At 42.0% G+C, this 72,089-nt stretch overlaps 1 protein-coding gene across 1 annotated transcript; it reads right to left on the bottom strand.

Moving 5' to 3' along the window:
- Positions 1-28,446: 28,446 nt before the first annotated feature.
- On the bottom strand, positions 28,447-58,614 carry LOC134612243 (bone morphogenetic protein 2-like). The gene is made up of 8 exons (XM_063456591.1): positions 58,418-58,614; positions 54,760-54,813; positions 38,104-38,189; positions 33,677-34,087; positions 33,038-33,180; positions 32,158-32,280; positions 31,375-31,567; positions 28,447-28,853 (listed from the first exon to the last, which is right to left on the bottom strand). The coding sequence occupies exons 1-8, from the start codon at positions 58,612-58,614 to the stop codon at positions 28,447-28,449; spliced, it is 1,614 nt and encodes a 537-aa protein (XP_063312661.1).
- Between the last annotated feature and the right edge of the window lie 13,475 nt (positions 58,615-72,089).

The following is a 72,089-nucleotide window of genomic DNA, read 5'->3' as shown; positions in this document are numbered from 1 at the left end:
TCATTAATGTTCTTTTATGTCTAACCGCTATTATTCTTTGTTGATATAGGGCTGGTCTACACTTTTTTTACTATTGCAGCTAGTGGGGAGCTCTGTGATTCTCGAACACAGTGCACATTCGTGTATCAAGGAGTTAAACAGAAATAAAACTCACATTAATATTTAATTAGAGAAATAGGGTGATTGGCGGAATATGTTATAACATGAAGTAGTGGCACACTTACTAATTTCAGAGGTACCCAACTGGATGGAAAACAGAGAAGAGGCTGTGGCTGTTTTTGCCCATGCAGTAAAGATGCTGGGCCAAAGAGTTGAGATCAGAAGGTCTACAAACTGACAGACATTTCTACACAACAAGCTCTACGGGCTAGCCCCAAATTAAGGGAGCACAGACTAAATCCTCCATCCTCTTATGTTATCATATGACATTAACTGCCTGGCTGAGGCTGTTTTTTTGGTTTTTTTTTTTTTGCTTAGATGGATTTAAACATCCATGTTTATATCTAAGAAGACAAGTCACTTTTCTCATGAACCACACAGAGTATACTTTGTTAATCCTCAGAAGCATCTTACTCTATGATTCAATGCTGAGCAGGACACTTGAGTAGGAGTGTGGCTTCCTGCTTTGTTCCAATCAATCCTTAAAATATTTACACATGTTTTATAGGCGTAGAACTTTTCATAGATTAACACAATCCCAAAACAATGTTATATACAAAAAAAGAGACGCCATATGTTTTATAGCAGAGGGACACATATAATGGGAGCGACCAAACTCCACAGCTACAAGCAAATACAGAACTAGACATGCCGATTACCTGTAGGAAGCTTTATAGGCGACAGAGGCTGGGTTGAAAGGTTGGAGCCTTTCTCAAGATTTGAGCAAAGCTTCTGTGTGAGCTAAAATAAAATTTTATGTTATTATACAAAAAAGAGTAGACTAGCCAAGTGGATACTATCTGCTGTTAAATTCTATGTTTATGTAATAACTATTTTCAGATAAATCTAGGGTGTGTGTGTGTGTATTTTCATAAAGTTGGTGAATGGCATATGTATTGTGTATGATGACATCAAAAGTACACTATTAATATCACCAGAAAAGGAGGAGGGCAGGCCAGCGATGCACATATATCACTTAGAAGTTTAAAATGGGCGGTCTTCCAGAGAGGGGGCAGAGAAGAGCGTGTCAACACACTCTAGGCTGAGTGATAGCCTCCCAATAGACCCCACACACAGCCTATAATGCTGAAGAACACTTTGTAGGGTCCTAGTGCCCTTTGTTCAATATATGAGCTGTCCTAATGATGCGATCACTCTGTGCTGACTAGGGTCAGGTCTCTGGTGTCCCTGGATGCAAAAAAAGAGGGACCACACCTCGGACAGCGGGACAGCAGTCCAAAATTAGGAAAATAGAACTGTTTAAAGGGACACTATAGACACCCAGACCACTTCATCTCATTGAAGTGGTCTGGGTGCACCGTCCCAGCACCCTTAACCCAATTTTTTTTTATTTTTATAAACAGCAATAATATTCTTTGTGGGGTAACTCCACCTCTAGTGGCTGTCTACCAGACAGCCACTAGAGATACTTACGGGCTGTTAGACCTAACTGATGCTGGACATCCTCACGCTATGCATGGGGACATCCAGCGTCACCGGAATCTAAATAGGAAACATTGATTAATGCTTTCATATGGGGAAATCATAATTCGAGCGCCGCCATTGCCGGGCATGTGCATTGGGTCTCGCCCACCAGCTGACATCAGCGAGTGAGGAGTAGAGGCGTAAGTGACAGAAAGGGATCTGTCATTTCAACTTTGTTTTCCTGGCACTATTGTTTCCCTATAATGGGAGGCCAATTTCTGCAAAACATTTTAAGATATGAGTGTTGCAGAGTGCTAAAAAAAAAAAATGTAAAACACAAACGTAACTTTTTTTTATTTAACATGTATAGAATTTAGCCCACTATACTACAGAAATGGAAAGATTTGGAAAGAAAAATACTTGCTAGGTACACTGTATATTCTGGGATCTCTAAACCTGGTGAGCTGCATTACCATTACTGATTTAATTTACTGGTAATCTTTTATTGTGTAGTGATTTAAAGACAAGAATAATAAAAGGCTATTTTAATTGAAGTGATTGAAATGTTAATTACATTTGCATTTACTCTTAAATGATGAAAGGTTCCCTGGGACATCCTATTAGGCTTAGTGAAAAAAACTAAACACATATCTACCAGGTAAATATTTGGCTGGTGGTAATGCTAAATCAAGGTGTGCTGTACAGAAACACATACTCAGAAAGCAGCTGCTGCCATCATTATTTAATTATATATACGTATATGGAGATCTGTCCTTTCTCTGGAATTTAAACGATGGATTAAAACAGCGGTTCTCACACTGTGTGCCGTCGCACACGGTGGTGCCGCGGAATGTTTCCCCGGTGCTATGATTATAACTCCGTGGAAACATTACTACTGAACAGGGGCCCGGTTGGGTGCCACGGTCCTTAAAGAATGCGACCAGGCCCTTGTAATGTCGGCCGGCTGGGAGGAAATGACAGGCTGTAACTTCCTCCCAGTATAATGCAGGGAGACAGCGCTGGAGGAGGCAGCCGCAGCACGAGGGGAGAGAAGCACGAAAAGCTCCAGACCCCTCACTCCCACAGCAGCAGGACTACAATCCACCCTCCTGGCACAAGTTAAGCTGGAGGAAACAGGAGGGTGGCTGGAGATATTTAAAAAAAAAATTCACTTATGTGAGTATGAGTGTATATGTGAGTATGTGTCTAGGTGTGTATGAGTTTGTGTGTGTATGTGTGTGAGTATGAGTGTTTGTATGTATGAGTGTGTATGTGTATCAGTGTGTGTGTGTGTCAGGGTGTGCATCAGTGTGTATATATATGTCAGTGTGCTTGTGTCTGTGCACACATCTGCGTATGCGCGTCTGTATGTGAGGGTGTGTGTTTTTATGACAGTGTGTGTATCTGTGTCATGGTGTGGGCATGTATGTGGTAGTGTATGTGCATACATCCAAGCAGTCAAACACCAGCACAACATACAAGCACACTCCTGCAGTCTAACACAAATATTACATACAAACACACCCTTGCATTCAAACTCAAAAAATATATACAAACACACCCCTTCACTTAAACACAACACAAACACAACACAAATGTACATCCGCATTTAAAAGTGAACATTACATTCAGACACACCCCTGCAATCAAACGCAAACATTACATACAAACACACCCCTGTATTAAAACACAATAACTATGTACAAGCACCCCTTTGAACACCAGCACTGTACATTACACTATAGCGCCAGTAAATGCCGCAGCGCTGTACAGATATACAACCTAGAAATTTTAACTTGGGGTGCCTTGGAAAAATACTGAAATATTAAGAGCGCTCTGATTGGAAGCCACAAGACACCACCTACCAATGGGAAGCCGGACCGGCATATTTAAACAGACAAGAAACGGAACAGGACATTTCGATTGAAAAAGCCCTCGAGAAGGGTGAAACGCGTCTCGCATAACAAGGACACCGGTTGGACACTGTATCTATAGACTTTTTAATAGATTTTATTTTAATATTTGTATTTTATTACTACTTTGTCAGAATAAATTTATTTTTATACCAAGCACGTTCCTGGTCCTCATCTAACCTGCTCCAAGAAGGGAGGTGTCCCCTTTACTGACACCTAAGCTGTCAAACCCAGAGATAGGTACTTGGGCTCTGAAAAAGGTGAGCACTTATTTAAAGCTAAAATACACTCACCTACATTTTTAAGAATACTACTCCAGAATATTCTCTATTGTACTCTTTTTATCTCCCTACTGTGAGGAAAATCACCAACATTCTTAAAGGGGAACGTGCCACCAGACGGCAAAGTGGATGCGATTTGAGCCTATCCTACTCTAGGCTCTGTAGCATGTGAGCTGGCAATTTACTTAACCATTTCACAACAAAGACCACCTCCACGGATTTACACTATTATTTCCTTTTGTGTTTTCTTTCCCTGTTTTATATGTCGCTACTTATGTGATAATATAGTTACATAGTTACATAGTTAGATAGCTGAAAAGAGACTTGCGTCCATCAAGTTCAGCCTTCCTCACACCTGTTTTTTGCTGTTGATCCAAAAGAGAAAAAAAAAAAACAAAAAAAAAAAACCCAGTTTGAAGCACAATTTTGCAACAAGCTAGGACAAAAAATTCCTTATTGACCCCAGAATGGCATTGACCCCAGAATATTGTAAAGACATTATCAGAAGACCCTCATATAGGGTAGGTGTTTAAATTTAAAACTAATTGCTCCACTCTTAGAGGTGAATAGCCTTGCAGCCTTTCTTCCTTTTGTTCGGTTTTCAATGGATAAATATGTCTGTACAGTATTTTTGACCCTTCAATGAGAACAATTGGACAGTCATAAGGAGGGTATAGTGGTAATTGAGAAGCGTCAACTTCCCTAAACACATCATGATATTCAGAATATAGCAAGGAAATAATGGAGACAAAGATCCAAAGTAATGCTTATGGAGACAATTCTGAAGGCAATTGTTGGTATCAAAAGAGATTGAATTGGTATCCCAATTAATAGAGGGATTATGTAATTTAAAGCATGTAATTCCGAATACACCATCAAACATCATAAAAAGAGGATGGGACTATATAAAAACTCAGCCAATCAGGATGTGAATTGTTTGAAATGGTCTTACTAGGGATGGTTTGGTGTGTTTTGGGAACCATTCAAGAATTTGATCCATCAAAGAGAATACTTTGAGTAAAAGTTGTATTTTCTTTCATTTTAAGGACAAACCCTTTCTACTGATAACAGAAGTATGATCGCGGGACTTATTTCTGTATATTAGTGACTGAATTTTGAGATCCATTAGATCATTTTAGCATTTAGGAATTCCTGTCCGTGCCAAATCATCTCTCAGGGAATCAGATAGTCCGGTTCTTTATTAATATTTTAAAGCAGCTTCATTCCATGAGATGTCAGCGGACCACCTCCTAAATTAATAATATAGTATTCAACATTGTTTCTTCCTTGTGTCAAATTATGCAGTTTACTTTTAACAGTATCAGATTTATGTGAGTCTTTGTACAATTTGCATAACTCAAGTAAAAAGATATTTAAGGATCACTATAGGGTCAGGAATACAAACATGTATTCCTGACCCTATAGTGTTAAAACCACCATCTAGCACCCCTGGGTCCCTCGTGCCTCCATAAATATAGCAACATCTTACTGTATTCAAGTCAGAAGCTGTAGATCTGCATGCTGTTTGCCTAAAAAAACAAAACAAAAAAAAAAACAAGCAGTCTGCTGACATCATCAAAAGTGGTAGCCTGATCCAATCACAATGCTTCCCTACAGGGCTCGAGTCCTGCAGGAACGCATGGGAACGGCGTTCCTGCACTTTTTCCAAAGCAGGAACGCCGTTCCCGTTACCAGTCCTGCAGGACCTGCCCTGCTACCTGCACAGGCAAGTCTCGCGAGAGTTAGAGCTGGAGAGGGAACACAGCGTGTGATGGTCCCTGTGTGCAGCGGCTGGCTCCCTCCACCGGACCACCAGGCGATCTCCCCCCCCCCCTGACAAGGTAAGAAGCAGGGAGGGGGGGATAAAAAAATAAGCACATTAAGTTTAAAAAAAATAAATGCTTCACCCCCCTATCATCCAGCACACACACACACATCATCCAGGCCAGCACACACACACCATCCAGCGCACACACACACACACACATCATCCAGGCCAGCACACACACACACACACATCATCCAGGCCAGCACACACACACCATCCAGCACGCGCACACACACACATCATCCAGGCCAGCACACACACACACACACCATCCAGCACACACACACACACACACACATCATCCAGGCCAGCACACACACACACACACCATCCAGCACACACACACACCATCCAGCACACACACACACACACACACACACACATCATCCAGGCCAGCACACACACACACATCATCCAGCACACACACACACACACATCATCCAGGCCAGCACACACACACACACACATCATCCAGCACACACACACCATCCAGCACACACACACACACACACATCATCCAGGCCAGCACACACACACACACACATCATCCAGCACACACACACACACCATCCAGAGCGCACACACACACACACACACACACACACACATCATCCAGGCCAGCACACACACACCATCCAGCACACACACACACACACCATCCAGCACACACACACATCATCCAGGCCAGCACACACACACACCATCCAGCACACACACACACACACACAATCATCCAGCACACACACATCATCCAGCACACACACACACCATCCAACACACACACACATCATCCAGCACACACACACACACACACCATCCAACACACACACACACACATTATCCAGCACACACACACACATCATCCAGGCCAGCACACACACACACATCATCCAGCACACACACACACACACACACACCATCCAGAGCGCACACACACACACACATCATCCAGGCCAGCACACACACACACACCATCCAGCACACACACACACACCATCCAGCACACACACACACACACCATCCAGGCCAGCACACACACACACCATCCAGCACACACACACACAAACACACCATCCAGCGCACACACATTATCCAGCACACACACACACCACAACACCATCCAACACACACACACACACACACACACACACACACACACACACACACATCATCCAACATACACACAAACACATCATCCAACATACACACACACACACATACACATCATCCAACACACACCATCCAACACACACATCATCCAGCACACACATCATCCAGCACACACACACACACACACACCTCATCCAGCACATACACATCATCCAGCACACACACACACATCATCCAGCGCACACACACACACACACATCATCCAGCGCACGCACACACATCATCCAGCACACACACACTGCATTCATTATACATACTCTGCACTCACTACAAACACACTACATTTACTACACACACTGCATTCATTATACACACTCTGCACTCACTACAAACACACTAGATTCACTATACACACTACACACTACATACACTGCATTCATTATACACACTGCATTCATTATACACACTCTGCATTCACTACAAACACACTACATTCATTATACACACTCTGCACTCACTACATTTATTATACACACTGTACTCACTACAAACACACTACATTCATTATACACACTCTGCACTCACTACAAACACACTACATTCATTATACACACTGCACTCACTACAAACACACTACATTCATTATACACACTGCACTCACTACAAACACACTACATGCATTATACACACTCTGCACTCACTACAAACACACTACATTCATTATACAGACTGCACTCACTACAAACACACTACATTCATTATACAGACTGCACTCACTACAAACACACTACATTCATTATACACACTCTGCACTCACTACAAACACACTACATTCACTATACACACTCTGCACTCACTACAAACACACTACATTCACTATACACACTCTGCACTCACTACAAACACACTACATTCATTATACACACTGCACTCACTACAAACACACTACATGCATTATACACATTCCGCACTCACTACAAAAACACTACATTCATTATACAGACTGCACTCACTACAAACACACTACATTCATTATACACACCCTGCACTGCACTATATATAGGACTGTAATTTTTATTTTATTTTTAGGGGGGGGGGGAGGAATCATGGGTGAGTTCCCACACTCTTTTCTCCAGGACTTGACCCCTGCTTCCCTATAGGATTGGCTGAGACTGACAAAGAGGCAGATCATGGGTAGAGCTAGCATAATTCAAGCACAGCCCTGGCCAATCAGCACCTCCTCATAGAGATAAATTGAATCAATGAATCTCTATGAGGAAAGTTCATTGTCTGCATGCAGAGGGAGGAGACACTGAATGTTTGGGTGCATTTTAGGCAGCCATGACCCAGGAAGGATCTCTAACAGCTATCTGAGGAGTGGCCAGTGATGTTATCACTAGGCTGTAATGTAAATAGGATCGCTGGATACTCCACAACTGGATGTGATCATGGAATCAAGGGTAACTCCCACCGGATCCACCTATGAACTAAGGGTCTAGCCCTATTTATAGAGACTCATGGGGGGAGGGATATTGTATGCATTTTTGTTTGACTGTTTTTAATTGTCATATAATTTGCCTTTGGTCCCTGAGGAAGTTCCTTTTTATAGGAACGAAACGCGTAGGACCTCCTTTTGTTTTATTTAATTTAATGTGGCTAATGTATATAGCCTTTTTTCTATAATAAATCTGCATATTTATTTTACCCTACCTATATTGGAGTCTCATTCCATATTTTGGTCCGCTTGGAGTTCCAGTGGAGAGTGGAGGCATTCAGCCGCCCAAGTTCATCGGGGCAGGCACCTTTTTTGGCGCATTATTTATTTAGATCTTGTGAGTGCATTATTATATCAGCTCATTATTATTCATTTTGCTGTATCACACTATGTATCTTTCTCTGTTCCTGTTTTAGATTATGTATTGCCGAATCTCATTTCCCTCTGTGTCTATATATATGTAATGTAAACACTGCATTTTCTCTGAAAAGACAGTGCTTACAGCAAAAAGCCTGAAGGTAATGATTCTATTCACCAGAACAAATTCATTAAGCTGTAGTCGTTCTGGTGACTATAGTGTCCCTTTAAGGTTAGATAAACAAGGATGTTCAGGTTCCAATCGTTGGAAAGACCACTTTGCAGTATCTCCTTGTAGGAGTCAAATAATTGTTTTTTTTTTTTTTTTTTAATGCTTTATTTTTGTAGTGCATATGATGTTAACATACAAGCATGTGGTACCCCAAAGGCAATCCGCATGCATATTTCAAAAACAAAGAGTGTATAACATGGAAAGCAATTGAGTACGGTAGTACGATGCACTATTTTTTATATTTATAAACATGTTTAAATCATAGTGAATTAAATAGCTTGAACAGCTGTAACAAGTTAGGGGTAGCTTTGCCATCGTAGAGAGGTATCTAAGGAGTAATAAAGCCGCTCCACAGCCCTGACCCTGAGTATCGATATGACAAATCATGGCAACCATCAGAGGCAATAAACATAATAATAATAATAATAATAGTAGAGAAATAATAGAGAAATTAAATGCAATCTACAACCACGCTGGTAAGAAAAATATCTGGCTTATACCCTGGTTGCTTTAGGTCGCTTGTGAGTCCGCTTGTGGCGTTCAGTCTACTTCATGTATAGGCCATGCAAAGTGTTGTCGCCCAGTACCCGAAGAAGAGAGTATGTCACATATACTAAACATTCAGGACTAGATGCTGCTCGTAAGGTCATGTGGCCTAGTTAAGATGTGAGCATGACAAGCTGTACAATATTATAACTCGCTAGAGTCGTAGTGGGAGGCCTCCTTCTTAATATCCTATAGGATCATAATAGGTGGTTGCTGTGTCTCAGTGGGGCCCTGATAAATTTTCCAGTGGTCTGTGCGAGAAACATTTCGGTCTGACATGAAGTGTTATGACAGCATGCGCCTGCACAATAGTATACAGTACAACATAGCTCGGGTTCGTCACCATGGCTACTGAGGGAAGAGTGTGAGGCCGAGCTAGAAAGTTACTTGTGTGTGCAATTAGGTGTGCAGAGTGTAACGGGCGCATTCAGCCACAATAGTATGCTCAATCAGCGTAGTAACAAACTCAGTAACCATACCGGGCCCCGAGCAGAGGCCATACATTTGTAGATTATGCGTGTTTACTGATAAATAGTAATATTCGTGGGGCTGTGCAGCTAAGCCATTCAGGGTTAATCAATCTTGGATTAGTAGCCTCTCCCCCTAAGGTGTTGCCTAAGGGAAATTCTGTACATTTGAACAGCGATGTTACTAAACAATTTGTGTCCCGTGTATCCTGCTCATAAAAAGATAAGGGGGGGTTGGTAAGTGGGGTCTACGGGTAAGAACGGCTCTACATCTTGGTGTACCCCTTTAAAACTAAACCAATCAAACCAGGAAACAATAAAGTAACGTAACCAAAAAGTCAATGCACTCCAGACGTTTAGTGTCCACTATCCTGTTGGAAGTGTGCAGCTTCATCACCCTCAGTGAATGTGGGGATCACCGTGTAGGGGTTAGGAGTCTCTTAGATTCCCGTTGTGCCTTTCATTCAGCCCGTGTCCCGAGTGATCACCTCTCCGGGCCGTGTCATACAGATTAGGTCTTCCCGCCAAAGTGCGCAGCGGTCGGCCATTAGGCAGAAAAGGCGAGTTGGTAGTCTCGTTTAGGCCTGCGGGTCGGTGCTCCTGGGTATGGTAGGCAGGTAATTGTGTAGTGGCCAACTCGGCCCGTCCATATGTATGTGCAAACATTAATAACAAAACTGTGGAACGGTATCAAGACAGCGTTATGCTTTGTAGGCGCTCTCTACAGGGGAGCTCAGGTAGGGGCTACTGTCCGTGTAGCGTGGGCCATGTCTCTGGGGACAAAGGTCTCTGCGGTAGCTGGGTTCCACTCGTGGGATCTGGGTGTAGTGCGGGGCTGCTGCAGCGAGTCCTGTGGAAGGCCCAAGGCGACGAGATGTGACTTTGCCTCCTGTAGGTTCGCAATAAGGTAGGTATGTGCACCCTGGGTCACCTGAAGCTTGTGTGTGGAGCGCCATTGGTATTTCACAGTGTGTGCGCGGAGCAAGGTGGTGAAAGGCCTTAGAGTTGCGCGCCAGGCCGCAGTCCCTCTTGAGAGATCTGCGTATAGCGAGAGAGCCATGTCTTCAAAGGCTAGTGGCGTGTTACCCCTGGCAGCGGCCATTACCGCCATCTTGTCCTGTCGATTTTGAAACTTTACAATTAAGTCCCTGGGTGCCGCCTGGGGTGCCGTGGGTGATTTCGGGATCCTGAACATGCCGTCCAGTACAACCCCCTTGGCCTGCTTCGGCGGGAGTAGCTTGCTAATCAAACGCCAGAGAAAGTGGGGGAGTTCAGACTCCGGGACAGTCTCTGCTACCCCTCTAACCTTTATGTTTTGGGCTCGGCGTGAGTCTTCTAGCGTCGCCAGGGTCTGTTCCAGTCTCAGGTGCGTTAGGTGTAGCGTTTTCACCTCCTGTTGGAGCGTGGACACTTGCCTCGATTGGGTGCGGCAATCCTGCTCCACGGTGCTCATGCGGTGTGTTAGGCCCTGGATGTCCCTTTTCATTTCCGCCATATCCACCTGGATGTTTCTGCGGAGCTCCGCTAACAGCTCCCTCATTTCAGCCTTAGTGACCGGTGCATCGTCCGGTTTCGCTTGAGGCTGTGTCGGGGCATGCATGGCGGGTGGGCTTGTCTCCTCAGGCTCTGAGAGACCTTTGTCTGAGTCTGTGAAGTCGTCCATGTAGGCCTCCAAATCGGGCTGTGGCGCGCAACGTGCTCGCTGCCACAGATCCCCTATGCTGGCGCCCGGCCGGGGCAGGTCGGTTTTCGTTTTTTTGTTTTTCCTGCCCATCGGTGGGTCTCCTGCTGCAGCAGGTGAACGTTTGTAGCTGTTTTGTGGAGTAAATTAGTCAAATTCTGCTTAAATTGCGGCTGTGTGTCTCGGAGCTCTCTTGAGATGCGACCAGTCAGTTCGGCTGTTGGCTCCGCCCCCATCTGTATTTTTTTTAATGCACTGCTCTCAACACCGGCATCCTGTCATTGTTTTTATTTTAATATCGTCATTAGAGTAAGTACAAGATTTTAAAGGAAACATTAATTTGCATTCATACAAAAATGTTCTGAATAACCAATGATTCAACTCCCCCTTTCCCCATCCCATACCAAGTTTAACCCCTACATGGGGGACCACCCAACAACTTGCCCACTTGGTCCACAGGGACAAAGACAAATCAATGTACACCACTAACTCACATACTCAGGGGTAAACTACTCTGAGAAAAATAACAAGGAGATGTACTAAATTAATGAATGGCAGCCAGTAACGTACTACCAACGCACCGGAAAACCACTTATGGTAAACAAGAGTACATCTCACTTCAGCATATACCTAGACATTTCATAGCACAAGAATAAAGGCAATCGCACAAACGTGCTCAAAAGAAGGTATACTGTACAAGCATGTAAATATTGCTATACCATGCAAATATATGTAACAAAACTGTCCTTTGTTCTACCAACTTCTAACCATTGTGAACAATACAGAAGGATGTGTACCCCCATTAACCTCCCCGTTTTCCTTCTGTATCCCCTTTTGCATTGGAAAACAATAAAATGCGAATAAAAAAAAAAAAAAATTCTGAATAAATTTGTCTCTGGAAAATTTGTTAGGCTAGGAAACGTTTAAAAGCAGTCTGAGAGCCAGATGCTGTTAAGGAATCAGCTTGATTTTGTAATTCATTTTGCCCTAAATGAAGTTCATGTATAGATTGTGCAATAAGGTTAACACATTGTTTAAGTGATCCAAATGATTGTGATCGTTGAAGAGTTTCCATTGTCTTTCGGACGTAAGAGGGCGCTGTAAATCTGTTATGTTAGTAAATGTCCTAGACACGCAATGGAATCTTTAGAGGGTTGTAGAAGAGAATCTTCAATGTAAAAAAAAAAAAAACTAGGTTGAAAGCCGCTCACTCAGAGAAGGGATATATTCTCAGTTGGATTAATTAGGGCCATTTGTGGATTTGGCGTTGAAGCCTAAAGAAAACAAACCCGCAAATTGAAAGTACAGCATTGTGGAAGTAGGCACACAGTTTGCAGTGCACAGAGGCACTGACAGTACACATATTTATAGCAGAACGTGAGTGTCTCTCTTAAAGAGACATGCATAAATTCAATATTTAATAGACATAGCAATAAAATGATAAGAGGTATGGCTGCTTTAGTGTTTTTTTTGTTGATAATATTCTGTAATTTGGCCTATCATAATTGTCAGCACAAGGCCCAAATAGCTCTCGATCTAGCCCTTCCAATCCAGATGGAATGTGGCCATTTTCAACAAATTTTGTCTAGCTGGATACAATATGGTGTTTAGAAAATAGATCCATTAATATACCTGCAGGGAGTTCTGCGGGCTAATGCACTCTGCCCTTTGGCCTGAGTGGCTATGGACTCAGGTTCAGGACTTCCCGGGCCTATGGTTATGCCCAAGGGGGTGTTGGATTGAATTGCAGGGACACTTATTTGAATACATTCATTATGTAGTTTTCTTTTCATTTTAAATTGGTTTCTAAGCATTGTTTCTCTTTCTCATATAATACTCTCAAGGGCCTTTAAAGAAATGCTACGCAACAGATTAATATAAACTGTATGTGACATCGTTGTACTACTTTTGCTTCAATGTTGACTTGCATATTTCTTCACTAACATTCTACAACTCTGTTAGTCCCCTCACTTATAAAGATATTATACCCAATCCTCACAAATCATACGCATTGTATACGAGGCTCAAACCATTGGAAACTCAAATAATTAATCGTGAAATATGAACATAATACAGATGGGCAGCTCAGCACCTGCGATCGCTTCATCATAAAGAACAGAATTAAAATCAGCCAGTAATATACCGGTAATTACCAAACACAACAGCATCTTTTCATTAAACAATAAAGGGAACCAAAGAAGCCAAATGCTTTTTGGTAGTCAGAATTTGACTATTCTAGCCCATCGACTATTCACAAAAGGCAAATTTGGTTATTTGAATAAACTTTGCATTTCCATTGAGCTGCATTTATATTGTCAATTGAAATAAGCCAGCTCTCTATAGAACATCAGCTGAATATTAACGAGACTGACATAATTTCACGATTCCAATTCCTCGGCCAGGGGAATACCACCAAGTTTTAACCTCCCTAATCTTATGTCACCCTAACATTCTAAGGATACCCCATCTATAAATCCCATGTCCGTCCTGACATTAGTGGCCTCTTCAGAAGGGTGCTTCAGTAAAATTTTCTGCTGCACTACAGTTGCAATTCAAATTGAGCTACCTTGAAATAAATCTAACTCTATCAATAGGATGCATTTTAAAATAGGATCTGTTTGATTATCATTCTGCTCTTAGGGATTAAAGTGAATCACATAGGAATTTTAACAGTCACGTGCAGGAAAATCGTGTCAAATGCAATCAACCAAAACCACAAAAGTCAATTCAGCATTTGTGAATAGACCACAGAGAGACTTAAATGTGGACCTTCCAGTTTCTATAGAGCTCATGAAAATCTTTCAAGGTCTGCAGCTCTCTTTCCTTCTATTTGTGTTTGTGAATTTCCATGTGTATGTTACATTTTGACTGTTTCCTGTTTGTGTCTCACAACAAAAGTAGACAATATGACAATTTATGGAGGACCATATTACAACAAATGAATGTCGGTGGGGGGGGGGAATATGATGTAATGTTTAGTGTTATTGTAATGTATTTACTGTGTAGTGTAGTGTAGTGGTTGGATTAATGTTCTGTATGGGGTTAATGAGAAGTGTACAATGTTAGGATTGTGTAGAGTTACTGTTTACTGCAGTGTGTTAGTCAGGGCCGGACTGGGGATACAAAGCAGCCCTGGAAAAAAAATCTATGCCAGCCCCATAAGTCACTGTGCTGTGTATTGTGTATGTATATGTATATATATATATATATATATATATATATATATATATATATATATATATATATATAACCAAAAAATGCTTTAGGCACTCACCCCTGAATGGTGTATAAAGGTATCTTGCCTTCGGTGCTTCCGGCGTCCCATATATATCCAGCAATGAAGTGGAGCACTCAAAAGGACTTCTTTATAGTGAATTTTATTTAGTAAAAGTCGTTTACATCAACATGTAAGTTCTGTGATTCGACGTTTCGACCCCTCAGGGTCTTTTTCAAGAACCTTCTTGAAAAAGACCCTGAGGGGTCGAAACGTCGAATCACAGAACTTACATGTTGATGTAAACGACTTTTACTAAATAAAATTCACTATAAAGAAGTCCTTTTGAGTGCTCCACTTCATTGCTGGATATATATATATATATATATATATATAAAAATGTGTGTGTATGTATATTTTATTTCAAAATATTGGTCCTTTCAGAGTAAAACATTTAACTATACAGTAAACATACCCACATGTAGACACAGACAATCTCACTGTTACAAGCTCTTTGATGCACGGGCTCACAGACAGACAGACAATCTCATTGATATACATACGCTCAATGACATAAAAACACAAGCTCACTGATGCACACAAATACGCTCAGTGACAGACAATCTCACTGGCACACACAGACAAGCTTATTGATACACACACAAATTTAGTACAGACAAACTGACACGCACAGGCTTACTACAGACAAGATCACGGTCACACACACACACACATGCTTACTGACACCCACATGCTCACTACAGACAAGCACACTGACACACATGTTCATTACAGACAAGCTAACACACCCATGCTCACTACAGACAAGCTCACACACACATGCTCACTACAGAAAAGCTGACTGATACACACGTGCTTCCTACAGTCAAGCTCACTGACACACACACATGCTCCATACAGATAAGCTCACTGACACACACATGCTTCCAACAGACAAGCCCACTGACACACACACACACACATGCTTCTAACAGACAAGCCCACTAACACACACACATACAAGTTCACTCACTAGCAGCCACACACACAAACTAATTCAGGAGCAGGCACACACAAGCTCACTCACTAGCAGGCACACACACACAAGTTTACTCACTCCCAGCTGGTATACAGGGGTCTCCTTCTGATAAACATTTAGGCAGTGACTCATATACAAGCAATCACTGTGTATCTCTCTTTAAAACAAAAAAAAGAACATTTAACTACTAGAATTGTGATGATGAAGAAACTCCCTGCTTTGCACAGAAGGGATTCTCCTGGAACCCTTTCTTTGGCAAGAGAATTGTAAAAACTACCTGTCTGCTTCCCTTTCACAATTTCAGAGTCTTATTGATCTTGGCCTATACATTAAAGGGACACTCCAGGCACCCAGACCCCTTCTGCCCATTGGAGTGGTGTGGGTGCCAACTCCCACTACTTTTAATCCTGCAAGTGTAATTATTGCAGTTTTCTATAAACTGCAATAATTAACTTGCAGGGTTAACTCCACCTCTAGTGGCTGTCTACTAGACAGCCACTAGAGGGAACTTCCTGCTCTATAGCACAGATTATCTCTGCTAGAGCGTCGCTGGACGTCCTCACGCTGTGTGAGGACCTGCAGCGTCACTCAAATCCCCATAGGAAAGCACTGAAATTAGTTTTCAATACTTTCCTATGGGGAGACCTAATGCGCAAGCGCGGCATTGCCACGCATGCGCATTAGGTCTCCTCGGCCGGTGGGCGGGATCAGTCTCGCCAACCGGCCGACGGATTAAGAAGGAGGAGCAGCGCGGAGGAGGAGACAGCGACGAGGGACATCGTCGCTGCCTCTGGTAAGTGACTGAAGGGGTTTTCAGACACAGACACACACTCACTCACACTCTCTCTCTCACTAGCAGACACACACAGAGCCATGGCTAAAGCTTACCTGGCTCTGGCAGGTGAAGTTGCCCTTTTGTGGCCCTTCTTTGCAGTGATGTCAGCAACGTGCGTGGGGGCGGAGCTTGCGGACAGAGGCGTAGCTTCCATTAAGGAGACGTGGCTTGCGTGCGGAGGCGGGGCATGCAGCCGAAATTAAGGTAAGTAGTGCAGGGTGACTCATAGGTCTCCCTCCGGCCGTGGGCAGACCAATTGCGGCCGCACCAGCCCCCAGCTGTTTTACTTTGTTTCCTTTTCTATGTTACACCTTATTGTTAAACGCTAAATGTTCACCATAAGCTTTAAATCTTCTCCTGTCTTATTATGACCTCTCTGTTATTATTATAATTTCTCTGTTATTGCTAAGAATATTATTTTTCACTAAACATGTGCATGGGAAAAAAATTTGGTTCTGTTCGGCATTCCGAAATTCGGGATTTTCGCAATTCGGGACTTCAGCAATTCGGCACTTCAAGACTTCGGAACTTCGGCAACTTCGGAACTTCGGCACTTCAGCACTTCGGAACTTTGGCACTTCGGCACGTCGACACTTCGGAATTTCGGAACTTCGGAATTTCGGGACTTCGGCACCTCGGGACTTCTCTTGCAGCCGCTTGGTAGATAACTCCCTAATTCCCACGGTATTAGTAAATTTTGCCCCTACTCACTATACCGCGAGTAGGGGCATGTCTATTAAACAGTGAGCAGCCTGTGACTGCTCACTGTTTTAAAAAAAAAAAAGTGGGCGGGTGGGGGCCCTAACGTAATATGATGGGGGGGACCTATTGTCCTCCCCCCTTGCCACCACCCCTCAGCGGCGGCTGGGGCCCCTAAATGAGAATAAGGGGGGGACCTAATGTCCTCCCCCCTGACCCCCACCCCTGAGCGGTGGGTGGGGGCCCTAAATACTAATAAGGGGGGGACCTAATGTCCTCCCCCCGGCCCCCACCCCTGAGCGGTGGGTGGGGGCCCTACAGTAAAATAAGGGGGGGGACCTAAGGTCCTCCCCCCTCGCCCCCACCCCTGAGCGGCGGGAGGGGGCCCTAAATACAAATAAGGGGGGGACCTAATGTCCTCCCCCCGGCCCCCACCCCTGAGCGGTGGGTGGGGGCCCTACAGTAAAATAAGGGGGGGGACCTAATGTCCTCCCCCCTGGCCCCCACCCCTGAGCAGCAGGTGGGGGCCCTAAATTGTAATAAGGAAGGGGGACCTAGTGTCCTCCCCCCTGGCCCCCACCCCTCAGCGGCGGGTGGGGGCCCTAAATACTAATAAGAGGGGGACCTAATGTCCTTATCCTGGCCCCCACCCCTGAGCGGTGGGTGGGGGCCCTAAATACTAATAAGGGGGTGGGACCTAAGGTCCACCCCACTGGCCCCCACCCCTGAGCGGCGGGTGGGGGCCCTAAAAGAAATCCCCCCCGGGTGACTAGGGGTCCCCAAACCCCTAGTCACCCCCTCCCCCAATAAAAATTATCCCCCTACCTGCCCCCCTCACCCTAAAAACTAATGAGTGGGGGACCTTTAACTAAGTACCTGTAAAAAAATAAAACGTACCATTCGATGTTTTCTTTCTTCTAAAATCTTCTTTTTTCAGCCCCCAAAAAGGCCAAATAAAAAACCATAATAAGCAATTTACTTAAAAAAAAACGAGCGCAAAAAAAAAATTATCCATCTTCACCCATGGAGGGCTCCGCACAGACTGAGCTCTGCAGGGCGGGGGAAGGCTAATAAAGTCACAGGCTGCTCACTGTTTAATAGACATGCCCCTACTCGCGGTATAGCGAGTAGGGGCATCATTTACTAATACTAAGTAGTCTTTACTTAGTATTAGTAAATTTGGCTGAAAGACCAATTTAGGTCTTTCAGCCTTTTAGTAGATAGCTCTCTAATACCGTGGGAATTAGGGAGTTATCTACGTATTTATTCCTGTCATTAGATTGACAGGCTAAGTAACTTACATTTTATATGAATGTGTGTTACTTGATTGTTTTAAGTGTTGCAAATGCTTACAGCTGAATCCTGGCTATGTTTGTATACTTTTTATTTAAAATTATTTACAATGTAACATTCTTCTTCTTTCACTGGGTAAGTATATTAGTACTTAGGCAATACTGTGCTTCGGAACTTCGGCAACTTCAGCACTTCAACACTTCGGAACTTCGGCAACTTCAGCACTTCAACACTTCGGAACTTCGGCACTTCGACACTTCGGAAATTCTGTAATTTCGGAACTTCGGGTCCGAATACATATTCGGACCGAAACGAATTGCACATGTCTATTTTTCACCCCCACTAAGTATCAAGCAGTGTGCACTATCCCAGGCCAGGGGTACGCACCCTGTCAATCATGCCAGACATGCCTACAAATGTTAGCAACATACTAGTGGCTTTAGTTGGGTTTTATTATTATTATATAGCTTGACCTCGACAACACATAAAAAATGTGAAGGATTAGCAGAAATCACAGGATGTAACTGTACTATGAATATATGTCTTTAAAATGATTGCATGTATAATGTCACCATCTGTGCAGTGCAGGTAAAACGTTAAAAAAGAAAGCACTCACAGGTCTTAAAAGGTTTTATTCCAAAAAGTAGAAATTCAATGATTTACTCAAACAAGGACATTCTTCCGGAACATAGTGGGGTCCTTGGAATAGATTTAAAGAGACACTGTAGCATTAGTAACACATATCTGCATTTCTAATGCTTTAGTCTTAATCCCCTTTGTTAGTTTGAGTGCCTCTCCCTCTGTGCACCTGCGAAACGAAAAAAAAAATGAAAACAAAGAAAAAATGATAATTTACTCACTTTCTCTCCAGCGCCAAGTCTCATTCAACGTTCATGCGGCTTCCTCATTCTGGGTGTGCCTCCAAGATGACGGTCCAATCCAGTGCTTCTCATAGAGGAGCACTGGGGAACACGGGCCCATGCACGGCACTCCCAGCAATGTGCCTATGGTTGTGCCATAGAGAATCATTGCATGCAATTTGTCTGTATTTGGATCTTTCGTGTATTTGTAAAAATTCCCTATCTCCAAGCTAAAATGTAGCTGTCACGCCTTACCTATATCCCGTCGCTGCTCTAGCGCCGATGGCACGCCGCAGCAGACTGGACGCGTGCATGTGGGAATACTCAGGGCGGGACGCGACCTACGAACGTTGATCGCGTCACGTCTCCTAGGCGACGGTAGCTGCTTAGGAGGCCTGCGCGATCATCCCATGCCGATACTCACCTGTAGAGATGGCTGGGACTTCATTAAAAGTTTATAACAAGCTCCATAGCAACCTGTGACTGACAGCTCCTTACACCAATGGGGTGTTAAGGACAGGGCCGCCACCAGAAATTTTGGGGCCCCTAACTCAGCTCAGGGTCTGGGCCCCCTGGGGCCCGCCTCCAATCTCCAAATCCCGCCCACAGGAATACACACAGACACAAAAACACACACTGATACAAAAGGACACAGACACACACACACACAAAACTACATACTAACAGACACACATACTGAAACAGAAATACACGCATATAGGCATACGTACTGACACACACATACTGAGACATACACACATATACAGACACACAGGCATACATAGTGACAGATAGACACATACTAACATACATACATACAGACACACATGCATGAGGACTTACACACACATACACCGACATCACATACATACACACAGACATACATTAATTCATACTGGCATACATACATATAGACATACTGACATACTGACATACACACACAGACAGTCACAGACATTCTGACATACACACAGACATTCTGACATACATACAGACATACTAACATACACACAGACATACTGACATACGTACAGACATTCTGACATACACACAGACATACTGACATACGTACAGACATACTGACATACAGACATTCTTACATACATACTGACATACGTACAGACATACTGACATACGTACAGACATACTGACATACACACAGACATTCTGACATACACACAGACATTCTGACATACACACAGACATTCTGACATACGTACAGACATTCTAACATACATACAGACATTCTAACATACACACAGACATTCTAACATACATACAGACATTCTAACATACACACAGACATTCTAACATACATACAGACATTCTAACATACACACAGACATTCTAACATACATACAGACATTCTAACATACACACAGACATTCTAACATACATACAGACATTCTAACATACACACAGACATTCTAACATACACACAGACATTCTAACATACATACAGACATTCTAACATACACACAGACATTCTAACATACACACAGACATTCTAACATACACACAGACATTCTGACATACACACAGACATACTGACATACGTACAGACATTCTGACATACATACAGACATTCTGACATACACACAGACATACATACACAAATACAGCTAATTTTTCTTACCTTTTTTTGCAGGTGGAAGGCTGTGGCTGATGGGAGTCGGCGTGGCTCCTGCGGACTGCGGCCTGTCTTTCTTGCCTCCCGCGCGGTGCTGAGGGGAGGGGAGGGGAGGGAGCTGGGAGGAAGTGACGGTCACTTCCTCCCAGCAGTACTTTGCGGTTGGGATTTTTTTTAAAGGGGCCCGGTCGCGCTATTGCATGGCCGCAGCGCTGACCGGGCCCCTGAAGATACTGGGCCCATGGGGTGGCCCTAAGTGAGTGGGCCACCCGATGGGCCCCATCAGCATGCGCTACACGTGGGGCCCGGGCGGCCGGGCCCCCCAGGGCCGCCGGGCCTGTGACAACCGTTATGGTTGTCACCCCCTGATGGCGGCCCTGGTTAAGGAGACTATCCTCTACAGGTGTTTTCTCCAATTTGTCCCCTATTTAAACACAGCACAGCTGAGCCTTTACTGCTCAGTTGTTCTGTGCTAACCTACCCTGCTACCTTGCTGTTTGTTACCTGTTCTCCTGGATTTACCTGACCCTTGGCTTTGACTATTGTTTATGAACCTTGCTGCCTGGATTTTGACTTTGGATTACCTGACCTTGCTCTTGCCTTGCCCCTTATCGGACTTTGTTTGCCTTGCACTTTTGTTGCTTATTTTTCAAGTACTGCATTCTGGATTCCGTAACCCTCAAGTGTGTCAGTAGCCGTATCACAAACTAGACTAATAGGGCAATGGACAAGGATATTTGTTTTAACTCAGAACTCGGAATTCTACCTATGGTGCCAAAAAAAGAGATGATTGATGGGGGAAAAAAGATGAATGATGACTGTTACTAAATGTTGATTTTTTTACACAGATCAGTTGAAAAGTACAGCGCTATGGAATTTGCTGGTGCTATATATAAAAAAAAATTAATAATAATAATATTAACTTGTGGAGCAGAAAAAAAATCTACATTTATTTATTTACATATTAAATGTGTGAAGCAGAAAAAAAATCTACGTTTATTTATTTACATATTAAATATATAATATATAAATATACATGTCTGGATTTTGTAATTAATGACCCAAAAGGGCCTGAGATTGGCTCGCATTTCAGATGGGCCAAATGAGGCAAAGCCAGGCTCAGAAAATTCAACTCCAAGCCAGGATTTAAAAAAAAATAGTTCAAATCTCTTGGCAGTGAGGTGGGAGCAGGTGGGGGGAGGCAAGGGATGTGGCCATTACTAGCAAATGATGGTACAACACCTCAATTGCAGTAATATGGGGGTCTTACTGACCCCCAAAGGATTTTTATTTATTTATTTTTTACTTTTTTTTTTTTAATTCTTTATTTTTGCTGTGCACGTATAGATTCGAAAATTGCACAATATACAGAATATTATAGAGAAGTAAAAGAATTAATGAGGTCTAAACATTTGTACGTGACATACTGCACATTTTTTTTTTTTTTTTTAAACAGGCATGCATGATGCATATAGGAGGTAACAGAGCTATAAAATATGAACTGATATTATGAGCATTTAGATGAACGATCTGGGTGTTGTCTGTAGGAACATATGAGTATATTTAGTCGGTTTTGGCAGACCGAGAAATTCAGGGATGATCCTAGTCCTGGCAACACCGTTAGGGAAAGAAAATTATATTAAAAGATTGTAACTATTGAGCATACCTAATGATTATACCTTATGATTTTACCCTCTCAGCTAATTGGTATGGCGATGCTATCAGTGCAGAGGCCACAGGGAAAGCCTTAGCCCATACGGTTTTTGCCTAAGGATGGGGGGTATGTAGGCTATCTTCTGTGTGGTCTTATGCCGAGATGGCCATAAGTGTTAAGGTAACAGCAGGTGATTGTTACAAGGTGGTTAAGGTGGTCTCCCTAGCGCACGGGCACCCGCAGGGTTGGGGTAGATCTGGTCTGTGGGCTTGAGTGCTCCAGGGGGAGGATGATGGCCCCCCTCGGGTTCTAAAGTTTACCTGTTGGGTGCTTCAATAGAGGGGGGGGGGAGGTTGGGGCCTGTGTGGGCCTGGCGGACCTCATAGGAGAGGGCCGGTCGACAACTGGGTGGGCTGCTCTGTTCTAAGAGCGCGGCCCTCAGCTAGTTACTCCCCTCAGGTTTGTCTGCGGATTTAGCTGTGGGGCTGTTAAGGAGGGGAAACAAGGCTTAACATATGATAACAATAGAAAGGCCCTCAGATGGAGCCGCATTAGCATTTCCTTACAGTGAGTCCAGGCGGAGTTACTTGCTCCGCCTCAGTGTGGTACAATAAAGTCCAGCAAACAAAGAAAAAGGAAAAAGAGAAAAGAGTTCAACGCATAAAAAAACATTAAAAAGAGAGAGAACAGTAAAACTCGTAGTGATCTCAGTCACATATTTCAATGGCGGGTTTTGTGGCCTCTAATGAGGTGGAAATTACAGCCAAGAGTCTGGTGTTGTCAGGTCGCGTCGTCTGCTGCTGTGGCATGTCTGGCTGACCTGGGTACGAACACCTTGGCCGTGGTGGGGTTCAGCCTTATGGAGGTGGTCGCGGCCTCCGCTTGCGGGGTCTTCAGGCCTAGGTGGCCCAGGTAAGTGTCCAGATCTTGTGGGTTTTTCACCCGGTAGTCAGATCCGTTGGCGGTGAATGTAAGTATCCGAGGTGTGCCCCAGCGGTATAGGATGTTGTGCGATCTCAGGATTTGTAGATTAGGTTGGAGCGTTTTCCGCCAGCTTAAGGTGGATCTTGTGAGGTCAGGGAATAGTTGTAGTAGAGAGTCTTCAAATGTTAAGGGAGTTTTTCCCCGTGTTGCTGCCAATAGGGCTGACTTGTCTTGGTGTGTCTGGAATTTGACTATAACATCGGCCGTGGCATTTGTACTCTCTGTTTTCGGCTTGGGCAGTCTGAACACTCCGTCAAATTTTACAAGTTTAGCTTGTTTAGGTTGCAAAAGTGTTGCGGTTAAGCGTCTCACATAATGTGGGAGGTCAGTGAGCCCTATGTTGTCGGGTATCCCCCTTATCTTCAAGTTGTTTCTTCTCCTGTGATCCTCTGAGGCTTCCATCTTCTCTATGGTGTTCTGCTGCTGTTTATGGAGGTCTTCCATTTTCCGTTCCAGGTTATGCAGGCGCTGGTCCTGGGTACTTGTCTGGGCCTCCAGGTGGGTGAGCCTTGTGGTGGCCCCCTCTATGGCCTTTTTAAAGCTTGCCCGGTCCGCTGCCAGGTCTTGCCTGAGTTCGGTGAACATCTTGGTAAGCAAGGCTGCTGTGGCCGGTTCCTCTGCCGGGGGTGGCTGGGACACAGGTTCTGGGGGTCGGGTTCTCTGTGCGCCCTCTCCCATGTCTGGGTAGAAGTCGCCTGAAGAGTCAGAGTATGTGTCTTCCCCCAGCGCCATTTTCTCCCATGCGGCCTTCTGAGAGTTCCGCAGGAGTTCGCCAATGTCGCGGCTGAATGGCGGCTTGTCCGGCTTTAATTTTTTATTCTTCTTGCCCCTCGTGTTTTCAGCAGTCGATAGGTAAGGTGAGGGTATGGTGGGCACCCAAGTTCCGCCAATTTTATGAGTTTTATCGATTTTGCTCTTGGAGCTCATGGAGCTCTTCTCCATGCGTATTTATTGTTCTCCAGCTAGCTCCGCCCCCCCATTTTTTTTTTTACTTTTTTTAATGTTGTGGTTGGTTAACAAATACAGAGGGATTTTAACTATTTGGGCAAATGGTTTTTCAGATTCTCAATTAATTTGCAAGTAGCAAGTGAATGATAATTTGCGAATGAGCATCCTACCAGATGCATTAAGTTTGTCAATAACCGCCATACAGTTGTTCATGAATCTCAGATTCCGGTGTTTCTCTGATTCTCTGAACTCGCCTGAACCATTTTACAGAATCAGTCAGATGGAGCAATTCTTGACCGTATTTGCCTTTAGTAAATATGACATTTTGGCTTTAGTAAATGATATTTGCCAATTCGATATTCAACGTTTTCACCGGACTTTGCTTATTCTGAAAAAAATCTGGTATTGAGTGTATAACTCCAATAGGGTTTTGTTTTTTTTTTACCACTTTTCCTTTTTTTTTGCTATTTTGGCTACTTTTTCTCACTTGATCCATAAACCAAACCGAGGTAAAATGTATCAGTGTATACATAATATATACACTATACATAATACTTATAATGTGTGTGTGTATATATATATATATATATGTGTGTATGTGTATGTGTGTATATTGCAGTACACTGATTGGCCCATTTTTGCACCCTTTTGAATTGTCTACATCTTTTGCGTTAATGAAATCTGGATCCAGGGCCGGTGCAAGGATTATTGCCGCCCTAGGCAAAAGTAAAGTTTGCCGCCCCCCCCCCCCCTCATATGACATCACAATGCCCCACCCATATGATCTGCCGTTAACTAACGCAAGTGCTGCAGTGCCGCCGTGTTTACATTAAAAGGCCTGCAGGGACAGGCTATAGACACCAGAACCACTACATTAAGCTGAAGTGGTTCTGGGGACTATAGTGTTTCTTTAATGTGAGGTAAATTAGAGATTAGTGCCACGAATAATATACTAGATTGCCTACTTACAACCAGATGAGGATGATGATGGGCTCTAGCTGCAGTCTGGCTCCACTGGTCTGGTGTAGAACAGGCTCTCTGGAAGCTGTTTGTAACTGTGGTCACAAAAATCAATGTTCTGGGAGAACGGGAAGCAGCTCCATTTTTTTAACGCCCTTTACACAGCTCAAGGTCTGGGTCCCAGGGTCCACCTTCATGTTCCACCAATGAGTTTATTCACAGGAGGTGGAGTAGGGGATGTCCTGATGTGTGTAAGGAATGCATTGTGTGAATCTGTGTTTGTATGTGTAAGGGCTGCAAGGTGTGTTTCTGTGTATGTACGGGATGCAGTGTGTGCGTCTGTAAGGGGTGCATTGAGTGTGTGTAAGGGTTGCATTGCTTGTGTGTGTGTGTGTGTGTCTGTGTGTGTAATGCATTGTGTTTCTGTGTGCAAGGGGTGCATTGTCTTTGTGTGTAAGGGGTGCATTATGTGTGTGTGTGATGGATTTCAATCTCTCCCCCTTCCCTTGTCACTCTCTTCTCCCCCTCTCCCTCCCTTGTCACTCTCTTCTCCCCCCCCCTTGTCCCTCTCTTCTCCCCCCTCCCTTGTCCCTCTCTTCTCCCCCCCTTGTCCCTCTCTTCTCCCCCCTCCCTTGTCACTCTCGTCTCCCCCGTTGTCACTCTCTTCTCCCCTCCCAACCCCGTCAATTCCCCTCCCTGTCAATTTCTCCCCCCCACCCTGTCAATTTCTTTCCCCTCCCTTTCAATGTATTCCCCCCACCCTCCCTGTCAATTTATCCCCCCACCCTGCCTGTCAATGTATCCCCCCCTGTCAATTTATTACCCCGTCCATTTATTCCCCACCCCGTCCATTTATTCCCCCCCCTCCCTTTCCATTTCCCCCCCCCCCCACCCTCCCCTACCTCTATTGTAGCGTGGCCGAGCCCTGTATGGTCAGCGGGTACAGGGAGCAAATGTTTCCTGTACCCGGCCAGACTAAAAGGAAGTGCACACTCAGTGTGCACTTCCTGTTAGTCCGGCCGGGTACAGGAGACAGATGCTCCCTGTACCGACGGACCATACAGGGCTTGGCCACGCTACAGTGAGGGAGTGACAGGAGGGAGCGCTGAGCGCTTCACTCCTTTCAGCCCCTCTCCTCTGGCTGCGCCCGGGCGGTGCGCCCTCATGGACGCACCAGCCCGGGCAAAGCTGCAGCCGCCTGAGGTTCTCTACAGAGCGCTCGGGCGGCTGCAGCATGATCTGTCTGGATCAGTCGAACAGCCATATGGCCAAAATTTGGCTGTCCCAAAAAAAAAAATTATTTTTAAAGTGGTCCTGTGGAAAAAACATTTTTCGACATGTACAAGTCTAGTGATGGATATGAACGTCAATATTATGTATAGGTAGATATTTTTTTAAAAGATATATTTTATACATCATTAAGGCATGTGAAACAAATGTATACTGATAAAAAATAAATTGAGAAATTTCTTTCCAAAACACAAAAAATATCCCCCAAAAAGTTTGTTTTCCTAAATTCCTTTTTACAAAAGGAGTTAAAGGAACATTCCGAATACAGTAAAGCACTCCAGCTTTCTCAAATGCTTTATGTGTGAAGAGTGTGTCCTCTTTTTTCAGTTTTCAAAATTGCCAATTAGAAAAAATATTTGCACTTTTAGAAATGAATCAAGCTACACCCCTTCCAGCTGTCAATCAGCCAGTGCCTGTTACTTCCTAGTATTATAGTTCCATGAACCTAAACTCAAGAGGCAGACATATTGCATGTTGTTCTTTGGGGTATATCTACTAAATTGTTATTTATTTATTTATGAAAAGTTTATTTATGGAAAGTTCCTTTAACTACTCAGATAGTAAATCTATTGACTAATTAGCCGAACTTGAAGAATATTTGCTGTTTCTGAGGCTAATACATCTAGCTTATATTATTTTTTGTCTTTAAAATGCATAGCTGGTTTCTGTTCTTATGTAATGAAGGCCACAGTTCGGTCAACAATATGTTCTTTTACTTTTTTTTTTAAATATATGGAGATTTTTATTAAAATTGTGATACATTTACAGATTTACAAGTGTATCTATATATATATATATTCACAATCTAGTTATGTACATATGATACAAACATAATTGAGATTATATGTAAAGTAAGAAAACATGTTATATGCAAATTACCCTGTTGGATGTCCACTGTTAACACAGCTAGGTATGCAATAATAGAGGTTAATTTACATTTAATAAGTATTGCTACTTCACCATTCTTTTTTTAGTATCATAAAAATTATACAACTTTTTTTTTTTTTTTTTTATATCAGTGGTGACGATATAAAGATCTAGGTCATCCTTAATAAATGATTTCACATTTTCTTTAAACATTATTACTTCTATGTATTTATTGTTGTTGTTGTTGTTTTTTTATGTGTTATATCCAGCAGCAAGGCAGTGAATTTATCTGTGCATTCTTGGCAAAAAAAAAAAATTGGTACAATAAAAAAATACAATAAAATTTTTATTCTTTCAGCATCACATTGGCCACACAGTGGCAATTAATTATACAAATAAATATCAGTGATGTTATATATATATATGAAACATGAACATCCTTATTTGAAAAACAATCTGTACAATATAATTTAAGAACATCTATGGTTTAATACCAACTTTTGGAACTTCAAATCTGCGGCTTGCGAATTAAATTGTGTGACATCAGTTGGGTTTTAGCTATCTACAAAGTACGGAATGTCCCCACGCAAAGTCCAACATATCTCTGCACACCAGCAGATAGCTCTGTCTGAGCTTGTGTATACAGTACGTTTAAACAGTCTTGTCTCCATAAAATTCATTAATGGCATCCACAACTGCCAGCAACCATGTCATCATATTGTTTCAGTACAACGTTTTCTTCATCATCAAAATACAATAGGTTTATGGAGAAAAGTTTGTCGGGCACACAACACGGGCTACTGACCCCTTTTGTTAGTCTGAGTGCATTAATAATAGACTGTACTGTAGCATGATTGGTGGGCTTCATGTTCTGACCTAGAGGAAATGGGCAAGATCCCTTGCAGTGGTAAGCATTGTAACCTCTCGGAGATATAATCCACCCAGACCAGCCAATTTCTTCAAAGTCTACGTGCAGTGGATGCCTTTGGCATGGCAAATGCCCATCTTCTGATAACGATCTACCAATCCGTGTTCTGTTGAGCGGTATATTAGGCTCATTGGGTATTGCCATTACATCATCATCAACTGGAAAGGACAGATAAATAGATTTATGAGAACATTCAAAAGAGAAAGCATTTATTGAACTATAAAATCAATTTTCTTGTGTAAAACAGTTTATGATGCTAAATAACATCTATTATATGGAATTTTAATAATATAATAATAGATGTTTTTAGAAGGTAATTTCATATTTCAGTAAACACCGTTCTAAATCTTGTTTTAAGTCTCCTATACACTTGTGTGTTAGAGGCTTCCCCATACGCATACAGTAGATTGTCAATAATGCAACCATGTACTTTATATTCAAATAAGTGGGTTATGCATACTCAGTCTTTCCTGCAAAAAATCGAAAAGTAATATGATCCAAATGTCTATATATGAAGTAAATGTGGGCTCGGGTACTATGTACTTTTACAGATAAACTACTAGTAGGTTGACTAATTAATAAAATAAAATATGGATCTAAAATTACATGAGACTTATAGTGTGATCAATGGGTAAGTGATCGTCTAATGTAAAATATATCTGTAAAAGTTTTTTTTACATGTACATTCCAAATTGAGCTTTTTTAGTTTTTTAAGGAAAAGTCTGATACATATGCATGGAAGTCGGGAGTCTATAAAATAATAAATAAATACCTCCTCTATTTATTGTGCTACTGTTCAACATAACAAACAATTTATAGGTGCTTTGAGATTTCAAATCTTACTATCTTTCTGATGCTAGTTTGCAGGGCCGGACTGGCCCACCGGTAAAGCGGGAAATTTCCCGGTGGGTCGCGACACACAGACAGCTCTAATTATCAGGCTAATGTAATTTAAGTATTTTCCCCTCGGACTGTGCCAGCCTGTTGCAGTCCGAGTGGAGTAAAGAGGGAGGAGTTTGGGGCTGGTGCAGCCGGAGGGAGATCTGTCAGTCTCCCTTTCAAATTTACATAAATTCCAAATGCCCTGCCTCTGCATGCACGCCCTGCCTCCTGAACATAAGTCCCACCTCCCGCACACAAAATCCGCCCCCACGTACATTGCTGACCTTACAGGAAGGAAGATGCCACAAAATGGCAACTTCATCTGGCAGTGCCAGGTAAGCTTCAGCCATGACAGTGATTGTGTGTGTGTCCTGCTAGTGAGTGAACGTGTGAGTGTGTGTGTGTCCCTGCTAGTGAGTGAGCTTATGTGTGTGTGTGCCTATTAGTGAGTGTGTGTGTGTGTGTGTGCCTGCTAGTGAGTGCGCTTGTGTGTGTCTACTGTGAGTGAACTTGTGTGTGTGTGCCTATTAGTGAGTGAGCTTGTGTTTGTCAGTGATCTTGTCTGTAGAAAGCATGTGTTTATCAGTGAGCGTTTCCGTAGTGAGCATGTGTGTGAGCTTGTCTGTAGTGAGCATGTGTGTGTGTGTAACAGTGAGCTGGTCTGTAGTAAGCTTGTGTGTGTCACAGTTTGTCTGTACTACGTTTGTGTGTGTATACCAATAAGCTTGTCTGTGCATGTCAGGGAGAGTGTCTGTCAGTGAGCCTATTTGTGTTCATCTGTGAGCTTGTGTTTTTATTTCAATGAGCTTATGTATGTCGGTGAGATTGTTTGTCTATGAAGCTGTGTATCAATGTGCTTGTGTGTGTCAGTGAGAGTATCTGCATGTGAGTATGCTTACTGTATAATTAAATGTTTTACTCTGAAAGGACCAATATTTTATATAACAAAAACAAATATATATATATATATATATATATATAACATACGCTTATTCACTAAACAATGATTTCAAATCTCGCATATTGTAATAGTTTTATTTAAAAACAACTCAATGGGGGTTTAGTTACATTATATGATTATGTATTGCATAAGCCTGCCACAACGTCAATGTACCCCATTCTTGGCAGGTCCTCCTCTAGCAGCCTATTGACTGCCCTTATAGGCTGCTAGAGTAGGAACTTCCAAGAATGGGGTACATTGACCTTGTGGCAGGCTTATGCAATATATGCTCATATAATGTAACTAAACCCCCATTATTTTTTGCCTACGTGAGGTGCTTTTAAATAAAACTATTACAATCTGTGAGATTTGAAATCATTGTTTAGTGAATAAGTGGGTGCACTGGATTGTGTACTTTGTATGTTGTATATATTGGCCTCAGCAACACCATATAATGTATGCATGTTCATTTGAGTGCAGCGCTCTTGGTTTCATAAATATATATATATATATATATATGTATATATATATATATATATATATATTAACCAATAATATGTAAGGCTATGTCTTGCCACCCCAGATGATTGAGTAATATAGAAACACTATATATATATATATATCTTGTGTGTGTCATAATATACATATATATTATGTGTTTATATATCACAATCATCTGGGGTGGCAAGACATAGCCTTATATATTACATGTGACAATGACTTATGGGGCTGGCAATGATTTTTTTTCCATGAATAACAGAACCGTTAATAGATCTAATCAAAAAAATGACATTATATACCTCGAAAGAAAAATCTAATGACCTAAGTTAATGAATAAAAATAAATACAAATAATACCTTGTAGCTTGCCCAAAGAGGCAACACCTCTTCTTCCATCATCAGTAAATAGTACAAGCATTGGCTGTTTGCTTTCATGGTGGTCTTTTCCGGATGCAAAGCGGATTATGTTTGTGTCTAATTTTTGCATTCCAATATTGCGGACAATTACTAGCAGACCTTTATTGTTTGCTTCATCATTCCAAGCCCGAACCTAGGCAAATATATACACATATTATGCACATATAATACAGTATTGCAAATATTAACTGTTTCAGGTCCCAGTTTAATATTTTTGGATAATCTTTTGAAATTATTTCATATTTTGAAAAATATTTCAATAGTTTCATTTTTTTATATATATATTTTTTGACATATTTATATATAATTTCTATAAATTATATATTTTTGATATTTTTATATTTGGGGGAAAAAAAATATTGTAAAAGCTTATCCAAAAAATATTAATTTGAGGCGTGTATTTGTAATGATAATCAACCCTAATGATTAAATTAGAAGAAAAAAAAACAAATACAGCAATCAATAATACCCAACTATGGATCATTAGAACATTTTAGCAGAAGGAAAGTAAAAGTAGATATAGAAATGTATGTTTGTATATAGTGCTGTTAACTTTGTTAAATGCTAATAACATGATCTGGTGGTATAGTGGAGGAAATAAGCATTATATTGCCTTTAACAAGTTTGCATTTTGTATTCTACAAAGATGTAAAGACAGACAAAAACACAGTGGCTCTTTGTACTTAATGCAAATTATCCTTACTAATACATTGTAATACTTACAGCTTGGGTGATTGTAAGAACCTCCCAGCCTGAAGAATGGATAGGAACAAGTTTGGAGGAGAGAAGTTTTCTTCCTTGTGGCAACTGCATTTTCTGTTTATCTAATATTAAGTAAACATTTACCTGCCAGGGAGAGAATTAATATAATATGAAAATACCAATTATTACAGCTAGAATATTTAAATATTAATAAGACATCCAAGACAAGGAGTTGCTGACTAAAGTATGAATTGTTGTTGCGTCACTGTGAATTTCAAATATAGTAAAAGCAAACCTGAAAACATAGCTGATTTTTTTTTTCCAGGTTGGCTCTTTTGGTCTAAAATTTGAATTTCACTTTGAATTCCCAAATATTTTAGAAATATTTCATTTTTTTTTTTAATAAACTTTTTTTTCAAAATATAAAAATATCAAAAATATAAAACGTTAAAAAATGTCAATAAAAAAATATTAAAATATTTTAAAAAAAATATTTAACTATTTAAAAATGCATCTAAAAATATTAAATAATTTGAAAAATGTATTCAAAAATATTAATTTGAGGCCAAAATTATGTATTATAAAAAACTTTAAACTATTAGTGAAATATAGCATATTAATAATATTTAGCTATCTGTCCATCCTCGATAGAAAACATATTTTTGTAAGGGTTCTCCTCTAATGTTTCATAACCTTTTGGACCATGCAGTACTTTTTTATGAAACAGTTTCATCGTAGGTAAAGGTATAATTATGCTTAGAATATTAGTAAGTGTGTTCTCTACATATTTTAATTCTAACAATCATATTTACAAAGTTTTTGTGGGATATTTTTACATATTCTGTTTCTAGCAATTCTATTGGGGTTTTTAATTTTTCCTTATTAAATAAGCAATTCTTACCTGACAGAAATGATGCCTTTTAAAATAAGCAAGCTCTGACGGTCTTGGCTTTAGCTTAAAAAGATGCAGTTCCGCTGTGAGAATTTTTTCACTCTTACTCACAGTTGAGAGGTTGAACAGGAAGTACATCTGGTCACTGTGAACTGAAAGTAATTTTAGAATTAGAAATAATTTAAGCAATAAAAAGTCAATAATATCACCAATATTAAAAAAAATGTATACGTACAGAATCTCCAACGAATGATTACAAAGTAATTTAAAATATAACACAAACTTGATTATCGGATGCGAAAAAAGATGTTTCTCCAACTAAATGCTACATCAATATTATTACAGACTATTTCAAGCCACCTTCATTCCATAAAAAATAAGGTTATTTTCCATAGAATGGTACTTGAAACCCATCCCTCAACTTTACATGAAATTCGTGACAAATCTAGAGACACAAATAAATTCTACAGAAATCTAATAGTTTAATTTAAAAATGTAAATATGACTTCCAAAAAAAACAAAACATTTGTCAAAAAGAAAAATGTATTTCATAGGGTTTATAACATTTTATATTTAATTCTAATTAAAGAAAAAAAAAAGCAAACTAGATAATAACTGATTTCTGGTTTGTAAAGTATTGTTACTCACTTTTATCAAAAATACTCCGGACTGTGTTCCCCTCCAGAAGATCTGGATCCTTGGTAACTCCATCTTCATCAGCTACAGTGTTGTATAGGTCGACCATATACTGAGGGGGTTGCTTCACATTGTGCAGAGAATGTGGCGGCTCATCAATGCCAAAAACTTCCAAAAGTCTCTTTATGGCCACAGATCTGACATTCTCTGGATCCTCTAGTGAAAGAGCATTTTCCTCCACACTGGTAGTTGGTCTGGAAGTGCATCCTTGCACCAATATAATCAGGAACACCAAACTCAACATCTTCATGTGGACAGTTTCTTCAAGATGAAACTCTTGCAAGCTTAAACTGTTTGAATGGCCCACACTCTGCTGAACTGCATTATTTATAACTAGGCTGGAAGGAAGCTGCCCTTTAAGCTCTGAAACAAGATAGAATTAAGTCAAGTATGCAAAACAGCAATCAGTAAATGTAAAGAAAGCTAATTGCAGTGCTAACAAGGTGTGAAACAAGAGTACCCAATTTTCTGGCAGCAATTATCCTACGGTACACAGTTTATGTGAAACTGGAAGCTCTTCTCCTGTGTGTACATTCCTTATTTTACAACAAAATCATGAGGTTTGTATAGAGAGAATAAGACAGGATTTAAACAGCTGGAGAGGATTGGTTTGTTTATCATTTTCTGAAGTAAATGTGAAATTATTCTATTGTAACCAGTTGAATGAAGCCCGTTTGCTCTCCCCAGGAGACTAACTTCCTTCTAATGAATTTATTAATGGGAGCAAACAAGGGATCATTGACTTGCATGAATTAAATTCAGTTAAGCAAATAGGTGGCGAAGCTAAGGTGGCCTAAGATTTTATCTAAGTAGATCTCCTACAAATTAGCCAGAGTAGCTTAATGTTATTTAAAATACACACGTACTTAAATGTACTAACTTTGATTAGACTTGTTAATGGCTAAGATGAACTAAAATAAACATTTATTTATTTGTCCCACCTGAAGAAGAATATATTGTTTAATTTATATTAAACTCTATTATTTATATTAAACTCTATATTAAAGTCTATTAAAAAATTACATATTAACGTTTCAGATATTTTGCAAAACAATTTACCAGGTGGCATATAAAGAAAATCATTGGGTCTAAAGGGCATAGAATTTAGCTTTTTTATTTTCATTATTAAATTGATCGCACTATGTGGAGTCTTTATTGCACTGTTGATTTTAAATATATGGTAAACAAAACCAGTAATCACGGTTCTTTTCTGCAGTTGTATTATAGTTTTGTTTTTTTATATTATTTTCTTATAAATAGCCAAAGGACATGACTGTTACAAATGAGAGTTTAAGGAAAGGTGTTGTATTTTTTTCTAACCAATCCTGTGGGGTTCCTGAGATATGTGTAATATGTGTGAGTTCAGTCTTCTCTAGTCCTTATCTCAACTGGATGAGTGATAAGATATACAATTCTGATTGGGCCTCTAAAATCCATGATTGGTTCCAAAAATGTACTAGTGCACACGTTGAGAGATAAATATGAAATGTACAATTTTGCTTCTGAACATTTATCCAAGAGGTATCTGCTCAAAATTTGCCTAAAACATTTGAATTCCAAGCGATCTATAGGAATTGAAAATGTCTCAATCGCCTGAAATAGGGCCACCCACAGACATATTCTGTCACTTTATTTTGTATTCTTTTTTGTTATTAAAAAACAGAATTAATACTATTTATCCCAATGATTTCCTTTTATTACATCGATTGCACTGGAAAACATTAACATACCAATATATATATATAATAAACAACACACAAGATCCAGCGCACTCTCCTATCTGCTAAACAGCAACTTCAATGTTGACAGATTTTATTAGTTTGTAAAAGTTTTTTTAAAAAAAACACCTAATCTAGGCAAAAAAATGGGGATTTAGTTACATTATATGATCATACATTGCATAAGCCTGCCACAACGTCAATGTACCCCATCTTTGGCAGGTCCTACTCTCACAGTCTAATGTCTGCTCTTATGAGATTAACCACTTACTTGGGAAAAAATTCCATCTGAGGCTCTCTGCAGTACAAGGCTAAATAGGGACCTGAGATGAGGCACCTGTAAAATATAGGCTAGCACGCACGGTCTTGTAGTTAAAAAATCATCTTTATTCAGTTATTCCATAAAATCTTGACGTTTCAGCCCACGTCCTGGGTTTCTTCAGGAGAAACAAACAACAATATATATATATATATATATATATATATATATATATGGAGCTGTGTTCATTTTACATAAATATCTGGGTGTAAGGGCTAAATTCCGTTCTTGACTTTTTCTTCTGTCAGGGGTTAATAATGTTTTCTTCCTTACTTTATTTTTTATTTTTTCCCTTTTAGCAAAGGCTAAGTATACGTAGACATTTAACAATATGGATTTGGCAAAATAAAAATGTTCCCTCCTGCCATTGCTTGTGTGAATTTGATGGTTGCGGAGTTCATTCAATCATTATTGCCATTTTAAATTCATTTTTATTAAAAAAATCTTTTATTTACCAATTTGACCAATGGTTTCCAAATTATTTGGACTGCGATTCAGGAAATGACCAAGAAGTCAACTCCTGGTCATTACATAACATTTTTGGATTAATTCCTAATGGCTCTAGGTCAGGGCAAATTATGATTCGTTCAAAATTTGGCTTATTAAGTACACAGAATGGTAACATTCATGAAGTATTTTGGTTGAATTAGCTCAAATGGTTTCCCAAAATCTGATTTTTCAAATTCAAACGTAAATGGCCCTCTATGTGTATCTCACACAATCTTTTTTAATTTTTTGGGAAGTCAAGAGGTTTAGTTAGAAAATTGGACTAGGATTAAATAAAATATACACCTTTTGTTTTGTTTTTTGTCAGTCAAGATCCTTGATTAGGTTATATATACAACTGTAATTAAGTACCCAAGAGTAATTATCTTTCTGTAACAGTACAATTTCTTTGTATTGTCATCAATGTTTCATTCTGGGGAAAAAAAGTGAATAGATTTCAGCCATTGAGATATATGGAACATTAAACATTCAAAAAATGTAAACAATCCACATTGTGAACACACTATGATAATTGGTCATGACAGGTCAGAAAAAAGTTGTAAATTAAACTGCTCTTTATGATACCTGTGCAAAATGTATAATTTTGTTTAAAACTGTGCATTTGATTAGAAAATATTAAATCTCTGCAAATGAAAAAAAAAATCACAAATAGCACTGGTAAATGTGCATAAAAGGAAAATTGCATTTTGATTTTCTGTTTACTTTATGTCCTTAAATTGTAATGTTTTTCCATAAAATAATTTCATTAGCATTTTGAGAACTATTACTTTGATCAAAGGAAACTTAGTGATCCTTTGTCTTTCTGTCTATCTGCCTGCCTGTCCATCTGCCTGTCCGTCTGTCCATCTGTCTGTCTGTCTATCTATCTATCTCTATCAAGTTTCAAATCCTGTACTGAGGAGTTTGTGACATTACATTACGCAATTAAATGCATCGTGTGACTGACACAGCACAGTGAATGCACTAAGCCTTTCTGAAGTTAATTGGAGTAGTGGTGTGCTAACTGGGGGTCGTTGGAGTTTGTCCATCCTGTGTGACAGGCACCAGGTGGTACACAGAGCACCCCCATGTCTTACCGGTCACTTGCATATCAGTGATGCCTCATGACAAGTACCTGCTCAGCCAATATATTTGAGCAAACTGTAGAGCAGACGGCAAGGGAGCTGCTTGGATAACTCTATACACAAACTGCCCAAATCCCTTGCTGACCTCTGCTGATGCTAGGAGTTGGAATGTGACATCAGTACAAAACTGCAAGTTTTTTATCGTAGCAGCAAAAAAAAAACGTTACCTCTGGGGTAATTTTCAAAATAAAAGTGTGTGTGAGTGTATGAATGTATGTGTATATGAATGTAAGCGTATGTATGAATGTTTGTGTATTTGTGTGTATCAATGTGAGTGTGCATGTGAGTAATTACCCTAACAAAGGAGTGTTGAGGGCAGTGCAGTGTGACAGAAAAAAAATGCTACAATTTGGGAGGAGGGGGTTACATTTCCAATCCAGGTGTCAAGTACGTCAAGAGGAGATGCAGTTCTAGTCAGTAGCCACTATTTGCAGCTGTCACAATTCCCCCACCCCACCCCCCACCCTCACCCCCCACAATAACTTTAATTAAGTGTGGATGACTAGATAGGCACTGTATCTTTCTTTCTCTGTCATTTTTGCCAGCATGTCCAAGTAGAGACAATAAATTAAAGGAACAAGCTGGGTACCATAACAACTTTATGTGAAGTTGTTATTATGCCCGGAGGTCCTGGGCACTGTTTTGCCTTAAGAGGTTAAACCATTTACGAATGGTTTGACCTCAATGTGGATAGGGCTCCCATCAACTCACCCTGGCTTCTAGCAGTATCAGAAGCTTCTCGAGGAAGCCTCGGACTGGGCACTGCTGATAGGCTGAGATTGTCAGCTGAAAGCTCCCTGTACACAAACCTATATTAGATATGTACTCTCTTCAGAAACCAGGAGGATGACCCACATGTTTGGGGTTAAACAGTTGTTATGGTAAAATAGTGCTCCCTAGCACCATAACAAATTCATGGATATGAAAATGTTATGGTGCCCGAATTGTCCCTTTAATAGTTGTAGCTCAGTTGTGTGACTACCATTGCACTAGGTGTAGAAACAAAATGGCAGCTGCATATTAGGAACTGGACTAAATAGCATTTAGAAACTTTTAGAAATTCTTCTTCATTAGAAAACTATGCTATATTAGCAAGGACAGCTTACAGAAAATGTTCCTGTGCTGGTGTATGTGATGATATATGTGCTTGTGTGCATTTGTATGTCTGAGTGTGTGTGTGTGTGTGTGTGTGTGTGTGTCTATATATGTGTTTGCTTATCCTTAGGAGAGGTGGAAGGCTGTTCTTGTTAGGAGCCTGCAAAACAAGAACTGTAATTAGTATTAACATGCCAAGTAGTTCCATTTGTGTCTATTCATCATAGGTAAAGGCTTATTGTATATGCAGAGCACTCCCAACAAAAACTATGCGAGAACCAGGATAGACTGAGAAACCACAGACACATCCTTAACTCTTGAACAGCTGCAGATTTGCATCAAATTGGACCATTTGAGTTAAGTATCTTTTTTACCTTTATAGTTAATGATTTATTTTTAATACTGTATTAAAAAGGAAATGGTCAACTCAAGTGTGTAGAGTTCCTTTAAGGAAGGCGACAGAGCACCCAAAGATAATCAGTAGACTTTGCATTCAGTTTCAAACACTTCTTCGCAATTTTTGTTGGTTTGTCAAATTGTCTGGAATATAGAACTCTCGAATGCTATATGGACGTATCTCAAAACAAACAAAACAGACAATAGATGAAATCATTTTGTTTGTTTAGTGATTTGCAATTCTGTCCATGTCACCAAAGATGATCAAAGATGATTGATTGAAAAGAACATGATTGATAATTAGAGAATAAGCACTAAATGTTGATTTTATTCACAAATTAAATAAGAAGTGATTCATAGAAGCAAAAAAGGAGAAGTAAAAAAAAACAATCTATATTTGTATAATATATATTTAATAAATATATAATCAAGAAAGAGAAGGGTTTTTTTTTTTTTTTAACTGTTCCTCCTCTTTGTCCCTGTATTGGTTACTTCTTCTAACTTGGGCCTTGATTTAATATTTTTAGACAAGTGTTTCAAATTATTTAATATTTTTGAATAAACATTTAAAATGATTTAATATTTTTAGAAAATATTTTATATACCGTATTTATCGGCGTATAACACGCACCTCATTTTAAGAAGGAGATTCCATGAAATTTCCCCCCCTCCCATAGTATTCCCCCCCCCCTCATCCCATAGTGTTCCCCCCTTTCCATAGTATTCTTCACCCCCCCATAGTATTCTCCCCCTCCTCCCACAGTATTCTCCACCACCTCCCAAAGTGTTCCCCCCTCATCCCATAGTGTTCCCCCCCCTTTCCATAGTATTCTCCCCCCCTCCCATAGTATTCTCCACCCCCTCTCATAGTGTTCCCCCCCCCTCCCATAGTGTCCCCTAGTGCACTTTCCCTCCCCTTGTCCCATAATTACTTACCTGTCTTGAAGCGTGGGCCGGCTTCACAGCACGCACCGCGGTACTGGAACTTCAATTTCAGGTTCCGGTTTCCGGCGGGACTGAAAGGAAGTGTGCACACTTCCTTTCAGTCCCGCTGGAAACCGGAACCTGAAATTGAAGTTCCAGTACCGCGGTGCGCGCTGAACACCGGCCCACGCTTCAAGACAGGTAAGTAAATATGGTATATCGGCGTTTAACACGCACCCATCATTTCCCCCCTATTTTCAGGGAGAAAAAGTGCGTGTTATACGCCGATAAATACGGTATATATTGGTATATTTTTTATATATGATATATTTTGTGATATTTTAATATTTAGAAAAAAAATATTTTAAAAGTTATCCAAAAATATTAAGTAATTTTAAATATGTATCAAAGTATTACATTTAACATTAAATATTAAAGGCGTTGATATGTGAATCAAATGGGCAAAAACAGTCTGTGCATGGCTGACCACCTACATAGTGCTTTATTCATACACAGAGTTCGGGAACTGGCTACTAAATACGCCTATCTCCTATATCAAGCCAGTTACATCTCCTGCTTGCTTGCTCTCTGTCTGACATAAAGCATTAGGAAGGGAATTTTAAAATTTACATTTATTTAAAAATAACTGACTTAAAAAAAAAAAAATTCACCAAGTCACGTCTGTTTTCAGCTTAGTATTTTGGGGTTAAATGGGAAATTGTCTTTGTATTCCTGTTTGTTTTTTTATTTTAGTGAATAACCCTGATTGTGTTGAATAGGCCAAAAGTAGATGACCTATAAAATGGAAGAATGTATCACTTTAATTTTCTTAATTTTGACACAAGATTAATGCTTTGCGTTTGGCCCCATTTTTTTTTTTTTTAAATGAGAATTGACTTATTGATCATTTAAGATACCACACAGAAATACTGGTTTCTATGAGGTAACACTCTAGAGAAATATTCACAGGTCTTTAGCCAGTACTTTGAAACAATATTGCAAGTGAATCCTAAAGGCAGTGGTGTAGGTAGAGCTTTTACTGCCCAGGGCGGTCCCTGAGTTTGCAGCCCCTATCACAACCAATGTCATGTCCGATTCAGCCTCATCACGTCTGGTGCTGCAGCATTAGCTGTGGCATTTTTTGCTTTTGTGTGGTAAGACTCCTCCAGAAATCTCGACCCACATCATGTCTGGTGCAGCTGCGGACGTGACTGGGCTGCCTCGGACATGACGTTGGTTGAGATTTCTGACGGGTCCAGAAATCTGACAGAATAACAGACGGAGATGCTGGCAAAGCTTGGCTATTGTGCATTAACTGCACAGCAGAAAAGGAGCACTGTGTGCCTCTCTCCTGCCAATCACTTTGACATTGTGCCCCTTGGGCCAGTCCCGCCAGTGCCGCCTTATGGTAGCACCAGCCTTGTGTCTCACAGTAAAACCCAGGGCCGGCGCTACCATAAGGCGGCACAGGCGGCCTTCTTAACGCCTTAGGGCACACTGTCAAGAGGAGAGCAACGTCCAAGAATGTTATTTTTTTCTTTTGAATAAATGTCGGACATCTGGTACAAAATGATTTAGTAGACTTGCAGTATTTTATATATAAAGTTAGAGTTTAAAATATTTGGACAATGACACAAGTTTTATTATTTCTGCTGTTTACGAAAATAAATTCAAGTTACAGTTAATTAATGCACTTGGGCTTAAAGTGCAGACCCATAGCTTTAATTTGTGGGTATTCACATTCAAATTGGAGGAAGGGTTTAGGACAGGGGTCCTCAAACTCCGGCCCGCCAGATGTTGCTGAACTACAACTCCCATGATTCTTTGAATTACACAGATAGCCAGAGAATCATGGGAGTTGTAGTTCAGCAACATCTGGGGGGCCGGAGTTTGAGGAACCCTGGTTTAGGAATTACAGCTCTTTAATACATAGCCCGTTCTTTAATACATAGCTCCCTCTTTTTCAAGGGATCAAAAGCAATTGGACAATTGACTCTTAAGCTGTTTCATGGACAGGTGTGGGATATTTCTTTGTTATTTCCTAATCAATTAAGCAGGTAAAAGGTCTGGAGTTGATTCCAGGTGTGGCATTAACATTTGGAAGCTTTTGCTGTGAACCCACAACATGTGGTCAAAGGAGCTCTAAATGCAAGTGAAACAGGCCATCCTTAGGCAGCAAAAAAAAGAAATCCATCAGAGAGAGAGCAGGAACATTAGAAGTGGCCAGATTAACAGTTTGGTACATTCTTGGAAAAAAAGATCGCACTGGGGATCTCTGCAACACAAAAAGGTCTGGATGTTCATGGAAAACAACAGTGGTGGATGATCACAGAATCCTTTCCATGGTAATCCCCTTCACAACATCCAGCCAAGTGAAGAACACTCTCCAGGAGGTAGGCAGGGCCGGTGCAAAGAATTCAGCCACCCTAGGCAAGGATCCATTTTGCCGTCCCTGTGTGTGTGTGTGAGTGCCTGTAACAGTGTGTGTGACTGCCTGTAACCAGTGGCGGAACTAGCACAGTTGCAGGGGTCGCATCTGCGACCGGGCCCGTCACACTGTGTGTGACTGTCTGCCTGTAACAGTGTGTGACTGTCTTTACCTGTGTGTGTGTGTCTGTAACTGTGTGTGACAATCAGTAATTGTGTGTGTGTATGTGTGTGACTGCCTGACTGCAACTCTGTGTGTGTATTTGTCTAGCGCTAACAGTGTGTGCGTGTGTGTGACTGTGCCTATAACTGTTTGTGTGTGCCTGTCTGCCTGTAACTGTGTGTGTGTGTCTGTAACAGTCTCTAACTGTGTGTGTGTGTGTGTGTGATTGCCTGTAGCTGTGTGTCTGTCTAATTGTGTGTATGTGTGTGACTGCCTGTAACGGTGTGTGTGACTGTCTTTCTTCAATGGTGTGTGTCTGTCTGTAACTGTGTGCGTGTGTGACTGTCTGTAACTATGTGTGTGTATAATTGTTTGCCTGTTACAGTATGTGCTTGTGTGTGACTGTGCCTATAACTGTTTGTGTGTGACTGTCTCCCCTGACGACTAATGCAGGGCTGGCACTGTCCAAGCGCCAGCCCTGCAATGTGCCTTCACGGACCAGAGGGGAAATCAGAGATCTTCCTCCCCGGTCCGCAGGCACATTGCTGGCAGCCGGCAGGGGAGGGAAGGAGAGAGGAACCAGGAGCTCATTCTGCAGCTCCTCCGGGTCCTTCTCTCGCGGGCATCGAGCGTTGTCGTGGTTACCACGGGAACGATCCAAATCTCGTGAGAGTGAAGCCCTGGAGCTACGGGCTTGAGTTCACTCTCACCACTGGAACCACCAGGGATTCACCACCGGACCACCCGGGATGGAGAAATGTCCCCCCTCCTCCCTCAGTAAAGGTAAGAAGGTGGGGGGACATAAATGTATTTATTTTATGAAATAAAAAAAGAAACAATTAATAAAAAAAACTCCCTACCCTCCTTCCCCTCCATACCCCACTGCCCCCCATACACACACTGCCCCACAAACACTGCCCACCCATACATGCACTGCCCCCCATACACACACTGCCCCCCATACACACACTGCCCCACAAACACTGCCCCCATACACACACTGCCCACAAAAACTGTCCCCCCATACATACACTGCCCCCCATACATACACTGCCCCCATACATACACTGCCTCACAAACACTGCACACCCAAACACACATTGCCCCACACACATGCCCCCCCATACACACATTGCCCCACAGACACATACAGTGCCCCACACACACTGCTGCCTCCCCATACACACATTGCCCCACACAAACACGTCCCACCATACACACACTGCCCACACATACATACAGTGCCCCACACATACATTTAGTGTCCCCCATACACACACTGCCACCCATACACACACTGCCACCCATACACACATTGCCACACATACACACATTGACCCAAATACAAATGTACACTGCCCCCATACACACATTACCCCCCAACACACACATACAGTGCCCCCATACACACACTGCCCCACATACACATACAGTGCCCCCCATACACACACTGCCCCACACACACATACAGTGCCTCCCATACACACACTGCCCCACACACACATACAGTGCCCACATACACACACATACAGTGCCCCCCATACACACACTGCCCCAAACACAAATTCACTGCAACTCTCACACACACTGCCCCCTCACACACACACTGCAGCTCTCTCACACACACTGCCCCACACATACACTGCCCCCTAACACACACACTGCAAACCTGACATACACTGCCACCCTCACGCACTCACTCTCTCTTACACTACCTAATACACAAACACACACATAGACACACACACAACAAGCTGCCCTTCTTCGCTCACATACTCAGGTGGGGGCTGATGGCACAGGAATCAGCCAGTCCTTTAGTGTAGTACTTCCTCTGCTGCCATGCTTCCAATCTGTGTATGATCCCTCCCATAGGCTGAGCAGGATCAGGACTGTGGGGAAGGTAGCTCTGTCCACCTCTTCAAATGACTTGGTGGCTGTAGGTAGGGTGGGAGGAGGGGGAAAGAGGCAGGTTGTGGGCAGGGTTAAAGTGTTTAAGGCTTGGAGAGGCGGGGTTTGCCACGGGAATGGGGAGGGGCAGAGTTAAGGGTAAGAGAGCGGGATTATAATTGTAAAGAAACTGCTGCTCTATTCAAAACATGTTATAGAGCTGAGCTACCAGGAGGAGGGCAGGAGCAGTGAGGGGCGGGCGCTGCTTGCAGCTCTTTCACAGGGGGAGGCAGCACACGGTAGCATGAGGGTTCACTTCAGACAAGCATTACAGCCACTTCCTAGTTTGCCCATAGGAAGCACCGGCCCTGGAGGTAGGCATATCATTATCTAAGTCTACCATAAAGAGAAGACTTCACAAGAGCAAATACAGAAAGGTACAAACCATTGATAAGCCTCAAGAATATAAAGGCCAGATTAGGCTTTGCCAATAAACATCTAAAAATGCCAGCTCAGTTCTGGAACAGAATTCTTTGGAAAGATGAAACTAATATCAACCTGTACCAGAATGATGAGAAAAAAAATTGTATTGAGAAAGCTTGGAGCGACTCATGATCCGAAGCATACCACATCATCTGTAAAACACAATGGAGATAGTGTGATAGCATGAACATGCGTTGCTTCCAATGGCACTGGGTCACTAGTGTTTATTGATGATTAGTGATGTCACGAACACAAAGTTTTCGGTTCGCGAACGGCGGATGCAAACTTCCGCAAACGTTCGCGAACCGGCGAACCGGGCGAACCGCCATTGACTTCAATGGGCAGGCGAATTTTAAAACCCACAGGGACTCTTTCTGGCCACAAAAGTGATGGAAAAGTTGTTTCAAGGGGACCAACACCTGGACTGTGGCATGCTGGAGGGGGATCCATGGCAAAACTCCCATGGAAAATTACACAGTTGATGCAGAGTCTGGTTTTAATCCATAAAGGGCAGAAATCACCTAACATTCCTAAATCACAATGGATATGGATTGACACCTGACATATTGACACCTCGACATATGGATTGACACCTGTCCTCAGAGACCCTGATACAGACTGACACAGAGCAGAATAGGGACTGTTCCCCCTACATAGGGTCACTTGGCAGATATGGATTGACACCTATCCTCAGGGACCCTGATACACACTGACACAGAGCAGAATAGGGACTGTTCCCCCTACATAGGGTCACTTGGCAGATATGGATTGACACCTATCCTAAGGATCCCTGATACACACTGACACAGAGCAGAATAGGGACTGTTCCCCCTACATAGGGTCACTTGGCAGATATGGATTGACACCTGTCCTCAGGGACCCTGATACACACTGACACAGAGCAGAATAGGGACTGTTCCCCCTACATAGGGTCACTTGGCATATATGGATTGACACCTATCCTAAGGATCCCTGATACACACTGACACAGAGCAGAATAGGGACTGTTCCCCCTACATAGGGTCACTTGGCAGATATGGATTGACACCTGTCCTCAGGGACCATGATACACACTGACACAGAGCAGAATAGGGACTTTTCCTTCTACACTTGGCAGGTATGGATTGACACTTGTCCTCAGGGACCCTGATACACACTGACACAGAGCAGAATAGAGACTGTTCCCCGTCCTCAGAGCCCATGATACACACTGACACAGAGCAGAATAGAGACTGTTACCCCTACATAGGGTCACTTGGCAGATATGGATTGACACCTGTCCTCAGGGACCCTGATACACACTGACACAGAGCAGAATAGGGACTGTTCCCCCTACATAGGGTCACTTGGCAGATATGGATTGACACCTATCCTAAGGATCCCTGATACACACTGACACAGAGCAGAATAGGGACTGTTCCCCCTACATAGGGTCACTTGGCAGATATGGATTGACACCTGTCCTCAGGGACCCTGATACACACTGACACAGAGCAGAATAGGGACTGTTCCCCCTACATAGGGTCACTTGGCATATATGGATTGACACCTATCCTAAGGATCCCTGATACACACTGACACAGAGCAGAATAGGGACTGTTCCCCCTACATAGGGTCACTTGGCAGATATGGATTGACACCTGTCCTCAGGGACCATGATACACACTGACACAGAGCAGAATAGGGACTTTTCCTTCTACACTTGGCAGGTATGGATTGACACCTGTCCTCAGGGACCCTGATACACACTGACACAGAGCAGAATAGAGACTGTTCCCCGTCCTCAGAGCCCATGATACACACTGACACAGAGCAGAATAGAGACTGTTACCCCTACATAGGGTCACTTGGCAGATATGGATTGACACCTGTCCTCAGGGACCCTGATACACACTGACACAGAGCAGAATAGGGACTGTTCCCCCTACATAGGGTCACTTGGCAGATTTGGATTGACACCTGTCCTCGGGGACCCTGATTCACACTGACACAGAGCAGAATAGGGACTGTTCCCCCTACATAGGGTCACTTGGCATATATGGATTGACACCTATCCTAAGGATCCCTGATACACACTGACACAGAGCAGAATAGGGACTGTTCCCCCTACATAGGGTCACTTGGCAGATATGGATTGACACCTGTCCTCAGGGACCCTGATACACACTGACACAGAGCAGAATAGGGACTTTTCCTTCTACATAGAGTCACTTGGCAGGTATGGATTGACACCTGTCCTCAGGGACCCTGATACACACTGACACAGAGCAGAATAGGGACTTTTCCTTCTACATAGAGTCACTTGGCAGATATGGATTGACACCTGTCCTCAGGGATCCTGATACACACTGACACAGAGCAGAATAGGGACTGTTCCCCCTACATAGGGTCACTTGGCAGATATGGATTGACACTGTCCACAAGGACAAGCTGCAGGCTTCCTGGCAGGGCCCATACAAGGTGGTAGAGCAGGTTTGTGATACCACCTTTGTGATCGGTGCGGTCACAGGCACGGGAGGCAAGCGCATGCTCCATGTGAACATGCTCAAGCCATACCACAAGCGCACGGAAGAGGTAACCGCGTTCTGTGCACCTGCCACTGAAGGTTATGATAATTTGCCACTCCCAGATCTCCTAGACCAAGAGGACCAGAGCGGAGACCTGGGAGAAGTACAGTTAGGAGAACGGTTAGACCCCCAGGAGCGAACCCAGGTCCAAAGACTAATCCAGGACAAGGGGGCCATGTTTTCCAACCTACTTGGGTACACTCCTTTAACCACTCACAAAGTTGAAACCCTAGACCAGACCCCCCTTCGCCAAACCGCCTATGGCATACCCGAAGCAGTTAAAGAAAATATGCGGAAAGAAATTGAGGAAATGATGCAGTTAGGGGTGATAGAACACTCTGACAGCCCCTGGGCCTCCCCGGTAGTACGAGTACCGAAACGGGACGGCACGACTCGTTTTTGTGTAGACTACCGGCGGCTAAACGATAAAAAAACCTCAGATGCCTACCCTATGCCCCGGATAGACGAGCTCCTAGACAAAATGGCCAGAGGCCAGTACCTCACCACAATAGATCTGTGCAAGGGGTACTGGCAAATTCCATTAGCCGAGGACGCCATCCACAAGTCGGCATTTGTCACCCCGTTTGGCCTGTATCAGTTTAAGGTCATGCCATTCGGGATGAAGAATGCCCTGGCTAACTTTCAGAGGATGGTAGATCGGCTACTGGATGGGTTTCAGGAGTATGCCTGCGCCTACTTGGATGATATACCCAATGTGCAGTGTAGGTGATATACCTGCCCTGACCATGCTTTGCAGACCAGGTATCAGTGGTCAGATGGACCCTTGCCCCAACACTGTGTGCCAGACATGCCATTACTTCCTTTTGCACAATTGAGTACAGGTTGGGGATTGCCTTTTGTGCAAAGAAATTTCGTCCGGGTACCTTCCACTGCGGTGTCCCAACAGCTACAAATTTTTTGAACACCTCAGACTCCACCAGCTTGTATGGTAAAAGCTGGCGGGCTAATAGTTCAGACAAGCCAGCTGTCAGACGCTGGGCAAGTGGGTGACTTTCTGACATTGGCTTCTTACGCTCAAACATGTCCTTGACAGACACCTGACTGTGGGCAGATGAGCGGGAACTGCTCAAGGCGAGAGATGGAGTGGCGGATGGTTGAGAGGGGGCAAGGAGGACAGCAGTGGTTGACGTGGCTGAAGATGCTGGACCAGGAGGAGGATGGCGGCTTTGAGTTTGTGTGCTGCTTGTACTCATGTGTTGATCCCATAGGCGTTTGTGATGTGCGATCATGTGCCTACGCAAAGCAGTTGTACCTAGGTGGGTGTTGGACTTCCCACGACTCAGTTTCCTTTGGCACAGGTTGCAAATGGCATCGCTGTTGTCAGAGGCAGACACACAAAAAAATGACACACTGCTGAGCTCTGCAATGACAGCATTCTGGTGGTGGACACAGCATGCGTTGATTGGCGTGCTGTCGGGCTGACCCAGGGTGCCGATGCATGCTGTCTGACTGTGCCACTAGCTCCTTGCGACGACCTCCCCCTGCTTCCAACTCGTCTCCTCCTCCTCCTCTCTGTCTACCCATCTGAACTTTCGCCCTGTTCTTCTTCTTGCCGAGCAGGCACCCACGTGACATCCATGGACGCATCGTCATCATCAACCGCTTCACTTGTATCTGACAACTCAGCAAAGGAAGCAGCAGCGGGTACAACATCATCATCATCACACCGTATGTCTATGTGTGTAATGCTGCCTGCCTGAGACATATCCCTGTTATCTACATCCTCTGGCAATAATGGTTGCGCATCACTCATTTCTTCAAACGGATGTGTAAATAACTCCTCTGACATACCAAGTGAAGCGGCTGTGGTGCTAGTGTTGGTGGTGGCGGCAGGCGGGTGAGTGGTATCTTGAGAGGTGCCCGAAGCTAAGCTGGAGGAGGATGGTGCGTCAAGGTTCCGAGCGGAAGCTGTAGAAGATTGGGTGTCCTGTGTTAGCCAGTCAACTATGTCCTCAGAACTTTTCAAGTTCAGGGTACGTGGCCTCTGAAAACTGGGCATTATTCTAGGGCAAAAGGGAATCACAGCACCACGACCACGATGGCCCCTGCGGGGTGGCCTGCCTCTGCCTGTCATTTTTTGGGGGATTAGTGGTACTATGCGTGCAAGCTACTGTGAGACCAGATATGAGTGGCAATGTGCACTGGCAGAGGTTGGCAGAGTACACGCTGTAGGCCTGACACCCGCTTGAAGACAACTAACTGCTATTCAAACTATAACAGTGGGAAAAGTTTTTTGGTTTTAAATGCACGCTATAGTGACACCAGATATGAGTGGCAATGTGCACTTGCAGAGGTTGGCAGAGTACACGCTGAAGGCCTGACACCCGCTTTAAGGACACTGGCTGCTATTAGCTTACAGTGAAAAACTTTTTTTCTTTTTAAAGGCACGCTATAGAGACACCAGATATGAGTGGCAAAGTGCACTTGCAGAGGTTGGCAGAGTACATGCTGAAGGCCTGACACCCGCTTTAACCCCTTAAGGACCAAACTTCTGGAATAAAAGGGAATCATGACATGTCACACATGTCATGTGTCATTAAGGGGTTAAAGGGACACTCCAGGCACCCAGACCACTTCCGCTCATTGGAGTGGTCTGGGTGCCAACTCCCACTACTCCTAACCCTGCAAGTGTAATTATTGCAGTTTTTTATAAACTGCAATAATTACCTTGCAGGGTTAACTCCACCTCTAGTGGCTGTCTATTAGACAGCCACTAGAGGGAACTTCCTGCTCTATAGCACAGGAAACCTGTGCTAGAGCGTCGCTGGACGTCCTCACGCTGTGTGAGGACCTCCAGCGTCGCTCAAATCCCCATAGGAAAGCATTGAAATTCGTTTTCAATGCTTTCCTATGGGGAGACGTAATGCGCATGCGCAGCATTGCCGCGCATGCGCATTAGGTCTCCTCGGCTGGTGGGCGGGATCAGTCTCGCCCACCAGCCGATGGAAGAACAGGGAGGAGAGTCGCGGAGGAGGAGACAGCGGCGAGGGACATCGCCGCTGCCTCAGGTAAGTGACTGAAGGGGTTTTTACCCCTTCAGTAACCGGGGATTGGGGGTGGGAGGGAGAGGGACCCTCCAGTGCCAGGAAAACGGATCGTTTTCCTGGAACTGGAGTTTCCCTTTAACCCCTTAAGGACCAAACTTCTGGAATAAAATGGAATCATGACGTGTCACACACGTCATGTGTCCTTAAGAGGTTAAGGACACTGACTGCTATTAGCTTACAGTGAAACATTTTTTTTCTTTTTAAAGGCACGCTATAGAGACACCAGATATGAGTGGCAAAGTGCACTTGCAGAGGTTGGCAGAGTACACGCTGAAGGCCTGACACCCGCTTTAAGGACACTGACTGCTATTAGCTTACAGTGAAAAACTTTTTTTCTTTTTAAAGGCACGCTATAGTGACACCAGATATGAGTGGCAAAGTGCACTTGCAGAGGTTGGCAGAGTACACGCTGAAGGTCTGACACCCGCTTTAAGGACACTGACTGCTATTAGCTTACAGTGAAAAACTTTTTTTATTTTTAAAGGCACGCTATAGAGACACCAGATTTGAGTGGCAAAGTACACTGGCAGAGGTTGGCAGAGTACACGCTGAAGGCCTGACACCCAGACGCTTGCAGACAACTAACTGCTATTAGCTTACAGTGAAAAACTTTTTTTCTTTTTAAAGGCACGCTATTGTGACACCAGATATGAGTGGCAAAGTACACTGGCAGAGGTTGGCAGAGTACACGCTGTAGGCCTGACACCCGCTTTAAGGACACTGACTGCTATTAGCTTACAGTGAAAAACTTTTTTTCTTTTTAAAGGCACGCTATAGAGACACCAGATATGAGTGGCAAAGTACACTGGCAGAGGTTGGCAGAGTACACGCTGAAGGCCTGACACCCAGACGCTTGCAGACAACTAACTGCTATTAGCTTACAGTGAAAAACTTTTTTCTTTTTAAAGGCACGCTATAGAGACACCAGATATGAGTGGCAAAGTACACTGGCAGAGGTTGGCAGAGTACACACTGAAGGCCTGACACCCAGACGCTTGCAGACAACTAACTGCTATTAGCTTACAGTGAAAACCTTTTTTTCTTTTTAAAGGCACGCTATAGAGACACCAGATATGAGTGGCAAAGTACACTGGCAGAGGTTGGCAGAGTACACGCTGAAGGCCTGACACCCAGATGCTTGCAGACAACTAACTGCTATTCAATCTATTACAGTGAAAAATATTTTTTTGTTTTTAAATGCAAGCTTAAGCTATTGTAACACCAGATATGAGTTGTGGCACTGGGCAAGTGGGCACAGTATCCACTGTGAGCCTGACACAGAAGCTGGCAGGCAGGCAACTGCAACTACATTACACACACACAAAAAAAAAAGCAGACTGATGTTCTAGCCCTAAAAAGGGCTTTTTGGGGTGCTGTCCATACAGCAGAGATCAGATGAGTCCTTCAGGACTCTAGTGGACACTGAATACCCTAACCTAGCTATCAATTTCTCTATCAAATGAGCAGCAGCTACACTTTCCCTCCTCTATCTAAGAATGTAGCTTCAGAATGAATCTAAAATGGATGCTGTACAGGAGGTGGGAGGGTCTGGAAGGGAGGGTCTGTTGCTAATTTGCTGGAATGTGTCTGCTGACCGTGAGGCACAGGGTCAAAGTTTACTCAATGATGACGAATAGGGGGCGGATCGAACCGCGCATGTGCTCGCCCGCCCTGGCGAACGCGAACACTCTATGTTCGCCAGGAACTATTCGCCTGCGAACAGTTCGGTACATCACTATTGATGATGTGACAGAAGACTGAAGTGTATAGGGATGTATTGTCTAGTAAGGTACAGCCAAATTCAGTGAAGTTAATTTTGACAGAGCTTCACTTTACAGATGGACAATTACCCAAAACATACTGTGAAAGCATCCAAGGAGTTTTTTAATGCAAAAAGTGGAATATTCTGCAATGGGCGAGTCAATCACCTGATCTCAACCTGATTAAGCATCCATTTTACTTGCTGAAGACAAAATGTAAGGCAGAAAGACCCATGGATAAAGAACTCTCGACAAAATTAGCATTTATTTTATGATTGTGGTAATTTGTCCCATTATATTTGAGGCCCTATACTAAGGGTCTGTGTAAAAATTGTTGCAATTCCTAAACGTTTCATAAAATATTTTTGCCCCTTGAAAATACGCACTTCAATTGCATCTCGGTTGATTCATTTCAACTCCATTGTGGTGGCGTACTGATCCAAATTCATGAAAATTGTGACAGTGTCTATGCGGTTTGTTCACGTACTCCTGCTCCTTCAGATATCCCCACAGAAAATATTGAGGGCTGAAAGTTTGGGTGAACGCTACAGCGGAATAGGTTTCTGCTTCCTCTCTTGCAACTGTCATTAGTCTAATACTACTCTTACCTTTTGTGTCACTTTACCCCACTCCCTCTAGCATGTAAGCTCATGGAGCAGTGCCCTCAGCCCCTCTGTTCCCGTGTGTCCAACTTGTCTGGTTACAACTACATATCTGTTCCTCCACCCACTGTAGACAGACAATAACTTCCTCAAAGTTTAAATAGAGAGCTGTGCGGGAGGGAGGACGCAGTACAGGCAGCAGGTTCCATAGGCTATGCCCTCACAAGGGCTCTGCCGGGTGCTTCTCTCAGTATGCATGGATCATGCACTTAGAGCCACCTGATTGCTCTTGCTGAACAAGAGCCATGTGGCCCTTTAAGGGCACAACCGTGGCCCTTTTAACATCTGCTGGCTGGGAGGAAGTGACAGACAATACTTCCTCTAAGTTTAAATAGAGAGCTGTGCGGGACGGAGGACGCAGCACAGGCAGCAGGTTCCATAGACTATGCCCTCACAAGGGCCCTGATAGCCTTATGCCATTTCCCACGCATTCTTAAACTCCTTCACTGTGTTAACCTCTACCACTTCTGCTGGAAGGCTATTCAATGCATCCACTACCCTCTTAGTAAATTAATACTTTCTCATATTATTTTGAGACTATGTCCTCTTGTTGTTGTAGTTTTTCTTCTTTTAAATATAGTCTCCTCCTTTACTGTGTTGATTCCCTTTATGTATTTAAATGTTTCTATCATATTCCCCCATCTGGTCTTTCCTCCAAGTTATACATGTTAAGTACCTTTTACCTTTCATTGTAAGTTTTATCCTGCAATCCATGAACCAGTTTAGTAGCCCTTCTCTGAACTCTCTCTAAAGTATCAATATCCTTCTGAAGATACGGTCTCCAGAACTGCATACAATACTCCAAGTGAGGTCTCACTTCCCTCTTTCTACTGCTAATATCTCTCCCCATACAACCAAGCATTCTGCTATAATTTCCTGCTGCTCTATTACATTGTCTGCCTCTAGCATGTAAGCTCATGGAGCAGGGCCCTCAGCCCCTCTGTTCCCGTGTGTCCAACTTGTCTGGTTACAACTACATGTCTGTTCGTCCACCCACTGTAGACAAACAATCACTTCCTCAAAGTTTAAAATGAGAGCTGTGCGGGAGGGAGGACGCAGCACAGGCAGCAGGTTCCATAGGCTATGCCTTCACAACGGCTCTGCCGGGTGCTTCTCTCAGTATGCATGGATCATGTCTGCTGCCAGGATATGACGTCATCCCGGCGGCTGAAAAGAGAGAAAAGGAGACTGACAGGTCAGCAGCTGCATGTGGATAATGCTGGACTTCATGAATCTGTGTGTGCGCGTTTGTATAGGTCACTGTGTGTGTGGGAGTCACTGTGTGTGTGGTGGTCACTGTGCAAGGGTCACTGTGTGTGTGCATGGGTCATTGTGTGTGTGTATAGGTCACTGTGTGTGTGTGGATCACTGTGCAAGGGTCACTGTGTGTGTGTATAGGTCACTGTGTGTGTGTGGGTCACTGTGTGTGTGCATGAGTCACTGTGTGTGTGCATGAGTCACTGTGTGTGTGTATGGGTCACTGTTTGTGTGTGGGGGTTACTGTGTGTGTATTGGTCACTGTGTGTGGGGGGGCACTGAGTCTGTGTGGGTCAGTGAATGTATGTATGGGTCATTGAGTGTGTGTGTATTTGTCAATGTGCATGTATATGTGTATCTATGTCAGTATGTATGTGTCAGTATGGGTGTGTATCAGTGTGTATGGGATATGCACGATCGTTAGGATCTACCTTTTATTTACCTTACAATTTCTTGCACCATGGCCTTCTCTCCATTAGTTTCGCCACTAATTACAATATTGTGGGTCGTTTTTAGAACCAACTTTAAAGACATTCAGATGTCCTCTGAAAGAGTTAATGACTTTTAACACCTACAGGGACTACAAATCTGGAATAACAAATGGTTTATACAATTACCTGGGATAACTGTGTCAGATCAAAATAACCTTTTTCTGCCAAGTACAGTTTATCATCTTACCCTTTCAATTCCTTGCTTTCTTTAAGAAGATCTATGCCATCACGAAAAAGTGGCCTGTAACATCAACAACAGAAACATGGAACATCATGTTGTTTTAGCGCAAGTTGGGCTAAGCGCCTGCTAATACTGTCCCCTGTACTAAGGAGACTGTATGTGAATACTTGCAATTCATAAACATTTCATAAAATATTTTCGTCCCTTGAATTCAAGCTGAAAATACGAACTTCAATTGCATCTCGGTTGTTTCATTTCAACTCCATTGTGCTGGCGTACTGATCCAAATTTATGAAAATTGTGTCAGTGTCTATGTGGTTTGTTCACATACACCCGCTCCTTTAGATATCCCCACAGAAAATATTGGGGGCTGAAAGTTTGGGTGAACGCGTGGCCAGTTAATCTGGGAATTTCTTGAAATTATCTGCTCACCAAACAGTCCATTTTGAAAATAAAATTCCATTATTTTTACTTGTTGTTCCTTCATGACATTACCCATGATAAATCTCCCAAGACTCAGTTATAATTGTGTACCTGCAACAACAAAAAAATTAAACTTACTAACAAATAATAATAATAACCTGTCAAATCCTACTATGAATTTTTGCCCACCCAGTCTGATATATATATATATGTAGTCTGACGGTGTGTCCAGAATTTCAAAACAAGAGCAAGGACTTTAGATGTATTCTAAGAAGTAGGAATTTTTAGATTAAGCTTTTTCACAGTCTTCTACTGATCATTTTTCATATAGTGTGTGTGGATAGATAGATAGATAGATAGATAGATAGATAGATAGATCTGTGCAAGGTTATTTCTAATAAATTTGTATACGTTTTAATACTTTTTCTATCGCCATATTATGCATCAGTTCAAATTGTTTAAGATTGCACTGGACAATAACTGGAAACCCTTTACAATCAGTGGCGGAACTACCGCTGGTGTAGTCAGTGCAGCTGCAACTGGGTCTGTACGCTCAGTGAGCCCATCAGGTGGGCCGTGCACTTAGAGTCACCTGATTGGCCACAAGAGCCTTGTGGCCCTTTAAGAGCACAACCGTGGTCCCTTTTACACCTGCTGGCTGTGAGGAAGTGACAGACAATCACTTCCTCTAAGTTTAAATAGAGAGCTGTGCGGGAGGGAGGACGCAGCACAGGCAGCAGGTTCCATAGACTGTGCCCTCACAAGGGCCCTGATGGCCTTATGCCTATCCAACGTATGCTTAAACTCCTTCACTGTGTTAACCTCTACCACTTCAGCTGGAAGGCTATTCCATGCATCCACTTCCCTCTCAGTAAAGTAATCCTTTCTGATATTATTTTAGAGACTATGTCCTCTTGTTGTGGTCGTTTTTCTTCTTTTAAATATAGTCTCCTCCTTTATTGTGTTGATTCCCTTTATGTATTTAAATCTTTCTATCATATCCCCCTTGTCTCGTCTTTCCTCCAAGCTATACATGTTAAGAGCCTTTAACCTTTCCTGGTAAGTTTTATCCTGCAATCCATGAACCAGTTTAGTAGCCCTTCTCGGAACTCTCTCTAAAGTATCAATATCCTTCTGGAGATACGGTCTCCAGTACTGCATACAATAGTCGAAGTGAGGTCTCACCAGTGTTCTGTACAATGGCAAGAGCACTTCCCTCTTTCTACTGCTAATACCTCTCCCTATACAACCAAGCATTCTGCTAGCATTTCCTGCTTCTCTGTTACATTGTCTGCCTACCTTTAAGTCATCTAAAATTATTACCCCTAAATCCCTTTCTACAAATGTTGAGGTTAAGACTCTATCAAATATTCTGTACTCTGCCCTGAGTATAGAATGCATGAGTAACATGCATGCAAAAATTGTATTTCTGTCTGTTTTCCAAATAGTCAAAATGCTAGATTTCCGCCATCATGGTAAACTGGCAATCCAACTTGGAGAGTCGATGGCAACTCATGATAAAACAGATTAGTGTAAGTAAGTAATTCACTAAACCTCTTTTTCAGTGTCCAACCAGGCCATGAACTCATCATTGATAAAACACATGTAGCACATTTTTCTTCATAGATTCTTCTGATACCTGTAAATAAATTAATTTGCATACATGGGATTCATAGTGATTACCATGGAAGTCACTGACATTTTAACAAAGAACAGATCTTCAAAACCAAATAATTACATGTAAGTATTAGATGAAGAATTGAAGGCCAAATTCTAATTAAAGTCTCTAATAGACTCTAATAAGGGGTACAATGCTTCATCATTCATTGCAGTAATTCCCTCTTCATGAGAAATAGCTATATACTAGATGCATTAATAGTTACCATTACCAACTTCTGCTTGCAGATGTACAATCTGCAGAACTGAGGTTACCTGGCCAGTATCACTAACACAAGTTTTAAAAAAACAAAAAACAGTATTGGTCTGTTAAACAAAGAATTGAGCCACTTTCCAGCAGGTTCATGGGAACCACCTACAGCAGTTTGGTGTCCTGCAAGGGAATTTGTGAAGTAAACAGAGTAATGGACAGCACAGAGAAGGTTCATACAGATAATCCATTCATTTTTGAGAAACCAAGTTACTCTCAGTAGGAGGGCCCTGCCTTCTCTACCTTAATGCAGGGAACTCAGGTTCCAGGGCATTCAGTCATGCTCCCCGTACCCTCTGGAACTCTTTACCATGCTCAGACATGTGGCACAATCCTTACAGACATTTTTTAAAAAGCTAATGACCCACCTATTCCATCAGGAATTTAGTTCCCGCATCTGACCATCAGAAACTTTTATGTCTTTATATCTTTTTGTAAACTTTATGTTTGCATATTTGTAAAGTGCTTTGCGTCAGGGAGAAAAGCGCTATAAAAATTTCAAATTTTTATTATAATATTTATATAGCGCCAACAAATTCTGTAGCGCTTTACAATGGGTGGACTAACAAACATGTAATTGTAACCAGACAAGATGGACTAACAGGAACAGAGGGATTGAGGGCCCTGCTCAATGAGCTTACATTCTAGAGGGAGTGGGGTAAAGTGACACAAAAGGTAAGGATAGTATTAGGGAAGTAGATTGGTAGCATAGTATTTACTGAAGACTTAGTGTGTTTTTTTTTTGTTTTTTTTAATTGACAGTTGCAGGTGAGGAAATAGTTGGGAGCCATTAACAGTTTAATTGAGTTTTTTTAATGATTTTTTTGAAGGAGTAGAGACTGGGTGAGCGTCTAACGGAAAAGGGAAGGGAGTTCTACAGGAATGGTGCAGCCCTACAGAAGTCTTGAAGGCGAGCATCAGATGTGGGCGTACGAACAGAGGATAGACATAGGTCATCGGCAGAGCGTAGGAGCCTAGACGGAACATACTTGTGTATTAAAGGAGGATAGATATGTTGGAGTAGCTTTATGTAGAAAGCAAGAACCAGAATTTTATATTGAGACCTATATCTTACGGGAATCCAATGCAGGGACTTACAGAGGAGTTATTATTATGTCCTCCTTCCCCCCCACCAAAAAAAGACTAATTCATAATAGGTAAAATCTTCATTAAAAACTCACAGTAACTGTTGTTAGTGACAGTTATGAGGAAAAAAACATTGTCTAAGAAGGGGATCCTCTATAGATGAATCATCTATGAAAGCTCCCATGGAATCCCATATAGGTCGAGCATGCACGAAAGTACAGCAGATACCTGCGTTCCTGGCAAATGAAGAGCCAGAAGCTAAAGAAGATCTCGTAAATTGGCATGGTGGCTGCTGTAAGGGACAGCTTCAGGTAAGTAAAACCTGCATCTGCCTGCACACCCGGGATCACCGCACACCTAGCTGTGATGTCACCATTAATGAGACACAGTTTTCTTAACTCTATCCTGAAGCGGAGTGTCTTCATCTTGGCTCCCATTCAGTCACTATTAGAGACGCTGGCCTTTTCTGTTTCACCACAACCAAATGCACTGTCCCTCTAGTTGTGCCACGAAAGAACTAGATTTTAATGACATTTGTGATATAAATCTTTAATATCCACATAAAAGGAGGTGTAGCATTGCACAAGAAAAAAAGTACAACACAGGTTATAGGTTATTTTTTTATGTTTTGTTCAGTGTTATTTCAAATAAATTGATGTTTCCCTTTTAAAGACAAAAAAAGGATATTTGCACATTTGGTTATCCCAAACCACAAAATATAATCTTTGGATAAAATAAACTATCACACTATTTAGGACAGCAGTGTTTTACAAAGAAAAGTGGTGCCCCTTTTTGTATGTACTATAGGGAGTACCATGGGCTTTCACCTAATCTCACAGAACATCATAGTCACTTAGTAAAACATGTAGTTTAATTTACTGGTACAAAGTTAAACAAGCAAATGAAGGCTTTACATTTACTCCCTTCATTGATAAATGAGTTACACGGAGAGAATTATTTTACATCATAAGTAATGCACTCTTTCTTAATTTGTTGTTTCTTAGTTCTCATTTTTTGTAAATACCTTATCTATCACTATTTCATTTGATCACATGGATGTTTTTAGTTCTAACCCCCTCTTCTCCTTTTTTGGAATCTATTTGATGATGCTGTCACTTTAAGTTCTTTAAATAACTAGGGTATATATTTGCTGTCAATTCAAGGTCTGCAAATGGCTATATGTATGCATATTATTATACTGTCACTTTAAGTTCTATAAATGACTTACCTATATTTGTCCCTTTTTGGTCCTCTTTAATTATGTTTATAATCTTGTTAGTTTAATTATGGATTTATAAGTAGGGCTTTAGTTCACTGAGCCATTTTTGAGAGAGAGCTAGTTATGGACTTCTGTCCATCTGTTTATCTTTACTTTCTCTCACAAGCTTAATTAAAGCTTTGAACTTTTTTCGTTTGATTGACATCTAGCTCGGATCCATCCGAGCGTCTAAATGCCGTACCACGTGGGACCTACTCTACATACCCTGTCAATCACTCTAGTGACTCATCCAGGGAGGAGGGACTAGAGTCAACGCCGGTTTCGGCGCGAATTGGTCCGCTCCTCCCATTCATCTCAGCCGGCTCGTCACATATAAAAGAGCCGGCTAGGGGCTAGACACGAAACTTACCTCTGACGAAGGCGCATTCTAGCGCTGAAACGCGCGTTAGGAGTCTAGTTAGGTGCAGCTCCACTAGTATTGATCTTTAGTCAGTCTAGTCTTGTTTATTGGTCTGGGACTCTGGGGGTTTTTCTTCAATAGGGATCAGCCTGATTCTGGGACTTAACTTATATGATTCTTAGTGATCTCAACTTATCTGGGAAGAGGTTTTCTTGGTGGCAGCCGGTTCTATTGAGTTGTTAATCTAGGCGGGTGGTCTCCTCATTTTAATTCAATAGGGGTTCTGCCTGCTTTAACCATTTCGGCAGTGAACTGCATCTGGCCATTAATGCAACTTTGTTAACCTCTACACCAGTCACTTTGTTACCAGTCTGGGCAAAGGATTAACTGCAGCTTGTTTAATACAGTTTCCATTCCATGTGGGCGATCTCCTCTATTCCTGTCATTGGGGGATCATTTGATATACCACTCTAATATGGAACTGTATTTGGTGATTTATCCCATTTGATTATCCTATGCACCAGATACTTTGCTACCTCTAGTTTGTTAACACAGGATTTATCCTTAGGGATTCTGAGTCACTCAGGCTGTTTTTCCCTTTTCCCCTACCCAGCTAGAGACCAAGACTGACGCTTGATCTCTCTTAATTGTGGTTTTATCGGACAGTGTTTTTGCATATTCTGCTACTATTTTCACTGTCCATTTCCACTTTATTTTGGTGGTAGCACCCCTATTTTCCATTTTTTCTTTTTTGATTTATATTTTATGTATATAATTTTTGTGTATTTACATTATAATTTACAATTTTTTAATTATACCAGTATTAAAGGTTAAGTTTTAAGCATTACATCTAGGACGGGGTTTCCTTGATAGGTCTATCCATTAGAAGGGTGGGGAGTTTTAACTCCTTCACTCTTTGGATTTTCCTTTTTTTCTTTGTTCCAAAGTTAAACAAGCAGACACATTTTCAATCATACAGCAAGACATAATCTCTCAACCTTACTGTAACTGATGTAGGCTCACTCACAGTTACACATAAAAAATACACCGTGCCACAGTACAGCACGACTCACTCACAACCACAAGGAGAAATATTCAGACCCACTTGAAAACCACCAAAAATCAAACAAATCTAGTCATGTACACCCTGCAAAACACAGACCTACTCTCCGCCATGCAGGTGGATAGAAATATGCATCATGCGATAAACATAAAGACTCACTCACAGCCCCACTGGCACACAGATAGACACACCATGCAGTAAAAGACAACGAAGCACATCTGTAATGGAATATTGTAGGACACACAGACTCATTCATGGCAGCCTAGCATGACAGATCCTCACAGTTGAAAAATTAAACCATAGTGACCCTCACACAGCCACACTTTGATGTACAAACTCAAATCTCAACGGCATACAACCATATTAACAGTTAGCCAGACATAGAAACATACTCTTACAAGAATATAAAAATGAAAATGACTAAAGGAAGAAGTGTATAAGGAAAAAAAGACAAGGAGACCTTAGCAGGAGATAGGAGGACTGAGAGCCAAGGGTTCCATTTTTTGTATAAATAGTTATAGATGTGGTGAATTAAGGGTATATGTTTATCTACCTCTATTACATATTTTACAGTAATGCTTCTAGAAGAGGTCATACCGTTGTTCTCTTCCTATGCTATTAAAATGAAGGGAATTAAAGTGACATTCCGTAGCTCAAATAATTATTTTTACAAAAAACACTGTTTAGTAGGTATACCCCAATAAAAACATGTATCGTTTAATTATGCTTTTTTTTTTTTCAATGGGGGTATATCAAAAAACAGCATGCAGATCTCATGCTTGCATCCTTTGCAAGCCCTCTCATTCTAAACCTTCCCAGACTTTCTGTGGCTGTCAAATCACAGACTTTACAATGCAGCTCAATGAGAAGTCTTTGCAAGACAGGTGCTCTGGGCAATTGCTGCCTCTTACGTTTAGTTTCAATGAGCTAAACCAACCAGGAAGTAACAGGACCAATTGTCTGATTGACAGCCAGGTGGGTGTAACAATGTTAATTTATAAAAGTGCAATTTTCTATTCAAATCTGCACTTTTTTTGTAAAATGTAATTTTAAAAAAAGAGCTAAAATACTTAAGGGGGGCCGTAGTGTACTTTTAAAGTCAGGAGGACAAATAGGGATATTTAGAGTTTCGAAGGATTGGAGAAATTTGTTAAGAAGATTTTTTTAGAGGTTGCATACCCTGACAGGATACACTAAGCCCATGTCAATAATGTTATATAGGTTTTTGGATTAGTGGAGTGTTGTTAAGTTAGAGGGTACTAAGCCCATGTCAATAATTTTATATAGGTTTTTGGATTAGTGGAGTGTTGTTAAGTTAGAGGGTTGTTATGTTTACTGCCAAGTACATTAAAATTGGTAAGATGGAAATTTGAAGTGAACTATGTCAATCCATGGTTAAAGGTCTTGGGATGGTATTGCTATTGATCAAATGGAATATTCACTAAAGTGTGAAGTCATTTATGTTTCCAACTTGGCTCCCTTGGCCTCAAATTTGAATTGCTCTTTGAACTCTCACTTCAGTGAATAACCCTGTCTTTTTATCTCAGTTTAACACTGAGTTTCTAGTTATATGTAGGGGTATCTGTCCAAAAGATCTAACAGAGCATTGAAGGAAGGTGATGGATTGGTGGTGATCAAAAGAACTTGTGAGTAAATAGCGACTTTAAAAGTGTGGTCGTGGTTTATTAGGTGTTTAATGTTCCAGCTGAGGTGGGAAGCCTGAAGATGTGGTTCTAGGGGAAGGGCAGATAGGAGAAGAGAAAGGAGACATCCTTGTTGAGTTCTATTGAAATTAGGAAAGGAAGGCAAATCAGTGTTAAGTAGCAGAAGTTTAGTAATAACATTTTGGTAACATACCTTTTGAGACTGCAAATTTCAGAGTGTGTTTTTAAGCAGCTATAAGACAAACACCAGTTACCTAGTTACATAAATAGCAATATATATGCCCCAAAAAAGGCTCAAGTTGGATTGAAGAAATTAAGTAAATTTACTTTACACATTGCTAGGGCTGCATAAATAATGAACAGTAAGACTTCCAGGCATGACCTAGGCTAAAGTCGATTTTACTTTTTGTGTCTTATTTAAGGGTTTATGTGTATGGCGATGAATTATTATCAGGGCTAATGTGAGAATTCAAGGTCAATTCAAGGTGAATTTCGAATTTCAGGTCAAAGTCTGCTATTTCCACTCAGATACTCCGTCCTTAAAGGGATACTGTAGTGCCAGGAATACAAAGCTGTATTCCTTGCACTATCGCTTCCCCTTCCCCCCCCGACGTCCCTTGACGAGCGGTGCTAATGAGCATGTGCACCAAATGCTGCAAGCGCATTAGACCTCGCCATAGGAAAGCATTTCATCAATGCTTTCCTATGGGGAAAAAAATCTGATGCTGGATGTTCTCATGCAGAGTGTCAGATACTGGACCAAAGGTGCGTTTCAATCCAGGAAGCCCTCTAGTGGCTATCTGGTAGACAGCCACCAGAGGCTGACTTAGTGCTCTAATGTAAACATTGCATTTTATCTGGAACTGCAATGTTTAATATAGCAGCACTAAGGGCAATAGGGACACTGCACCCATACTACTTCAATGAGCGGAAGTGGTCTGGGTGCCTATAAATTTAAAATTCACTCTGAGTTCACTTTGAATTCTCACTTTAATAGTTAACCTTGTATGTGTTGTTTTACAGCTGTGCACAAATCCATAGAGCAGGCTTCCCCAAACTCCAGCCCTCCAGATGTTGCTTAACTACAACTTCCATGATTCTATGAATGAAATAGATGGGCTGAGAATCATGGGAGTTGTAGTTAAGCAACATCTGGAGGGCTGGAATTTGGGGAAGCCAAAAAAATACTGCCGGATTTAGAAAACGCTCATACATGGTGGGTCAGAATTCAGAGTAGGGTTTCAGGAGCCAATAACTGTTTTATTAATATTTTACATACAATGAATGCTTAAACTATGGAGATTTGCTAGGTCTATAAGATTATATCTTTTAAATGAGCTCCATTAGCAGCCTTGTAAAGTCGGGCTCTTTAGATTGCATTGTTCATAGCATTAGTTAATTTATTTAGTTTGAGGCTCTAGCGCTCAAATTTCTGCTCAAATATTCTGCTAGACACACTACTACTACTTTGCTGTGAGAACATTCTTACCCTGTCTTTTTTCTTTTTGGATCTAATTGAGGTTAAGCCCCAAGGCACTCCTGGAGTGTCTCTCTGGTGTATTGAATCTGTGATTTGAATACACACTTGGTTACAAGCGCTTTGTGCACATGTATACTAGTGTGATTCAGTCACAGAATCATATTTTTCTCATCCTATATCAGTTATAATATATACCTGCAACCAAAAAATGGAACTAATACCAAATAACTTTTTTACCTGTCAAATACAACTCTGGGTTTTGGCCCACCCTGTATGTGAAAACACAATGAAACATGTGCAAGATAATCATTTCTCTCAAAACATATCTCTTTTCCATGATATCACAGCCCTCTCTGCATTATTAGCACCAACCTTTTCTGCAGTACTTGATAATAAAAAAAAAATGGAAGGGGAGGGGTTTAACAACAAATGAGACAAGCTTATCCAAATTTTGACAGAAACAGGAGGTTAAAGAGGCACACTAAGTACTAAAACAACTTTTGATGCAGAGAATCAAGCAGTGATACTGCAGGGGTATGATCTATACACCAAAACCACTTCATTAAGCTAACGTTGTTTTGGTGCTTAGAGTGTGCATTTAATGAGGCCCCTGCTCTCAAGAGCTTACAATCTGGTGGAGGTGGGCTTTAAAACATAAAAGGAAATGCAATGTGGGTCATAAGAATAAAACTGAGAGGGTGGGAAAGAAGCAGAATTGGAAGGTGAGAGTTAAAGGGACATCGTAGACACTATAAGCAATTAATGTGTTGGAATTGATTATATAATTTTAACACTGGATATGGATAATGGTTCCAAACTACTCATAACTCCGCTCCTTTGCAGGTGTGGCTAAGGCAGAGATAACACACTTCCTTGTAGTCATACAGATTCATACCTGCAATAGCAGTTTAATAGGCTGAATGTGGTAAGCTGACACTCTCAGCCAATCACAGCTGCCCATTGCTGCTCAGGCTAGGCTAATACTTCCTTAGTAACCGAGCAACGCAGAGGGGATGGATTGCTGGGAACTCTGGTTAGCAGTACAACATTATAAAAACGATAATTGCTGAATTAATGGACGGTGCTAGTAGACTCCAGACTTTATAACCACTTTCATGAGATCAAGCTGTTAAAGGACCACTCCACACCCATAAAACACCTTAGCTTGCTTTTATAAAGGAATGATGGAATCCCACCCCCCAATCAAACAGCCAGGGAGTTTGACTTCCTCTCTTTGTTAGCTCCCCAAGTTAATGGAAGTGGCAGGCATGCACTACTTGATTTAGAGGCTTCTCAATGAGAATGTTAGTCTCTTCCGGGAAAAAAGGGAGAATTTGCAAAGTCTGCCGTTAATAAGATCTTGCAAGCCCTTTTAAGATATGCCCCCAATGAATACATGCATGAAAATTGCATGCATGTATTGGGGGTATATCTACTAAACAGTTATTCTGGTTTAAAAAAAAAACAAACAGTCTGGCGTGGTCCTTTATTGTGCCTGTGTCCACGTCAATGGACTGTGGAGCCACTAATTATGTTGAAAGATTGTTGCCTGGCATTGTCTGCCTCTACCATAACGTATACAATAGTTTTGACACAATTGCTATATTGACTGCAAAGAAATATATTTACATGAAAACAGAAAATTTATTAAAACAAGTAAAATACCACGGACCAAAATACTTACTGTACATAAAATTGAGTGAGCCACTCCAAAGTTGATCCAATAACAGCATATTACAATTTACTGTGTGCTGTGCGTATTTTTTGTTTATGTATTATACATGTTATTCCACTGTTTCTTTGTCAGTGTACAGTAGTACTTTTGTTTATAGCTTTCCACATTCATTAAGAACAAGCGCCATCATGTGGCACAAAAGAATACTGCGTGCAGGAAAACAGGACTGTGAGGATTAAATGGTTGAGATAGCATTTTCTAAACAATGGTAGATAATACTTAACTCAGTTGTTAGTTACAAGGCAGATACACTGGAGACAATTAGTTAGCTGCTGTTAATCACTTGTATAAACACAGCTGATGATGGAAGTGTAGGTGTAGTTTGTCTCTCGTTGCAAGCAAAATGGTGTTTACATTTTTCTGATATAGAACCTTTATCTATATATAACATGCACTTAAACTGTTTTAAAAGTGGCATTAATATTTATAAATCCATTGCGTTGGTCAAAATATGAAGCATATTCAAAAATGCAGGGTGCGAAAAAAGCAATAGATAAAGAAAAAACAGATTAAAGTAAACTAAAGTGGAAATCAGGGCCGCCATCGGGGGGTGCCCAGGCCCCACATTCCCCATCTGTAGCGGCAGGACTGCCATCAGTGCAGCTGCACCACGGCCCATTATGTGGCCCATGCACGTAGGGCCACCTGATTAGCATTTATTTTCAGGGGCACATTCAGCGCAGCAGCCACTTAATAGCACGACCGAGCCCCTTTTAATGATTTCAGCCAAAGTAGTGCTGGGAGGAAGTGACTTACTCCGTGCGGGAGGGAGGTGACAGAGCGGAGGCCATGAGGAAGGGAAAGCCAGACCGACTCCCATCAGCCCTAGCCAGCCTCCTGCACCCAAAAGGTAAGAAACAGGAGGGTGGCTGAAAAATTAGCTGTATGTGTGTGTCTGTATGTATCTGTGTGTCTGTATCTATGTCAGTATGTGTGTGTGTCTGTATGTATGTTAGAATGCGTGTGTGTGTCTGTGTTTCAGTATGTGTGTGTCAGTATGTATGTCTATATGTGTATGTATGCCTGTTTCAGTATGTGTGTGTCAGTATGTTTGTATGTATGTGTGTGTGTGTGTGTCTGTATGTATGTCAGTATGTGTGTATGTCTGTGTGTCATTATGTATGTCTGTTTCATTATGTGTGTGTCAGTATGTATGTCTGTATGTGTTGCAATATGTATGTTTGTTTGTCAGCATGTGTGTAAGTCTGTGTTTCAGTATGTGTGTCAGTAAGTATGTCTGTATGTGTGTGTATGTCTGCTTCAGTATGTGTGTCTGTCAGTGTGTCTGTGTGTCAGTCAGTATCTGTGTATCTGTGCGTCAGGAATGTCTGTGTATGTGTGTGTGTCTCTGTGTATCAGTGTTTGTGTATCTTTGTGTGGGGGTATATGTGAGTCCTTTTGTGCCATGTGTGTATTTGTGTGTCAGTGTGTCTATCTGTGTGTGTGTATTCTGTGTCAATGTGCATGAATGTGTGTATTTGTGTGTGTGTCAGTGTGAGTTTATGTGTGTGTGTATCTGTGTAACTAAGTGTCCTTGTGTGTGTGTCCACATGTGTCCGTGTGTGTAACTGTGTGTCTGTGTATCTGTGTGTATGTGTATCAGTGTGTGTGGAAGTGTATACACTACACACAAATGCACACCTGCATTCAAACACCATACAAAAACATGCTTAGATTCAAATTGTGTGTGTGTGTGTCTGTATATATATATACATTCAAACACAAATTTTGTGTGTGTGTGTATGTATGTGTATATATATATATATATATATATATATATATATATATACATACACACACACACAATTTGTGTTTGAATGTAACATATATATATATATATATATATACACACACTGGATCCACTACACACGTACTACATCCACTACAATAACACACACCGTGTCCAGTTTACATACACCGTGTTTACTTTACACACACTGCATCCACAAAACACACACCCTGTATCCTTTCTACACAGACTGCATCATTATGGGCGGACTTGGAGGTGAGTTCTGAGGGCGAACTTGGAGGCGGCCTCCGAACCCAGACTTTGAGCTGTGTTAGAGGCCCCAAAATTGCTGATGGCGCCCCTGCTGCAAGTTCACCAAATATTCACCAAAAATGTAATGGAAAAGTGTTCCTTCGGCTTTGATAACTCTCCCCCATTGAGTCAGTTAGCTGCTGTTAACAACTTGCATTAAAACTGAAATTATAGGAGTTGTGTGTTTTTAATATAGAACATATATTGTTTAAATTTATTTTAATGTATGTCTAAAACCTGTTTGAAGAACCGTCAGTGTACTTCTATAAACGTACGACCAAGGGTGCATTACACGCTGGACCCATGAAGGCAGAGCTTGGATTCTTCCATTGTTTATTCCTCTCTGTCACAGGAGGATTTTTTTTTTTTTGTGAAAGGCTTAATTTGTTTCTTTTGTTCATTTTCCTTGGATGTTACCCCTGACAGGATTGAGAGGGAGCATAAATTAACCGGGTACTCGTGGGCCATTGGCGTTTCTCCCTCCCAACTTTCAGGTTATGTAAAGGTCAGAAAAGAGAGTCTCTTCTTTTTTTCTGCCTAAACACTGACTGAACTTTATTCAGCTTCACATGAGACACCAGTCTGGTTGCTCTGCCAAAGTAGATAGCATTACAAGATGTTGATCACCCATCCACTTCTGTTAGCCATGACCTCCCACGGCTGCAGCAGGAGGCTCAGGGCCAGATTTGGAAGTATGCAAAATACAGCAGCCCTGACAGTACAAATGTGCATTAAAGGTACATTAATAGCTAGAATGCAAGGTAGGCTAGCACATAGTACTTGGCTCTCTCATAGTGTCTCGTTGTAGTTGGTCATTGTGTCAGGAAACAAGTAGATAGTCAGCAGATGGTAAATATTAGGGAAGGGTTTTTCGAAAACAACATTTTTATTACAATGTATTATTTTAAAATTGAGTTGGAACAGCCTCAGTATCTTGGCCTACAGGTGGATAAGAAGCATATCCAGTGCTGAGAACACTATACATGTATCAAGGTTTAATTCGAGGGCTCGGGGGAGACACTCCCTCGCCACCCACCTCCAACATCTGTAGATGCCCTCCTCGGGGGGGGGGGGCGGAGGAGGCCAGCTGGCCAGGTCCTGGGCCCCCAGGAAAGACACTGGCAAGGCATCTGCCAAGGCGATTGGGGGCAGGTTTTTTTGTTGCCCTCTGAAAGTGCTGCCCAAGGCAAATGCCTTGTCAACCTCGCGCTAAGTACAGCATTGGCCATATGGCAGTGAAGTTTGAGGTAGGCACTCAAGACTGCAGTTTTATAGCACGTAAATAGATTATTTCTGCATCAAAACAACTCTAAAGTAATTATGCAGTTTTGGTGTATAGATTATGCCCCTGCAGTCTCACTGCTAAATTATCTGCTTTGTTAATGCAGCCCTGGCCACACCTCCCCTCACTGTTGTTTTGGTGCTTAGAGTGTTCCTTTACGGTGTAAGCCAAGGCATTGCATCTAGGCTAGTAATTTGACTGTGACAATGACGGTGACTGCTTCCTTGACAATAAGAGTGGCAAAAAAGAGGCATTGAAGGCCTTGCACAACCAGTTTTGTATGAAAGTGATCTAAAAAGTGATAGTTTTCTTCAAAGTAAATTCCATCAGTTACAACAGAAATTTCCATCAGTTTTAACACCACCATATTAATAATGGTAGACAAATCTAATGGCATATATATTCAAAAATCCATTGCGTTGGTGAAAATATAAAAAATGACAGGGTGTGAAAAAGCAACGCATCAAAAAAAAATACAACAGATTAAATAAATAGCACCAAGATTTCACCAAATATTCACTGAAAATTTGATGGAAAACTTTGATAATTCTCACCGAATGAGTCAGTTAGCTGCTTTGAAACAATTGTTTTAAAGGGACACTATAGGCATCAACACAACTTTAGCTTAAAGGGACATTGTAGGCACCTAGACCACTTCAGCTCATTAAAGTGGTCTGGGTGCAATGTCGCATGTCCTTAACCCTACAGTGTTAATTATTGCAGTTTCTGAGAAACTGCAATAATTTTCTGCTTGGGTTAACTCCTCCTCTAGTGACTTTTGTTCGCCTTAATGACACTGGACGTCCTCACGCTATGTGTGAGGACTTCCAACGTCACTGAAACCCCAAAGGGGTTCTAATGCGAGCGCTGCCATTGGAGCACATGTGCATTAGGTCTTCCCGGCTTGCGTCGGCGGAGGAGGAGCATGGGCAGAGCCTGACCCAGCACCAAAAGACATCGTCACTGAATTCAGGTTTGTGTCTGAAGGGGTTTTAACCCTTTCAGCACAGAGGGAGGGGAGTACAAGGGAGGGAGGCACTGCAGGAACTTATAGTGCCAGAAAAATGGCTTTGTTTTCCTGGCATTATAGAAAGCAGTTTGGGTGTATAGATCATGCTCAATTCTATTTCATTAAGGAGTTAAATCACTTTTGTTTCTTGCCACATCTCCCCTGGCTGTGACTCACACAGCCTGCATGACAATATGGTTTCATTTTCAATCCGATGTTAACTTGCTTTAGAAAATGTAATCTTCTGCTCTGTGAATTGAACTTTAATCACACACAGGAGGCTCCTGCAGTGTCTAGGAGACTATTAACAGAGCAGGAAGTTTAAAGGGACACAATAGTCACCAAAACAACTTTAGTTTAATGAAGCAGTTTTGGTGTATAGATCATGCCCCTACCATCTCACTGCTCCATTTTCTGGAATTTAAAAGTTAAATTCCTTCATTTATGCAGCCCTAGGCACACACCCCAGCATGTGACTCACACAGCCTTCCTAAACACTTCCTGTAAAGAGCCATTTTATGTGTACACTTCCTTTATTGCAAATTCTGTTTAATTTAGAATGTCTTATCTCCTACTCTGTTAATAGCTTGCAAGATCCTGCAGGAGCCTCCTGTATGCAATTAAAGTTCAATTTACAGAGCAGGAGATAAAACTTTTAAAGTATGTGACATCTTTTTAAAAATAAAACTATATTATTTTCATGCAGGATGTGTCAGTCACAGCCAGAGGAGGTGTTGCTAGGGCTGCATAAAGAGAAACAAAAGTGATGTAACACATGAATGGAGTAAATTGAGTGGAGGGTGAGGGCCCTAAGATGATACGAGGGGACCTATTGCCCCCACCTGGGCCCCACACCCATGAGCAGCAGGTAGGGGCCCTAAGATGATACAGGGGGACCTATTGCTCCCTCCGGCCCCCACACATGAGCGGCAGGTGGGGGACCTAAGATGTTACGGGGGGGATCTATTGCCCCTCCGTCCCCCACCCATGTGCGGCGGATGGGGGCCCAAAATTACAATGGGGGGAATCTATTGTTCCCCCCCGACCCCCACCCATGAGTGGCGGGTGGGGAACCTTTGATACGGTGGGACATTTTGTCCCCCCGGCCCCTTCCCATGTGCGGCGGGTAGGGGCCCAAAATTACAATGGGGGAACCTATTGTTTCCCCCCGGCCCCCACTCATGGGCGACGGGTGGGAGCTACATGAAAACCCCCCGCCCCCCACAAGGTGACTAGGGGCCCCCAGTCCCCTAGTCACCCCCCTTTAAATAAATTAATACCTACTCCCCTCACCCTAAAAATAGTGAGAGGGGAAGTAATAAATCCATAATTTCCATTGAACTTCTAAAATAAAAAAATAACCCGCGCGCAAAAAAAAAGACTCAACAAAATTAATCCATCTTCGCCAGCAGGACAGACTGAGCTCCGCAGGGTGGGGAAAGGCTTCTGAAGCATTTCCACGCCCTGCAATTTGACTCAGATCGCTATGATTGGTTGGTGTAAGTCAACCAATAAGAGAGATCTGATAGGTAAATAGTGAGCCTTACCTGATTGGGTACCTGTAAGGCTCACCTATCAGAGCACCCTTATTGATTGGCTTGGAATCCAACCAATTAGAGTGCTCTGAGTAATTTTGCACAGCATGAGAAAGTTCTTTGGAATTTTCCCATGCTGTGTAAAATGACTCAGAACACTCTGATTGGTTGGATTCTAAGTAAATAGTAAGCTTTACAGGTACCCAATCAGGTAAGGCTCACTATTTACCTATCAGAGCACTCTTATTGGTTGGCTTAAACCAACCAACCAGAGCGCTCTGAGGCAATTTGCAGGGAGTGGGAAGGATATTTTTAGGGTAGGGGGGTAGGTAGTAATTTACTTAAAGGGAGGTTTCTAGGGGGCGGGGGGTTTTCACGTAGCCCCCACCCATGAGTGGGGATCTGGGGGGGAACAATAGGTTCTTCCCCCATCGTAATGTTGGGCCCCCACCTGCCGCTCATGGGTGGGACC

Source organism: Pelobates fuscus, chromosome 5 (assembly GCF_036172605.1).
Source record: "Pelobates fuscus isolate aPelFus1 chromosome 5, aPelFus1.pri, whole genome shotgun sequence".
Classification (NCBI taxonomy): domain Eukaryota; kingdom Metazoa; phylum Chordata; class Amphibia; order Anura; family Pelobatidae; genus Pelobates; species Pelobates fuscus.
This window is presented reverse-complemented; position numbering and strand designations above follow the sequence as displayed.

What these genes read in the sequence shown, in the direction of transcription:
- LOC134612243 (XM_063456591.1), bottom strand. Translation starts at nt 58,614, where the DNA reads ATGAAGACACTCCGCTTCAGGATAGAGTTAAGAAAACTGTGTCTCATT. An exon ending in TTCTTACAATCACCCAAGCT is followed by an intron (nt 31,568 to 32,157) that starts GTAAGTATTACA and finishes ATATTTGCCTAG; the next exon opens with GTTCGGGCTTGGAATGATGA. An exon ending in CTCTTTGGGCAAGCTACAAG is followed by an intron (nt 28,854 to 31,374) that starts GTATTATTTGTA and finishes TGTCCTTTCCAG; the next exon opens with TTGATGATGATGTAATGGCA.